A 72,089-nucleotide genomic window follows, 5' to 3' on the forward strand; every position below is an offset into this window, starting at 1 on the left:
CTTCATGTTCTTTATTCCTTGAATCCTTATAAAAGTTTTTACTCCAATGCAATACCAATCGATCAATGCCTTGCTTCTCATTTACCTTGGCTTCCCTTGCATCTTGACAATTAACATTCTCCAACCCAGAAAAACGGAAATCACCTTTGAGGTTTGAGAAATATTTCAGTACTCTGATATGATGTCCATCACCTTCCCCTATGATAAAATCAGATAACCGTTGAAGATTGATCAGCTTATCAATTCCAAAAGGCATCCTTTATATTGAGTACGCATCTCTGATGTCAAGTTAATACAAGTTGATGAAACAACCTTTTAATAATAATGTTCCCACTTAAAGAAAGCACCCTTAAGCAGCCAAGTCTTGGTAACAAATCAACCAAGACAACACTAGTTAAATAAGACTCCAGATAATCATCATTAGAAAACGTTAAGGGTAGAAAAGTATGTAAAGAGTTTACTTGATCAAATGCTTCAAATTTCTTCATTGTGTCATGTTCGCTGGCAATATAAGAAGAATGTCGAGTGCGATTTAAGAACTGTTGTCTATCACCCTCCAATTTTGAGAAAATTTCTCCAGCAACTACTTGAGTTAAATCATTGATAAGGTCATGCATTACGTACCATGATTCATCTTTACTAGATTTTTGAAAAAATGACCTCAGAACTAGATCTTCAAAATACTGCTTTCCAATATCTTTAGTTCGAAATTTAGCTTTTTGTTGCAAGAAACCTTCTTCTCTCCATAATAGTATAATTTCTTCTTCCTCAATTTCATAATCTTTGGGAAGTATGGAGCAATATGCAAAACATCGTTTCAAGGATGATGGAAGATGATGATAGTTTAATCGCAAAGCTTGAATTATGCCACACTACTCTTATGGTAAGTTCCATACCTCACTCTCATATATTCTTTCCCATTCTCGATGATATTTAACTGTGGCTTTTGTGGCCAAAGGTAAGGCATTGTACTTTCTAACAATTTTCTCTCCAATTTCTTTAAGCTGGAGATGTCCATCGAAATTTTTTTGCTTTGAATGCATGTTGTGTAAATATGGATAAACAATTATCATCCGATAATTTATGCAAATGAAAAGCTTTGAATGGATCCACAATAGATGAAACAATTTGAAGACGAGTGGTTACAATGATATTGGTCCCTGCTCCAAATGGAGACCGTAAGATAGTCCAATCATTATAATTCACATTACAAATTTCATCTAAAACAAGCAAGAATCTTTTCCCAGACAATTTCTCCTTCAACTTAACTTGAATTAAATTCAAGTCATTCTGATCAGGAGAGTCAGGATCGATGGATTTTAAAATTGTCCTGGTTATATTAACTACATCAAAATTATCATAAATGCATACTCAGGCCTTGTGGTCAAATGACTTGGTTGATGGTGGCATCATTGTAAACAAGCTGAACAAGAGTTGTTTTATCCATCCCCCATGCCGGCGATGGAAAGGACTGACACTCCATTGGAGTTATCACCTTTAAGCAACTCAATCATTTCTATCTTCTCCTTGTGTCTACCAATATACTCCACAACTCCATCCCGTACAGAAGTTGGTTGCAGCCTGGGTTGCTTTCCCTGTTTGCAGCTTGAGACAAAATCTCAATCAACCCAAACTCCATTGTTGCTAGTAAATTCATGCCATACACAAGTCATGTACTCAACATACCGACTATGAGCTCGATCATCTTTAGAGCATAAGCCTCCACATATATCAAAGCACATAAGTTATATACGCATGGTTAGTGACTAACTCAAAATTTAGGTAAATCACATCATCAACGTTACAAGTGAATTAATTAACAAACAGATTCAGAATTAAATTATCTTAGGTCCAGTCCAATATATTATTTTTTCAATGAATACATCTATATCTTTACATGTGGAGTCAACTGCTCCTATAGCTAAGATTAGTCATCTCCCCAGTTGGAATGGTGAAAGATATAATAATCCTTTTTAGTATTTGAACCAAATGTTTACTTTGATTCTTTTATGAGATTATAGACTCGTTTAGATTATCTATTGAAGTAAGTTGTCTTCCTCGCAATGTAAACGTTCTTACAGTGCCACTTATCATCAGTTTGAAATTAGACAATTAATGAGTTAATATTTTCTTATCACAATTTCACTATACATGCAAAACATGAAAGACAGAACCACAAAAGACATAATAGTGAAATGTGAAATTAATTTTATTTAATTATTCATTGTTCAAATACATAGAAAACAATTACATTTTATTATAATATAGGCACATTTCTCAACAGAGAAAAGTTGATTGACTTGGATGATTGAGTAGACACTCATTGTCTATCGATGGCTCATTATCACATGTCATTCCTCCCATTGAGGAACTTGTCCTTCCTAATTTAGGCAATATTAGACCATTTAGTGTATACCATTCATAGCATGTTATTAAAATTTCTTGACAGTGAGTGGAAGCATTTTAAAAGGTTAATCTAATCTCATTGAACATTGGGCCAAAATTCGTCATTCATCCCACACAAATCAATCTTATGAAGTGCATCAATGTTTCTCGACTCCTCTAAATTTCTTAGACCATCTTAAGTTGCTATAATACCATATCACCATGAAGTCACTTGATGATGTGAAAATATATGAGAGGTGTGTATATCCTTCATGGATGATTATGTTTGTCTGCTTCCAACAATACTATGATAATGATCACATTATTATAGTATCACACTCGCACAAATTGCAAAATAATTATAACAAATATATTTATATTTTTTTACGAATAATAAATATAATAATGAATACAACTATACTAACAACTTATCGTTCATATACATGTTCACCGATTTGCCATTAAGTTAAAGTAAGGTTATTCTCATAATTTGATTGACGCTCCACCTGTTAAATTATTAAATGTAAGTCCTATTACAAAATATTCATAATGAAATATGTTCTATAACATTATATAGAGCATGAATATATTTTCACCTTCTCATAATAGGAAAAAAAAATGTATGGCTAAAAAGAGATGGGCGCTAACCACGACAATCTCATCTAGTCCCATGCTTTTAAAAGTATACATCAATTATTTATTTTTTCAACCTCAATCTTGGTCACCTTATAAAATGCCTTATAAAGTAACGTGAGAATTATTGCCCCTATTTGTATGCTCTAACTAAATTGGAATTGGAAAGCAATGGGAGATACATGTGATGAATCATGTTGCCAAACTTGTTTGTGTGACTTAAACCTTCCACTTCCTCTATATGTTAAGCATGGAAGCTTTGGCTTATCACTCGATCTCAACCCATTTGGGTCTAGTAAGAGCTCGTTGATTAGGTTTATCAACTATGTACATCTCATCTAACACCCGTTGAAATTAATCTCCTCTTTTGGGAATGCGCTTAAGAATGTCCAGAGTCTTGCCTGCAGATTGAATGCTCCTTTAATGCCTATTGGTGTTCCAAAAGTTCCTTTTCGAAATCCAGGAGAGGAAGATGCAGTTTGGTTTGACGTATAGTGCAACTTGTCAAATATATTGGGTCATATAGGATTCCCCCGTTCTCTCGCGTGATCGAGATATCCTATGTTTCACCCAAAAAATTGATTGAATTATTAAAAATTTTAGCGTGAAGTGTAATGAAGTGTAATAAAAAATCCATTTTATTTTATTTTTTGGTATCCAGATTAATATTTTTAATTAGAATGATTATGGTTGGCCTGGTTGGACCGAAAAAATGAAGCATCTAGGCTTTCGATTGATACCTATCTTCCATTAATTAAAAGGCCTATAAGTAAAGTTACACCTTTCAATATAATCATTCGCTTTCTTACATGAAAAATGAAAAATATAAGTCTTCGACCTCCATCTTTCAACCAAGGTAGCAAGAAACTCCAACATGTAGCGGAATTTGTCCATTAATAAATGCAAAAAATTAATATTTAGTTTGCAAAATTTGATAATAGAGCAAGTAGTTTTACCATGGTTATAGTAATAGATGTTATGCATATTGGATCTCAATTATGTCAATTTATCAATAGTGTAATACATGAAAATTTTTAAATAGTTCAGTTCCTATTTTTATAATATTTTAAAGTTAAGTAATTAAAATATAAACTTAATAATAATTTAAAGATCTTTGGATATGGTTTACTCAAAAAATTAAATCACAATAAAAATTTATTTATTTATTTTTACAAAATCAAAGCAAAAATAAATTCAAGAAAAATAGTATATATATATATATATATGTATAATTACTACATCTTCATTCATTTTACCATTTAAGACCAATCCTATTTAAGTTAGAAATAGTATTTAGATATTTTTTTAATAATAACAACTTCATCATTCCAACTTAATTAAAATTAGTTGAATTCCTTTCTTTTAACTATTTGTTGGTAAAATAAATTATATAATTCTTAAAAAGTTATCCCTTTAAGAAAAATGAATTGAATTTGAAGACTGATATTTATAAAAGGGGAGAAAATATAGAAACAGTAGAGGGAGGTTTTGCCCACATTTTAAGTGAGAAAATCTAGTTCAGGAAAAAAAAAAAAAGAAAAAGGAAAAAAGAACGAAGAGAGAAAATAGAGAGAGAGGGGACAGACAGGTAAATTGATTTTATTTTATTTATTTTAGATTTTATAAGTTTTTTATTTTTGTTTATGAGTTAGAAATCTGATTAAGTAATTACCATTTCTAAGATTTTGTTTTTCTGAGATCATCGAGAAATAAATAAAAATAGAAAACAGAGATATATATGTTTTTAATTTTGTTGATTTATATTTTCATGTTTATTTTGTGAATATCAGTTTTTTGTTTTTTTTTTTTTGTGCAGATTAACGGAGAGGATTTTTGAAGTAGAAATTGGGAAATTGAGATTGAAATTGGAATTGAAAACCTTCCTCAGCGGCTAAAGAGGGAGGGATAGGGGGGAATTCATAGAGATAAAAGAAAGAAATTAGTTTAATGTTCAATTTGCCTTTCGATCGTTTCTTCGGCGATATCGGCGGCGATAGCAGCTGCTATTGTGGTGAGGCTGAAGGAGCGGCCTATTGAGGAGTATTACAATGCGATCGAGATAATCTATGAACCAGAGGCATGTGATATTATATTTTTCTTGTTTCATTAGGTTTTCGTTTAATCTTATCAATTAAACATTTGATTGATAATTTCAGTTTTTTGGGATTTTAATTAGTTGGATATTGGGTTCGAACGTTTGATTAGTTTAATGTAGCTGTAGAATATGTGGAAATACTTGGTAACAGCTATCCTAAAATTTGATGTATCAGTCCTTTGTGATGCTGAATGGCCTATGTTGGGAATTAGGGTTTTGGGTCCTCTTTAGAAATTGGATATATTTCTTACCTTGCTGCTTGTCCCTAGTTCCGCCAAAAAAATATGAACCTATGTTAGGCCTTTTATGGAGTTTAGATGGAAGTTTCAGATGTTGCAAAATTAGATTGCTTTTAGTGCAATGGGTTCTTTTTACTGGATTTTGTTTAATGATGCTTTATTTGATACAGTTTGATGTGCTTTTTAGGTCACATGTTTCAGATGAGATGGATCAGAGTATTCAGAAGAATACGGTGAGAACAGGGTAATTTTCAAACTATGTTCTTAACCTTAAATGCTACTTTTTCTTCCTCTTCTTTCTTTCTTTTTCTTAAATTTTGTTAGTATAATGTTATAAGTTGAAAGAAGTAAGAGCATTTATATCTTTGCATTTTCTGCCCTCTTGGAATGTACCGTATACATTATGTTGTTGTGGTTAACTTTAAAATTTTATTGGTGGAGTGTTTTGAAAACTAGGAGGATAAAGGATTGGTGGGAAGAATGATAGAAAATGAGCGTACTTTTTCATTCATATGCTCTCTAGGAATGATTTAGAAGTGGAATGCAAGAAAATGATATACCTACGTAGTTTTTGTCTGTAATCTCCCCATCCTTTTTGTTTTGCTGGATTCAAATTTGTTGGCTAAGGTAGCAAATTCATTTCATCTTTTTCATTTTCTTAGTATTTATAGTACCAAGTGAAAAGTGTTTACCATGCATGTACCCATTTTCAGACTTAAAGATCGGATAAAGCCCTTTATTGCATTTTTTTGGCAGTAATTATGTGATGCTAACTTTCTGCGGTATTCAGTTCCAATGTTGAAAATTGTGTTCTATTTAAAATGTTAATGGGTTAGTTCTAAGTAGGAACCCTCACAATGGTCTTAACGAAGATATGATTTTCTTTAAATTCTACAGAATTTTCAGTTCCATGACTCATGATATTATTACAAATCTTGTGAATTTGTAAGTTTGTTTTATGGATGTTCTTTCGGTCTTTATGTTGCTGTGGTATAGTTAGTTAACAGCTATGTAAGTCTGTAAGCACTTTGTATGTAGTGCAATGTTTTTTTTTGTTGTTTACACTTACTGGTGTGAACATAAAAAGTCTTGTAAGTTATTACTGCCAGTGTCATGGAATGTTTTGAAATATTTATGAAAGTACAAAAATGTGGTCAAGTATAGCTGATTCCTTTCTTTTATGATGGTTGAATAATTTATTTTCATTTTCTATTAATTTAGCTGCATATGATAAATTAATTGTATTTTGAGTTTGAACATTTGGTTCCTTCAAATTAGCTTTGGAATCTGTGATTTTGGTGATATTTATCATGAAATTTTCTGTACCTGTCCATGTGGCGTTGAGTGGCCTGTGTTGGGAATTAGGGTTTTGGATCCTCTTTAGAAATTGAATTCTTTCCTTGCTTGTGTTTGCTAAAAGGCACGGATCTTTGGTATTTTTCCATTATTTGCTTAATTCTGCTTTTTATCTTAGGTGCCACCAGAAACTATAAAAAGATTAATTAGCCAGTACATGAGTCAAAAGGTTTGTGCAAAAGCAGAATCTGGAACCTGCAACGTGTGCTTTGCTCCTTGTTCATCTTGTATGCATCTTAGTATAGCTCAGATGGGATCAAAGAGTGATGAGTTTCCTGATGAAACTGATCATGTTGCTGTTAGAAGTCAGTATTCTATCAATGAGGATAAAACAGGTGACAGCTTATACCACAGGCCCAGTGAAGCAAGTAATTTACTGAGTGTCAATTCAAGTCATGATTCTTACTCTGAAAGTATAGAAAGTAAAGCAACTGCAAGACCATCTGATGTAGCTAATGTGATGGTAGATGCTGGGATTGATAGAACCTTCTCAAACAAGTCTGATGGTTCCAAAGGTGTTGAAAGCCATGTTGATAGTATTTCATGTCCTGGAAGAGCCAGTGATGCAAATATAGCTTTTAGTTATTCCAACAAGGATTTAGACAGTAAGAATTCATCACGTAGTGCAACATCAGTTTGTAGTTTAGGATCCGGAAAGGCGCCCACATCTGAGAAGCTAGAATTGTCAGAACCTGCTTCTGTAAAAGAAGGCAGTAGTTCGCCTAGAATCCAAACTCCATATTCACATTCTGGAAGCAGCAAGAGTGCTGTTGGAGGCAGTTCTGAGATTTCTCCCAAAATCCATCCGAAGTTAGAAGCAGATATTGACGACAATGGCAGGGACCCACTGGATGAAACTGGTAAAAATTTGAAGGAAGATGAGATAGATGAGTTGAATGAGTTTGTTAAGTTACCTGACAAGCAGGAGTCTCCTTCGCAGACAGCTTCTGTGGATGAGAGTTATGAATCTGATGCCTCAGAACATGATGTAAGTAATATTACTTTTTTCTTTACGAGACTTGGTATGAAGGAAGTGTGCATGCTTGACTGATAACTAGATTTTTCGTAGGAGTGGCATTGTGGAAGTTGTCTATTTAGCTTATTTGGTTTTCCATTTGCACTTGTAGTGTAGGTGCCATCCTGGGAGAATGTAAGTAGTGACTATGATATTCTTGAACTTATTTTAAGGTTCTGGCGCTAGGCAGATCCTATGCTGATTAGGCGGTGTTAAATGAATGTTTTAAAGGGTAATGGGTGCTTCGAAAATGAATAGGAGGTCCTTAAACGGGATTCCATCAAAATTATATAATTAAAATAGAAGCATTCCTTTTCATTTTACTTTGTAAGATTGGTAGATATGTTTTCTTCTTTGACTTTAAATTTGTTCGTACTTAGTTTTGTATCAATAAGTTTTTCTGATTTTTCTTTGTTTCCTGAATTTTCTGGAATAGGTTAAAGTATGCGATATCTGTGGGGATGCAGGACGAGAAGATTTGCTTGCTATATGTAGCAAGTGCACCGATGGTGCAGAGCACACGTATGTGTACAAATCTCTTTAGCCATATGGTTGTCAGCAGGTTTTATTGCATTTCTATTTAATTTTATCCATGTCTATATTCAGCAGTGAGTTTTACGTTATTCGTGCTATTGGTCAGTTACTGTATGCGAGAAATGCTTCAAAAAGTTCCTGAAGGTGATTGGCTCTGTGAAGAATGCAAGCTGGGTGAGGAAACTGAAAGCCAAAAGCAAGGTTAGTTATAAAACTGATGGAGTAAAAATGATGCTCTGGCAAGAGCATGTGCTGACATCCTTTTGCAATTAACTTTTCAAGGTTTGGATGCTGAAGGGAAAAAGGCAATTAAACTTAGCTCTAGTACACGTAGCTTAGGTAAGAGACATGCTGAAAATCTAGAGGGTGCTTCGGCTCCAAAAAGGCAGGCTATTCAAACAAATATGGGATCACCAAAATCATTGAGCCCCAGCAGACTATCTGCTTTCTCTCGAGAGGGTTCATTTAAGAACTTAGACAAGGGTAAAGTAAGGCCATCTCCGCAAATTTCTCTTGGCAACCATTCTGGTAATGGTATGCCAGAAGCTGTACGCACTCCCACTTCTGGTCCACGGCTGCAAACATCTAAGGGTAAGTGAATTGATTTTGTTATCTAAAACTTTTTTGACTTATTTGTTAACTTTAAGCATGGCCTACTTGTTACAGGGAGCTTATTGAAATGCAGTTCATTCAATACCTTAAATTCCAAACCCAAATTGAAGCTTGTAGATGAAGTTGTTATTCAGAAACGGAAAGGTACTAGAGAACATGCATCATTTGATAGCAAGGAGGAACCTGCTAGAATCATGGGCAAATCAATGTCATTTAAATCTGGGAACTCTGGACGGTTAAATTCTGGGGAATCAAAAGTTAAAACATTATCATCTAAATATCCTCATGTTCAAGATCTAAAGGGATTAAAGCAAGTTAAAGAGCAGATATCATCAGAAAGGAAAATTTTCTCAAAATTAAACCACTCTAGTTCTAATGTCTCCACACCTAAGGTTGATCAGAAACTGACACCTCGTGCTGATGCAATTTCTCATTCATCTGCAATCAACCACCGAGAAACCAAGGTTGTTCCGTCTGAAGGAAGACCAAATACTTTATCAAGATCAACCAGCAATCTAGCTCGTAAAGGTGTAGACAATGCAGTTTCTTCTGGTATGTTTTGGCATTCTGACCAAGGGACTGCTATTTTATGCTATTTTTTAAAGTTACTTTTGTTTTATTAAGTGTTCTCTATAACTAGAATGTTTCTCTGTATACTCCATTGTTATCTCATCTTCTTTGTTTTCTTTTGGCTGATACCAGCAATTTAAGAGCATTCTTCTTATTTTGCAGCTGTTTCATCCACCAATGGGCGCAATTCTTCGGAACAGAAGGTAAACCCTGTAAGCCTGAAGGAGGAACCCTCATCAAGTTCTTCACGGGCATCTGAGAGGCAACCTAGTAACAATAATGGAGTCGTGTCAGATGGCCTATCTCAGTCAGTAGATTCAATAAATCAGAGTGAGAAATCAAGGGAGAGTAGTGTTAGTCGATCCTCTAAAAGAGTTCCATGTCTAACATGCAAAGGAATGGGTCATACAGCTGAATATTGCTCAGTCTGTCAGGCATCTGGTGCTGATCAGTCTGCTCCTAGAACTTCTAGAGAAGAGATAAATAAAGGCAATAAGTTGAAAGCTGCAATTGAGGCAGCTATGCGTCTGAAGCCTGGAATATGTGAAAGAACTTCTCAAGATCCATCATCTGTTTGTGATAAGGCAAAGAATGTGATTTCTGTTGAAAGTACAGATGAAGGGAAAGCAAATATTTGTAATCAGGCTTCCACTGCTAATATCAAGCTGCTTAATTCACACTCCACTGATGCTGTCTCTGTAGTTTCTTCTGTTGGCAATCTTTCAGTGGGAGATAACTATGTCCCTCCTCTAGCCACGGTATCTGCTGTCCCAAAGTTGTCAGCCATCCCAGAACATGAATATGTCTGGCAGTAGGATTCTTGTCCTTCTATTTAACTGTTCGCTTTTTTGGTTAAAAGGATGCTCCATTTAGGCGTCATTTGCATTTATTGCTGTGCATATCCTTCCTTGAGATGTTTCTTGAATGTGATAGATTCTGTTACTTTTCTGCAGAGGGGCTTTTGATGTGAATAAACTTGGCAAACCTCCTGAGCTTTGTGGTGGAATTCAAGCCCATATCTCGACCCTTGCATCACCCAAAGTGCTTGAGGTTGTCAATTCTTTTCCCCACAAAGTTTCCTTGTACGAAGTACCTCGCTTGAGCACATGGCCAGCACAGTTTCATGATAGTAGTCCTAAGGAAGATAATATTGCTTTGTACTTCTTTGCCAAGGACCTTGAAAGGTAGATTTTACTTTTTTCCCTCTTCACTTCCCCTCCCTCTCCCTCTCCCCCTCCTCTTTTTCCTTTCTCCTTTCTCATCTCTCCAGCTTGGGTTGATCATGACCATATTTCCTTGGTTTTCAGTGTTTTAAAAATTTATTTCTGCTGTTGCAGTTATCAGAACAACTACAAGGTGCTTTTGGATACCATGGTCAAGAATGATCTTGCCCTCAAAGGAAATTTTGAAGGTGTTGAGCTTTTGATATTCCCATCCAACCACCTTCCTGAACATTGCCAGCGTAAGGATTGTTACAAAATTGAGATATTCAAATCAAGTATAGTTCCCTGTAGTTTTACATTTGGTTGGACTATATGCTTTGACCCAAGATTCACGAGAAGGCAAGGATAAAGGATATGTCTGTTTGACTGCACCACACTGGCTTTGTAGGTACTGATCAAGTGGGGTCATGGGGGCTAAATTTGATATTTGTATCTCCAAATATAAATAGCAATGACTCAAAGATCTCAATCCTTAACCATATTTGCCTGGATATGGAAATTCCATAATATTTATAACCCCCTGATATGCTCTCAAAACTTAGATTTTTACAATTCAACTTGGAAACATTTTGAGCAAAATCAGAGGGAACATTAGGAGGTCTGAAAGGACAGGGAATCCTGAAATATTTGCATTTTCCTCTCAATGCAGCGATTATGGATTAATGGGCAGAATTGCATGCTATATGGATCTACCTAAAATGTCTTCCATTGAAATCCTTAAGTTGTGGGGCTGTTTAGAGTTGAAGGATTGATTTGATTGAGTCTTTTTAGCATGCTCTTTTCTTCTTGGGCTACCAGTTGTACGGGTTATGATATGATGCATTAACGACGAAATTGTAGAAGTCAGAGTTTTGAATTATGTCACTCTTAGTGTTTCAAATCAAGGATCCTAAGGCACAGAAAGTATAGTCTCTTTGACAATAACCTTTGCACAAGGCGACACAACATCTGCTGTTACTTACTGGCTCCTTTTTCTCTTGTCAACTATTTAACATGTTCATAGTATGGGAGGTTTGATACAGCATCATTTTGTTTGTCTACTATAGGTTTGCTGTTTCAAATGGTTCGTTTTTCTTTAGCACATTTTTCATGGGTTTGATATGGGTTTGGTATTTTACTATTTTGTTTTGGTTTGATATCATTGATAGCAATGCTACTGTTTACAGAATGTTTTTGAAGGAACATCTGGAGTATGACTTCAAGGTAATAATTTTTGATATTTTGTTTGCAGGGTGGAATAACTTATTATTCCTCTGGGGTGTTTTCAAGGCAAGAAAGGCAAACTGTTCAAATTCCTCAAAGAGCGTGTGCAATCCTGATGCAAGTATGGTATGTTTGGAGAAACAGAGATCTAGTGATATTGCTCAGCTGGTAGATAATGAATCGGTCGCATGTGATAGTTTCGGCAATGTAGTTCCAGTAACCACTTCTGTTGAAAAGACATGTATCTCAACAGATAGAGTTGGTGATACTAAGGTTGCTTCTTTTGAGCAGACATTTGGGGGAATAAAAGAAAAATTGGAGGAGCAAGATGTCAAAGTTGACACCAAATTCTTGTCTAGAATTGCAACAAGCAGCACACATGTGCAGCCAAAAATGAAATGCACTACTACTCTGGTAATTTATTCTTCTTTCAATGTATAGTTCTTCAAAAACTGTCAAGTTCATGTTTTGCTATAGTTAGTTTCTTTTTTAATATTCTTGCTATTGTTTTCTGACCTGAAAACCTACAATGAGCTATAGGGTGGTTACTTATTGAGTGATGTGATCAAATCAATAAATAATTAATATAATCCAATTCAAGATTTTAAGAATCTGATCTTTTTTCTTGCTTGTCAATGAACGTGTGGTGCTTCAAAATGCTTATGAATTTGCAAGTTTCATCTCTGATTCTATTCATTCTCTTAATTTGTGGAAGAGTGGTGGTGTTTCTCTTTTCTAATGCTAATGCTGTTAAAAACTTAGCATTCATTTATGTAATTTCTTAAAATTTTAAATATTTCATTGGCCAGACTTAAAATATCTGTGGGTGCTTTTTCCCTTTATAGCTCGCACGTTCTTACAGAAGTCGACATGAAGTGAAATTCCGTTTATTCATGTTGTTATCTCTTCATGTTCAGTCCCATTCCTGTTTTCTTTGTTTATATCTCTTCATCATGATTGTTGTTACTACGATGGACAGCTGGTGGCACCTCTACTGTTATTTATTTAAGGCAAAATGCTTGCCTATGCATAGGAATGTTTTTTTTCTAATGAACAACACTAGTTGGATGACATTGGTGGTGGTTTTGTCTTGTTATCTGTGCATTGGTACAACACTCGGCTGTCATTTGTTCTTCTTTCTGGGTAAGTGTTTAGCTGTATACTTGGACTAGTGCTTGATGTTTCTTCCCTTCCTTCTCTGCCCTACTGCACCCAAAGGGAAATAGGGGGAACACGCATTTCTTTTAAGGTTGTTATTGTGGCTATTGTCGGTGAACATCATTAAATTGGTTTAAGTGCTCCATTAGAGTCCTAGTGCCACTCTGCACTCATTGGTTTTTCATCTCAAATATTAATTGTTTCATGGTATTTTTTTAACATCTTCTTATCAATAGCTGTGTATTTCAAGACTTTTGGCCATAAATACGGGAAAAAGTTTTGCATCCAGTTCTACTGAGTTGCTGAGCAGATAATTTTGATTTTGACCCTCGATGGCTGGATCAATAGCGTCTGAAGTCAATATTACTCAGCTGAGGATATCTAGTAGTCTCTAGCACTTTTATTATTTTTGTTTATTTTTCCATGAGGTGGGAAGGGTGGCAGTTGGTTGAAAAAAGTGTTATTATTTCATAGATGTTGTCAGTTTATTTATGGACATGCATGTTCGAGTTTTTATTCTATTATTCTGAATAGCTTTTATTAAAGGCTTTTTTGTTTTTTGTTTTCTCTTTTCCTATGAATGTTGACATTGCCATTATTTTACAGGAAGAGAGCAAATTTCCAGATTCTCAATCTGACACCGAGCTTAAACCTTGCTTTCTAGTTACTGAAACCAATAATGGTTCTTTCAAAGTTGAGAAAGAGGAAATGCATATCGAAGAAGCTAAACCATCTTTAAATAATTGCCCTACTGGAAAACAAGAGGCAGTTGTTGAGGAGAAGATAGGTGGAGATCCTGTTAAAATTAGGGATTCAAAGGATGATGTGTGTGCTGATGGAAAAACTTCAATTAGAGATCTTAACTCGTTGCAATTGAATCATCCCAAAACCCCATTCTTGGATCTTACAAAACCAGTTCCCGAAGTTTCTACTGATACAAGTCAAAAACTGCCGTGGGCTGAGGTGAAGAGAGTCTCTGTAGATAGAGGATGTGATAATAAAAAGCTGAAGACGGGTTTCAGTGGGATATGCCAGTATACCAGTGCTAGAGATCAAGTTCCTTTTAGAGATGATGGTTTAGCATCAGATAGACGTTATCCGGGTTCTGGCTCTTTGGTTGAAGAGAAGAGGTGTGACATTGCTTGTGAAGAAAAGATAATCCCCGAGGACATGGGAAGTAGTGAAAGGTTTTTCTTTCCTGTAGAATCACGTGGTCCAGGGGAATTTCGGTTAGGGGACAATTCCAAACCATGGAAGGAGCTTTCCTTAAAGGACGAGGACCGAGTTCATGACACCTCTCCTAATCTTGAACTTGCTTTGGGAGCTGAGACGAGACCACCAAACAAAGGAATCCTGCCTTTCTTTGTAGGAGCAATGGAAAAAAATGACAATCGGAACACACCTCAAGATAAGGTAACCAAAAAGCAAGAGGAAGACGATGTATCTGCCTCCCTTTCCCTTTCCCTTTCTTTCCCTTTTCCAGAGATGGAGCAGAATGTAAAACCTGTTCCTAAACCAGAGCAGCAGTTGCCTGAAAGACATCCTGTGAATACATCGCTGCTACTATTCCGGGGCTTCCCCGAAAAATAAGGCTTCTGATGAGGAGGATCCTAGGTTGTTAATGCCATTACAGTTTCCTACTACATGAATGTGGTAATAATGTATACTACTATGGCCTTGCATTGGGGTTTGTAGGAAAATCCACATTCCCATCTGTTCATAACCCATACAGAACTTAGCAATTAACTTCTCATTTGTTTTTTTTTTTTTGTTTTTTTTTTTCGAGTGCATAGACATAGTCGCGACTGTTTGTATATAAAGAGAATGAAAGCCGGCTTACTTAGGAATATCGACAAGAAATTTGCAAACCGATGCTTTTATCTGTTGAAATTTTTTTTTTTTTTTTTGCTTTTGTTTTCCGTTCCTCTTTGGTTAGAGTTGCCTCACTAGTAGTGTTACAGTTACGGCTTTGAAAGGTTTATTGAAAGTTGGTTTTCAGTGGGTAATGGTTCGGTTCGGTTTTGAAAAATGTGGTTAATGTTCGAACCAAATTTCATACGTAATCTAGCCTTCTCGAATTGAATATCATATGTGGAGATTAAATTGGTTGTGTCGGTTTTTTAAAATGGAGGCAGCTCATTCAGCAATGTATATCTATGGTAGCATATCAGGTTGTAGTCGATGTTACTAGTTAATGGGAGCCCTCTGAGACACGGATTGCATCAGGGTGACCCATTATCCTCTTACCTATTCCTGTTGTGCCATCTCCTTATTCATGCCGAGGAAGAACAACGAATCGCTCGAGGAAGGCCATTGGTATCTCATCTCTTATTCGCAGAATGATTGGTTTTGGTTTTTCAATGCAAATGTGCATTCTGAGAGTATACTAGTTCTATATTCTACTAATAAATCAGAATTATTGTCACCCAAATAAGAGAATCTTCTTCCAAACTTTTATTGAGAAGATGCAATTGGAATTAGCTATAAGGAAATCAAACTGCCTATCCCAAGCTGGTTGATGCACCTTGATTCGGTTTGTATTATCTTCTAATCCAATCTATTTGCTATCTCCGAAGTTTGTTGGGAGAAAAGCTTGACCGTATTATGCGAACGTTTTGGTGGGGTCATGATCCGAATCAGAGGAAACTTCACTTTGGGAAATCGAAAACCAATAGTGGACTTAGTATTCACAGCATGGAGTGATGCATTACTTAGTAAGCAGGCCTGGAGGTTACTGACTGAACCCCAACACTTCGCCATTTAGGAAAATATCATCGACACCAACATTTCTTTAATGGAAGAGTTTAGTTGAAGGAGACGAGATGGTTGTTTGAGTGGTATTGATATCTAAATTTGCAAGGTGCAAACAACTCTTTTTAAGTGACTAGGTGATGGATGATGGGTAGACAAACTTTCTAACCCACGCTTCTCACTCTACAATGGAAAAAAAAAAGAAGGTTATATGATTTTTTATTGATGCGAAGTTGTAAATGATATTACTAGTTTAATTAAAAATTAGGTTTGTTTTAAAAATTGAGTAATTTTTAAAAATAATAATGACTGGAGAAACAGACTAAGATTATATTCAAGTTGTTCGATTCGAAAAATGTTTGGATTTGAAAAAGATAAAATAAAGATTAAGGTGAGATGAAAAAAGATTGAATGAGATGATGATGAAAAAGTGATCTCTTATGAAACCCTTTGAAGAATGATCTTTTAAATAAACTTTACTAGGGTCGTCGTTTTTAAGGAACTGATTAGAGCGAATTGTAAAGTGGAGGTTGAATAGTTCTTCTATGTCTTCTAACATAAACAAAAGAGAAATATCCCGAATAGAAATAACTTAAAAAGTTGAACTTCATTAATTAAGGTGTATTTTATGAATAATGAATAGATCTTTATTTCAACTACCTAATTACTCAATGAATCAATAAATATATATTTATATAATATATAAAGAAATAAAGATTTTTTAATGAGATACTATAATTTGTATCCCAAAATTTGGTTCACTTTGGCACTTGAATTTGACAGCTAGATTTATTTGGTCCTAAACTTGAAAAATATAAAAGTTTGATGACATATCACTCTGAGATTATGCTACATCATCACTTAAAAATTAAAAAATTGTATAAATTTTTAAGTGATGACGTAGTACAATATTAAAATGCTACGTATAATGTTCTAATAAACAGACCAATGGTTAAACTGATTAGACCATTGATTTCAGATTCAATAGGTTTGATCAATTCAACTAATAGACTGACAATAGTTAAATGAATAATTAAAAATTCATATAAATTAAAAAAAATAAACGATTCAACATGTTCAACTACTAGTTTTTCTCCCCATTTTCAATTTTTACCAGTTTCGAGTAGTTTCCTAATTCATTTAGTTTAACCCTTTTGTTTGGATCAGTATACCAGTCGATTCTCGATCCAATTTCTCTGATCGGCCAATCCAGTTATGTTCTAGGAACATTGATCACATCATTAAATCTTGACGAAATCCAAGTTTAGGGATCAAAATGAACCTAATTGTCAAATTTAGGGGCTAAAAATTATATTTATCCCTTTTTTTAATAGTGACGTGGTTAAAATATTTCCTCGTAATTTATTTAGAGAAAAAAGAGAGAAAATATTCCAAAAATCTTTTCTTATAGGAAGGGTATATTCGTAAATATAAAAACTAAAGAGATTTTTATAACCCTGGCAGAAAAAAAAAAAAAAAAGTTTCTTGCTAACATCTTTTTGGTTTCTCATCTACTGCTTCTCTCATGGCTTCTTGCTTGGCTCCGGTTTCCATCTCAGGTTTTTTCAATTTTAGCAAAATTTCCCCCTTTTATTAATTTTCATTTTCGAGTGTAATTATTACTTTTCTTGTATAACTTTTTTGTTTTAGCTGAAGAAAACGTAATAATTCGCTTCATTAAAAGTAAAAAATTATACAATTTTTACATTTATGAAGATAATTTTTAAACTTCAATTATTAAAATAAAAATTTTGATTTTGTGTCCTATGAGTGTGATATGGGTATGTTTGATATGGGCTTGCTTATGTTTGATATGTTTTGTTATATATATATATATATATATATTTGAAGGATCATATCTTAATGTTCATGTTTGAATATATATCGGACACTGATGCTTTAGGAAAATTGAAAACTTGGTAGCGTCAAGCATTATTGTAAGCTATTAAAGCTCACTGAGTGAGTATTAGTTCAGTTGTTATCATTGTTGTTGCAGTAATCTAGAGATTGTGGGTACGAGTGTGCATGTATAATGTCCTCTAATTTAGGGATTGAGAGGTTCTGGGTAGTTTAGATGTTGTATCCAAAAAAAAAAAAGGCCGGAGGTTGCTATGATGAAGATTCAACAAATAAATAGTAAATACTTGCTTTGTTAGAGGATTAAAGTTCATAAAGAAAGCAAAAAGAAACAAAAACTAGAAATAGAAGTGCTTCAACTTTGTTTCTTGATTCAACATGTTTATTTTCGTTTGTTTATGTTATTAAGGTTTGAAAGAACATGAAAAGAAAAAAAAAAAAAGAAGAAAAAGACTAGAAGTAGATGTGCTTCAAGTTTGTTAATTTTAATTTGTTCGAGCGATTAAAGTTTGAAACATGTTCATGTATGTATTTGTAGTTGGTAAGAATAGCAATGTACTTCTGTCATATTCTATATGTTTTATTATTGGGAATGTAAATTTTAGGAATAGAAATTTTAGGATTACTGATGAGTTTCCTTGATATTAAATTCTTATGGTTTAGGGTTCACAAGTACAAAAAGAAGATTTTAGGATTCAAATGCCATAATTATGAGAAAAGCAATCATATGCCTGAATCCCAAAAATGAATGCTTTGCAGCTTTTTTTTTTTTTTAATCATATCTACTGGTCTTGGGGCTTGTGATGGTTTGCTATTGAAATATGACAATAATGATTTATTGATGAGTTCTTGGTTCATGCTCAATTTACTATTATTCTTTGGTTTATAGGTGGTTCTCATCTCAAGGCACGTGAGGTTTGGTTCACTAAGTCCAGCACCTTTGGGAAAAAACCAAGTTTGGTAGTTCGAAGGAAACCATTGTCATCGAAAAACCAGTTTTCAGTTTCTGCTGAATACCGGTATGTCACTCTGGATTACAGTCCACTTGAAATAAGCTGTAGATGAATGTTCATGTTTCTCATAAGAGTGTGCTTATAAGGGGTAAGCTGAACCTATGATTGTGTTATTGGTACTCAAGTCGTCTCTCTAGTGGTTATGATTTTGTGGTTAAACCAGATTGCTCATATGCTGTCTGTTGAGGGAGGGTCGCTCTCTGGACTGGTCTTGGACCCTCAACGGAGGTATTGTTCCTAGGGTGTCTATGCTCGGTTTTATCTCGGGTTTTTTCTTCCGCACTCCGAAGTGAGCTCAAAGGGGTTCATGGAGTTTGGCGGGAGTGCCTAGTCCACCAAAGAAATGTTTAGCATTTGGCCTTGGTGGGGTTCAAACTCATGTCCCTAAAGAGTCTTAGTGGGTAAGAACACTACCACTTGATGTGGATTTGTTAAACCTGAAATCTGTATAATAGAACACCATGGAAGTTGTACAAGATTGCAACAAATATAAGGAAAACAAATACGAAATCTGATATTCAATTGTTAAAAAACTCAAGTAATATCAATATCCAAAACTCTCAGGGTCATTACATTTTCTCTTTAGAGTTTCTTTTGTTTCATTGTCGATTTCATTCGGAAGAATGATGTAAATAGAATCATTTCTAGCAAACAATATGTTATCAGACCCTTGTGATGTTAAAGTTGTTGATTCAATGATTTCTCTATTAATAAAATTCTATTTGATGCTGAACAACCTTCTCCTCTCAATGCTCAAACTCCAAAAATTTAAAGCATAGACCCTTGTGTTATGTTTAGGTTTATTTCAAGTAGCATTTTACGAATTGCATATGTTGATTATGTTGCTTATATCTTCTGTATTCTCATCTTTTGTTGTTAACTCTGATATATGCAGCAATGGCAGCAGGGGTGGAGGAAGTGATTTTGTTACTGGTTTTCTTTTAGGAGGTGCTATATTCGGAACTTTGGGATACGTTTTTGCACCTCAGGTGATTAATATTTACTTTCAGTTTCTAAATTTCGTACTTTAATATATCAAATTAATGATCTGAAGTTGGCTGAAAACTTTCCTTGTAGTAGTGCATTCGTGTTTCGGACGAAAGAGCTAATATCGTCTTCTATTAGTATTTAACAAGATCTTAGTAAAATTAACTAGTTCATCTATATCTTTTAAATGAATCCTATCATAGTGTTGTTTCATGCTTTAATACCGCAATGTCGCTCATCATATTATACCTTGAGGCGATAAAATGCTATATTACTTTGACTTGGATGTAACGCTGAATATAGGTAGAGTTTTTCCATGTATTTTGAGTATCTTTGTTATATCATATTCCTATAAACATGTTTGGATACGCATCAAATATGAATGCTTAAAGAACAATGAAGAATCGAAGCAACGTAGATGGAATCTTATTTGCTGTTCTTTCTTTGCCATGAATTGTTGTTTTCTTTTTTTTCCGTTGTTATTTGAAATTTCTGTTATCAGGTTGAAACCTCAATTCATTTGTTGTTTTGATTCAGATTAGAAGATCCCTTCTAAATGAAGATGAATACGGATTCCGTAAGGCAAAGCGACCATTATACTACGAAGGAGGTTTAGAGGTAAATTAGGGTCTCTACTTTATTTGCTATGCTGTCCATTAATACAGGAACAAAGCTCAAGCATTAGGCATGGACCTCGCCCCTGCCCCCCTCCCCAACCCTTGGTTCCTTCATACATCTTATGTTCTTTAGCGCTGTATCCATATTTGTTACTCTCTTCATACTAATTCGGAACCTTTCTTACTTCTATCAAAAGCAGAAAACCAGGGAGACCCTGAATGAAAAAATCAGCCAACTCAATGCGGCCATCGATAATGTATCCTCACGATTGCGAGGCAGCAACAACACACCCACTGTGCCGGCTGAGACTGACCCTGAAGTAGAAGCTACCATGTGAGACTTGCGTTTTGTTACTGCTGAGTCATGATGGTTGAGTTTCAGTGGATTGGAGGATGTTTAGGTTCTCTATAGCATAGTTGATTGAAAATTATATATGGGGTTATGCATTTCTGACATTATACTTGAATTTTGTTGCTTTTTGAAACCATGTGTATTCCCCCCCTTTGAGAATGCAAATTAGAGCTGTGAAAGTCTTTTGTGTTAATATGGATTTTTCCATGATAATGCATTCCCATTTTATATTAATATATATATTTCTTATAAGTAAAATTGAAGCTATCTTTGGATGTTATATATGAAACCAAATGGATAAAGTTATTCAGATTTCATAGATGCGATGACACGTGTAAAATATTGAGATCCGACAATCCTTAAAATACCATCAAATTTCTTAAAAAATTTATTTATTTAATTACTTTTGCAGAAAATTAACAGCCAGTGTATGAAACCATGAATTGTTGGAAACAAACTGCGTGAAAACAACAAAATTTACAACATTAAAAGGGCCCAACCAGGTTCGAACCGGTGACCTCTTGATCTGCAGTCAAATGCTCTACCACTGAGCTATGGACCCAATTTGTTGATGTTACAATATATTAATATTACTATCTGTAATCTGATCCAAAAAGTTAATTGTCACTTTATTATATAATTGGTTTTTTGACTTTAATATAAGAAAATATAATCTTATTTCCCATTTTAGGGATACCCATACTGCTTTTCTTTTGGAGGCCTCAACACTCAAATTATTTAAATTTTATTATATATATTATCCAATATTTTTAAAATGATGAAAATATATTCACCTAAATTCGAAACAAATAAATGTTCTCACAATTCCTCTAAAGAATCTTGTATTTTTCAGTCACAGAAAAAGAATTCACGTGACGAAATAAAAACTCGACTTTTGTGGGCGTTGAATTTATGGAAGACTTTTAACATATGATAGTAAATCTTGTCAAGTGCATAAATTAAATTATGAAATCTATTTGTGATTTTCTTGATATTTTAGCCTATGTTGTTAACGTATATAAACTTGATCATATTGTAATAATATACGAAACATTATTTATTTTGCTTCCAAATCGAAAATAGATATCTACCAACCCAATACGATATAAAATTCATCCAAATCCACAAACTACCTAAAATTCAATCTCAATCAATCCAAATACATAGAGAAATACATGAACAAGAGGAACGCCGTTGGAAAACCGCAACCAATGTTAGGGTGACGGCCACCACAAGTGCAGATATTTGTTGTGCTTCCTAAGACAATGAACATTTAGGGTTCCAACTTATATTCTCTGCATGACTTTAATTATTCTTTCATTCAACGTTCAATCCTATTATTTATATCTTTATTCAATTCTTTTTTATATTAGCAAGTATCCAATTCAAACATTTACATGTGACGTTTTGCTTAGTTAATTTTTTTTCTTTTTCTTTTACTTGAGAGTCTATTTTCGTATTTATAAGATACGATCCTTTGATGTGACGTACTAAGAACAAATAGGCCCCAAGCATGTTAACACGTACTCTCTCCTAAGACTAGCACGTGTCCTAGTATGAGTTTGCCTACATGGCGGCGAAGTGTATCGGCGAATCATAGTGATGAATTACACAATAGCGAACTATATACCTATTGAGGTAAGGAGAGACCTGGTAGTGGGTCAATCGGATAGCAAGTTGGTCTAAGAACCATGACATGTTATATGCTGCAATTTTGCAATATTCATTCAATTAAGATATAAATTTACAAAATGATCACTTAACTATTCAAAGTTTTTTTTGTTGGTCACCAACTATTAACTAACTAACGGAAAAATTTTATTACCTCGTCGGTGACAAAAAAAGATAAAATTGAATAATTAAGTGATAATTTTGTAATTTTTTATAATTTGATTATTAAAAATAAATTTACTAATCATTGAGGGACTAATAATGTAATTTACCTAAATCCTTATAATGGGTTGCAGAAAAAAAAAGGAACTATAAGGAAAATTTTCATTCTTTTTGTTTTGCAGTAATTTTTTCATTGATGATAAGTTAAGAAAAAGGGAAAATGGTTCATCAGTTATATTTGAACGTTGCATTATAATTCCATTTTTTTTCACCAAAATGTAAGCATTTTAGGTAGCAACTGCTTTCTCCAAGTTCCTTCCTTTCTCTTTGCTTCTTGAACAAAAAAAAAAACTACTTCTTTCATCGATCTTCTTCTTATATCTCATCATGTCTGCTAAATCCAAGTACGGTTCTTTCTGGGTTTTCTCTTTTATCACTTCATGCTTCTTTTCTTAATTCTTTTATTTTTGTACGTAGTTCTGACTTGGGGTTTTTTTCCTGCTTATTTTGGGGTTTTTCTTAATGTTCTTATGATTTTTTATAGTAAATTCTGGGATTATTTTAATCTTCTTTTTGATTCTTTTAGCCTTGTGTGTGTGTGTGTGTGTTTCCATTGTAATTTGAAATTTAAAGACTTTCAGTTCGTACTTTTTAGTTGATTTTGTTCTTTGATTCATTTTTTCAAATGGGTTTCACTCAATTTTTATGGTCTTGTTTTAGTTGATTTTGTTCTCTGTTATTTAAAGTGCATATGTATAGATGTATCAATTTAATAGAATAATTTGCTCTTTGCCAAATTATGTATAAATCCATCTTTTATTTGATTTTGGCATCAATTTTTGTTTATATTCTTTGAATTTTGTGTTTAAAATAATGGGATTTTGATTTTAAAGTATGAGCCTTTGAACATTTTTATACAGGTCTAGTTTATCTGATACTCCTAGCAAGACTTCACCAGCAACACCTAGAGTGGCAAGTAAAGTGAGTAGGGGACTGGTCAAACCAGAGCCTGGTTCACCTTCTTCCTTGCAGAGTACTAGTCATTCGGTTGATCGATCGCAAAGACTATCTCTTAACTCGAAGCCTACAGTTGATCATAGATCACCGAAGGTTGCCACACCACCTGAAGTAAGTCTTTTAGTCAACACTATCAAATATTGCTGTATTTGATCTTACATGTTTTTAGCAGGAAGTATATTTATATCAGATTTATTGATATAGGGTTCGGGTATGAGGATTCTTAACTAATGGGTTTTCATTTGGATTATCGGCTGGTTTCGGTTTTCAGAAACTGCAACCACGGGTGATTAGGGGATCTCAATTGCAGTTTCAGTTGAACTTGGTTCAAGAGGATTTAAAGAAAGCAAAGGAGAAAATATCATTGATCGAGAAAGAGAAAGCACAAGCAATTGATGAACTAAAAGAAGCACAAAAAGTGGCTGAAGAAGCAAATGCAAAGCTTAGAGAGGCTTTGGTTGCACGAAAGCAAGCTGAAGAGAGCTCTGAGATTGAGAAGTTTCGGTCTGTTGAGTTGGAACAGACGGGAACAGAAGCTGCTCAAAAGAAAGATGAAGAATGGCTAGAAATCGAATCTGTGAGGAACCAACATGCTTTGGATTTGGCTGTTCTTGCCTCGACCACTTATGAACTTCAAAGGGTGAAGCAGGAACTAGCCATGACTTGTGACATGAAGAACCAAGCATTGGACCATGCTGATGATGCTACCAAGATTGCTGAAATCAATGCTGAGAAAGTGGAAATTCTCTCAGCTGAATTGGTTCGGTTGAAGTCATTGCTTGATTCAAAACGTGAAAGAGAGGTTAACGAACAGAATGAAATGGTGTCGAAGCTTATGGAAGAGATAGAATCATTGAAACACAAACTTGGGAAAGCAAAGGTCTACGAGGAGGAGTTGGTGGAAAAGGAGGCTTTCATTGAACAACTTAATGTTGATCTAGGAGCTGCAAGAATGGCTGAATCTTACGCACATAATGTAATAGAGGAGTGGGGAAATAGGGTTGAAGAATTAGAAATGCAAATTGAGGAAGCAAAGAAGTTAGAAAGATTTACATTGGAATCTTTGGACTCGGTCATGAAACAACTAGAGAGCAAGAATAATTCATTGCAAGATGCGGAATCTGAAATTGTTGCTCTTAAAGAAAAGGTGAGGCTATTGGAAATGACAATCGGTACACAAAGAAGGGATCTCGAGGAATCAGAACATCAGATTATTATGGCTAAGAAAGAAAATGCGGAAGTGGCGAATTTGGTTGAGTCTCTAAAGTCCGAGTTAGAAACACTGAAAGAAGAAAAGACCCGAGCTCTAAATAACGAGAAGGTTGCAGTTTCGAGTGTTCAAACACTTTTGGAAGAGAAAAACAAACTCATTAACGAGTTGGAAGATTCTAGGGATGAGGAAGAGAAGAGCAAGAAAGCAATGGAAGGTTTAGCTTCGGCCTTGCATGAAGTTTCTGCGGAAGCTAGGGAAGCTAAGGAGAAGCTGTTATCTTGTGAAACAGACAACGAAAATTACGAGACTCAGTTAGAGGAACTAAGGTTGTTCTTGAAAGCAACAGATGAGAAGTACGAAACCATGTTTGATGATGCGAAAAATGAGATTGATCTTCTCACAAATACCATTGAACAATCCAAGAATCAATATCAGAATTCCAAAACCGAGTGGGAAGAAAAAGAACTGCATTTAGTTGATTGTGTAAAAAAATTGGATGAAGAGAAAACGTATCTGGAAAAGGAAATTAATAGGCTGGTAAATTTGCTGAAACAATCCGAGGAAGAAGCTTCTGTATCTGAGGAAGAAGCTCGGTTGAAAGAGAACCTAAAGGAAGTTGAAGCGAACGTGATTTATCTGCAAGAAGCAGTAAAGGAAGTCAAGATTGAGAGCATGAAATTGAAGGAGAGCATGTTGGATAAAGAAACCGAGTTGCAGAGTGTCATTCAAGAAAATGAGGAACTTCGTGCTAGGGAAGTTGCGTCGCTTAAGAAAGTTGAGGAGTTGTCTAAGTTGTTAGAAGAAGCTATGATAAAAAAGCAAAGCGAGGAAAATGGTGAACTAACCGACAGTGACAAGGACTATGATTTGTTGCCTAAGGTGGTTGAATTCTCGGAAGAGAACGGGCATGGAAGTAAAGAAAAGACTGTGTTAGAGATCCCATCAGAGCGTCCTGAGGAGCCCAAAAATGAAAACTCCCCAAAGTTAAACAATGGCTTGAAAGATGAGGCTCTTCAAGCAAATGAAATGGAGAATGTGAATGGAAAAGTAAAGAAAGAAGATGAAAGAAAAGTAAAGGATGATCCGGTCGAATTTAAGATGTGGGAAAGCTGCAAAATCGAAAAGAAAGAATTCTCACCAGAAGGAGAACCTGAACAAGAAGAATCCTTTGATGAAGAAGGCGAGTCAAAGGTGGATGGTAGCGAGGGCTTTGATCAAATAAACATTTCAACAGAAATCATAGACAATAGTGGAAACTCACCATCAAAGCAGCAGCAACACAAAAAGAAGAAGCCTTTACTCCATAAATTTGGGAGCCTACTGAAGAAGAAAGGAAGTAGCAACCAGAAGTAGAAACCAGCCGTGGCCATGGCCTATAGCCCTACAAGCAGGCAGGTATTTAGGATATAATTATCTTGCAGCTGACTGTGTTTGGGTTCATTTGTTTTGCTTAATATTATCTCTATAGGATTAGTCTCTTAACTTTTTTATTTCCTAATTTTAGAATATTTTAAATTCATGAAAAACATGGCAACTTAAGCCTTATTTCAATTTGTTTTCTTCATGTTTATCATTGAAACTAAACTTTATTGACATACACCATTGCTAAAATTTTATCTTTATGTAAGTATATATGTTTATGTATATGTTTTTGTGTTTATATAGTATATATAAATATAATATATGAACTATAAAATTGTTAAATATAAATCAGTATAGGATTTGAATAATGAAGTGTATTTCTAATGAAGTTATGGGAAATTTGTTCAATATATACATATAGGTTTGTTATTTGATAGATTGGTGATGGTGTTTTCTTAATTTCACAAGCGGGGTTAAGAATAATCTTACATTTTATTTATTTATTGTTTTCTAAATATCAATTGAAACACTTGATAATTTTAATCTTGCTTGTGGATTTAAAATATAAAAAATACTATATAATTAAAATATGTTAAATATATTGAATTAATGAGAGATTTATGAAATAACTTCATTGATTTATTTATTTACAATTTAAATTACTAAATCAAAATAAAATGAAACAATAATTCAAAAAGGTTTAAAACTAGGATAAAAACTTCTATTTATGGATGTAAAGATAATGCTATTACACTTATACAAGGTTGATGGCTAGTAAAGCATCAATCTGGGTTTATAGTCGAGGATGTTGTAATGATGAACTCTAATTGTGAGTTATGATAGCTCGGAGCCTTAAACTATAATCAAAACGTGAGGTATATCCAAAACGTGGTTTGGCATCCATTAGTCAAGACTCTTAAACTATAATCAAGATAGTTGTACACCAACCTTTTCACTTTGAACTTGTAGATAGGAGCCAATGATTGGATGGTAATAAAGAAATCTGATTGGTTGGCTTTGGTGAATAAGATCGAGAATCACGATGTTAGATAGAGGTCTTTGACATCGTAATGAAGTACTGAGAGATTTATGACATGATTCCATTAATTTATTTAAAAACTTTTTTCGACATTGGTAAAATATAGTTACATAAAAATTCAAATTACTAATTCAATGAGGACAATGATAATAATAAATTTATTTGAGACTTTGTTATTAAAATATGCTATATCAAATCAAATAAAATCAAACTTAGACTTGTTCATAGGTTGAGCTACTCGTATAAGCTCAAAGGTCCGCCTGAATTTTGGGAGAGTTTGGGCACAAATATTAGGCTCAAAAAATGGGTTTCGACTAAAAAATTAAGCCCATTCAAAATATGGGGTGGGCTTGTGCTTGAACATTCAAAGCCCGAGCTTGACTCAACTTTTGGCTTGTTTTTGAAGTTTGTAATATGCTATATTTTGTTCTTTCATATATTATGTAATTTATAACACAAAAATAAATCTATGGTAATATATAATATTATAATATAAACATTAAAAATTGTTAAGATACATATATATATATAAGTTAAATAAATAATATATTAAATTGTTAAATATCAAATTAAAAATAATATAAATATTTTTTCAAAAAAAATACCAAATAATATGAATGGATCTAAAATAGGATTGGGTTGGCAATTTATAAATATGAGTGGACTTGAGTAAAATTGTAGGCCCATATTTCAAGCAAACGTAAAGTATGTATATCATGTTTAAGCCGAGCCCAAATTCAATTCGACCCGACCCATGAGATAACATTTTTTTATGGTCAAAATCCCTCGATGGGGGTGTCTCCAAAGATAGTAAAAACTGACCATTAAATGTGCTCCATTTCTATTGGCAGAGATCAAACTCCTAATCTCATAATAAATAGATGAGGTGAGTAGTCAATACATTACACGTCATTATTTGAGATAACATTATTTAACATTCCTCCCATGTAGACATCTAAACATATAACACATTAAACTTACTACTTAGTGGAATCCTATTTTTATTTGAGAGATATTTGCAAATACCTTCCTTCCATATCTCCATTGGCTTGATAGTGGCCTGAGAAACAAGTTCTTGAGGCTTGGCATCTATTTTATAATCGATCGACGACTTGATAATGGACGATTCAACATCTTTCTTGATGATTTGCACTCGAAAACGACAAATCTCAAACTCGACATCTTTGAATTCTCTTTCAATGATTTTAGTTTCTATTAGAATTGTTTGATCCGAATCCTGCCACTTGTTAAAGAAGTAAAATAGAGAGACAAATAGGAGATCTGTAGAGGCGAAGGATCGAGGGCCGAATAAGTTGAATCCGTATAAAACTATACTTTTTCTATTAGACTTTGATTGTATAGAGGTTTTTAACCCTTAAATAGATGTAGTTGAACTCCTCTTGTATTATGTGTTTTTTGACATAGTGAATTTCTTCACTTCTACTCGTGGTTTTTCCCTATAAGGGTTTTTCATATAAAATCTATGTGTTCTTATTTTTCTTTCTTATTACTTTGCGATCATTCTACTGTCATTATTGACATTTATTATAGAAAGTTCCTTCACTTGTTATTCATCATCAATTTTTTTAAACATTACTTTCATATAACTCAGTTTGAGGGTTCTTGTATGAATTTCAATATCATGGTAGGAAGAAGATTAATATTAACACATAACATATAAGTTAAATTCTACTATTAGTCCCTATATTTTGTGAAAGTTATGGGTTTAGTTCTTGTAATTTAATGTGATCAAATTTAATCCTTGTACTTTTTGATTTGGTCAAATTTAGTCCTTGTACTTTTCAAAATCTAAAATTTTAGTCCTAATCCAAATGGTAGAATTTAAATCTATTAGATTAAATTCAATTACTAGTTCTACACTATGTATACAATTGTAGATTTAGTCCAAAGTCTCCTTTGAAATTTCAACCTACGCAAAAATCAATCGTTAATTTATTAACTGAATTATTAATGAGTAATATATAGAGATAACAAATTGACATGATATTACATATATGATAATACATAAATACTATATCTCCATACTTATGAGGAGGGAAGGTGATCTTTACAATAGTTCCAACATCTTCATCGCCCTTCAATCGTGCCGATAACCCCTTAAAGTAGTTGATCATTTTATGGCCTCTTTTCTCACCCAATCTTGGTATCAACCTAGGCACAACCATTTGCACATTCACAAATCACCACAAAACCTTCAATTCAAGCCAAAACCAAGTTTTATACCTAACATATCATCACATATATTCAAATATCCTAACTTACCAAATTAACCATATAAACCTATATACATATTTTACTAAATTAACTAGCTCAAACCATGCCTCAGCATGCCTATTAATTAACCATCATTTTACCATTTCAAACACTCCTCATGCATGATTAATCCATACTTATATAAGTTGACTGGAAATATAATCAAAGTGTAACTCATAATATTTACATAACCCAATTTTACTTAAAACCGTTCCAACCCTATACATGCCATATAAATCTTGATACACATTGTAAAAACTATCGGATTAAGTTGGATAGTGTGGCTTGATGTGTTGATCCAATCTCCTAACCTCACATTAATCTACAAGAACATTAAACAACACAAGTAAGCTTAATAAAGCTTAGTAAGTTCGATAGGTTGAACATAAATCTTACCGAACTTAATAAAATAAATTAATAGTAAATTAATCATACACTCTCCTTGTCAAACTCAACATAAATCGATACACACTTCCGTCAAATCAATATCAATAATAAACGATAAATCTTTCACTTTTAATCACATAAGTCATTTACCAAATCTTACCGAATTGGAGAACGACTTACGGATATGAGTACATTATGTTCAGAAGCCTGAAGGCTAAACAGAAGCACATGAGTGCTAAACAGAAACCCGTAAGGGTTGAACTGAAGCTCATAAGAGCTAAATGAAAACCCATAAAGGTTAAACAAAAGTTCAATAGAGCTGAACGAAAACCCATAAGGGTTAAATAGAAGCTCAATAGAGCTGAACGGAAACTCATATGAGTTAAACAAAAGCTCGTGAGAGATAAACGGAAAGTAAACATGAAATTTAGCAACAAATGCTGAACTTTGGTTTACTTGGGTAATTTTCCATCAATTCTTCCTTTGCTGTCTTTCATCACAAAATAATTGTACTCAATCCCGCGTTCCATTCGTTTTGAGTATCCAATTCAAAATTCATAATTTTAACAATATTTTACTTTCATCAATAGATATAAATAAATACATAATATCATTCATCAATTTATTATATAAACATTAAATTTTAACCATACGAACTTACCTGGGTTAAATTGTAAGATTTGTAGTAGTTCAATGACTATTCTGTTAATTTCCCTTTTTCATGATTGTCTACAGGCTCTTGATCTAAAATATAAAATTATCCATTTATTAGCATATATTTTAGTTTCAATTCACTTCACAATTAATAGCCCTCAATTTTTAAAATTCACAATTACCCCAAATTTTACAATTTTTTCAATTTAGCCCCTTACTAATTAGTTTATCAAATGAGCTAATTTGTAATGGCCTAAATTCAAGGTTATCGGAACAATGGTTTCGTAACCATAGATCCGATTTAAAGAGAAATTTATTTCAATATTTTTGCTTGAAAATTGATATGATAGGAAAATCGTATGAAAATATTGATAGAAAAATTTTACCAATTTAGTGATTAGATAGAAAAAGAAATTATTAAAGAAATTGGGTAAAAACAAGGTATCGAGACCTCTATCTCGTAAAACCGAGTCAAAAATAATTTTTAAATATTTATGAAATGTTATTAATGTGGTATTAAAATTTCGTTAGGAAATTTTAATGTTTGGGTAGTCAATTAAATGAAAAGGACTAAATTGTAATAGGTGTAAAAGTTGCTAGAGTGATTAAATAGCTTAAGAGTCTAATGAGAAAGGATTTAAAAGGAAATTAGACCCAAAAGTTATTTGGGCTCGACGGCAAGGGTATGAAATCAGCAGAAAAATTGATAAATTAAGGGTAAAATTGGAATATTGCAAAATTAACTAAATAAAACTAGGACTAAATAGGAAATATCTAGATTTCTCTTCATTTCTCTTCAATTCCAGCAGCTAAAAACGCCATAGGAGGGTTCTATAAGCTATTGTTTCATAATTTTTGCACCAAGTGAGTTAATCCTTGCCTTTTTCTTGTAATTTTTGTGTTTCTAAGACTTTTACAACTAGGTCCTACTATTAAATTCATTAGTTTTTGATTTCATGGATGAAATTGAAAGTCAACATGGTTGAGTGATGTAATTTTATGATGAAATATAATGAAATTAAAGCTTTAATTTGTTTATGAGATGATTTTATTAGGCAATTTCAATGGAAATTGATTTTTAGGACCTAATTGTGAAAATGTTTGGAATTAAAGTCTATTGCTGAAATTATGATTCCTAAAGGTTGTAAACTAGTTTAATGTGATAGAATAAAATGTTAATTGGGAAAAATCAGCTCAATTGAGAGGCTAATTGAGTAGGGACGAAATTATCATTTGTTAAAAGCTTAGGGAAAAAATGGTAATAAACAGCTTGCACTAAAACAGTTTGGACAGCAGCAGTAGACTAACTTTGAAAAATCACCAAAAATTTTAAGAATCGAATTAGAAGATGAACAAAATATGGAATTAAAGCTTATTGAGTCTAGTTTCTCATAGAAGAAATATTGTAAGTAATGGATTTGTAAATTTTGAGATATAATGAATTTTGTGAGACAAGGTCAGAATGAATTCGGGTTCCCCTGTTCTGACTTTGAAAAATCATAAAAAATTAAATAAAAATAATTAGGGACTTAAATTTATATGTCTAGAATTATGAATGAGTCTATTTTTAATAGAAACAAACAATAACATCATTTGAATTCTGTATAAAGAGATAATTTATTTTTAGTGAAGAAGGGTTAGAACTGTTAGACAACAGAACAGGGGTGACTTTGAAGAATAAACTGTACTGATTGGCTAAACCAAAAATTCTGAAAATTTTATGGTAAAAATATATATGAGTCTAGTTTCAGGGAAAATTAAAGGATATTAATTTGGAGTTCCGTAGATCAAGTTATAAATAATTTAGTGACTATGACTCAAGTAGACAGCTTTGAATGAACTATAAATAATAGTTGAATTATAGAGAATGTTGCATATGAACATGAAATGTATTAAATTGATAATTAAATTTATTTATTTAGATCCAGAAGATTCAAATATGAAGCTAGATCGAGGAAAGGAAAAAGTTCGGGATTAGTAGATTTTTACTGTTTACAAACAAGTATCAAGGTAAGTTCGTGTAACTTGAATTATATTCTTAAATGCTTGAGATTGTATGTTATTGATGTGAATATGACTTGAGTGTTCATTGTATGAAAATTAATGAAACATTGATATATTTGATAAAAGGAAGAAATCCGGTTGAATGAAAGGAAAATTCGATGGATCTCTGAAAAGGAATTGACGGTAAAAGGATCTAGCTCGGACGGGTGATCCTATCCTGATATAGCCCTCCCAAAGAATATATGTAAAATGGATTTAGCCGGACGGGTAATCCGAATTAGGTCTGAATTTAGCTCGACTGGTAATTCAGATCTAAGCTCATTAGAGTAATTGTCGTTGCGAGGATTTAGCCTGACCGGTAATCCCGACAATATGCTATGAGTTTATATTGCGAGGATTTAGCTCGATCGTAATCCCGCCGCAAGGTTGAGGTTCATGAGTGTGCTCTCTGAAATGGAAATGTGCGCACATGAATATGAATTGACGGACCGAATTGTACACTAAAAGTGTACCTCTGAAAATCCATCGAAATTCGATAAATTCAACGGGATAAGTATAAAAAATAACAAGGAAATGGAAATTATGATATTGATGAGCTCATCAATCATAGTATATATTATTGGTACATGGAAATTATTGTACTAATTTAAATGTTGAGTTTGTGCATATTAGGGTAATAATGCATTGAATGGATATATGGATGTTTATTGTATTGTATTGAAAATATTAGGTAAGTATAATTCTTGTTACATGAGCTTACTAAGCACAAAGTGCTTACCCGCTTCCTTTTCCCTGCTTTTGTAGTGTTAAGAGCTCGGAGGTCGGATTTGGTGGAGACACATCACATCGTCAACCTCGAGATTTGGTATATAAAGAAACTTTATTTTGGAAATCAATGGCATGTATAAGTTAACAAAGTAAATGTTAACGTGAAATGAATGTAAAGTTAGCCATTAGTATGGTTAACAAACCTGGTTTTAGATATGTGATGACGTTTGTAGCGACGTAAAAAAAATTCTCTCTCGGTCGCTAATTGTGGTGATTTATTAAACATTTGAAAACCAACTTTCGATTTTATTAATAAAGGAGTCGCCACCGATCTTTTTCCGTGTGACCGGACACCTAATAAATCATCCTTTTAGAAAAGAAAACTTATTCTTGCACAAAAATGAAGGCGAATTTAGGTCTACGTCAAAAGCCAAAGTAAAGTTGGGTTCGGAGTCGATTCTGCGAGGAAGGTATTAGCACCCTCGCGACGCCCAAAATTGGTATCTTATTAAACAAGTATTGTCTTAATTTTCAAAATTGCAAGTTCAAAGTAACATTGAATCGTGATTCGATCAAAACACGAAATTTCAAGTTTCGTTTTCTTTTGAGAAGGACGTACCGTTTTAACACGAGTCGATTGATATTCACCCAACATAGCGATGAAATCGATGACTTAATATTAAATCGGCATGTTGCCTTATTTATTGAAATTAAAATTATGAGTAAAACATTATTTAAAATAAGAATTAAGTAAATAATACAAAACAACGATGCAATTAATAATGAAATGTTAAAAGCGAGAATATTAAAACAACAATATTAATATTTACAAAAAAATAGAAATGATGTACTACCAATATAATAAGAAAAATAATATATTCATAATGACAATAGAAAATAACAATATATACATAAAACATACATATACATATATATATATATACATGACATACCAAAATGAAAATATACAACATATATTAGAAATATTAATAACAGAAAAATATATTTTATATATATATATGCTAACGACACTACATGAATATGTACTTATATGTATTAAAATATCTACATATATAATGGACATGTACTAATAATGATAATAAGAGTAATAATAAAAGACGATATATACCAAATAATACATAATAATTTAAAACACAATAGTAAGTAACAATAGAGAAAATGATAAGTATAATAATAAATATAACGATATATGAAAATAATACTATATAAAGAAAAGAATATATATACTCCTATAATAAAATATGTGTACTAATATTAATAATAAATATAATAGGATAAAATAAATATAATAATATATACATGATATGGTATTAAAAATACGTATATATATAATAGTATTTGAGTATGTACATGAGACAATATAAAATATATACATGGAAATATACAAGAAGTATACAACTAATAACATTAAGAATATATATATAATATAAATATAATATATACAATATACACATATGATAAAAGCTAATAATATGTACATGTATATCTACATACACATTAAGTAAAAGTACTAATGCTAACAATATTAATAATAAATATAATAATAGATATATATGCATATAATAGTAAGAAACGAAACATAAAGAAAATATATATATAAATAGCTAAATATAATATAATAATAACAATATATAAAAATAATAGTGATAACAATATTACATATATAACATGATTAATATTTAAAGCTAAATTAAGTAGCAAAATAATATGAAATCCAAGGTAAATCTGAAAAATAAATGAAAAGAAGAGAGAGGAAGAGAGAAGGAGGGGAAAGAAATCCGCCAAGGGGGCGGTCACGGTCGATCGTCGGTCGTCCACCAAATCACCGACCACCGTCGCCACCGCCCACAGTGGCGGAAAAGGTAAATAATTTTTTAACAATATATGTATATATAAAGAAAAAAAAACAACACAAAAAAAAGAAAGAAAAAGATTCAAAGAAGAGGAAAAAGAAAAATGCAACCTTTTTATTGATGTTTCTTTTGTGTTCAAAATTTGAAGGATTTTTGTGTTTTTTTCTTCTTCAATCTTTGTAAAATCCTCCTTCTTCTTTTTTTTACATGATTTTGAATGGCTTTTATAGCCATCTTTTACATGATTTTCTATTTTTTTCTATTTTGTAGGTGGTGGTGGTAGACAATGGGAGGAAAAATGGGGCAAGTGGGAAAGTGGTTAGGTGGCTAGGTTTTTTATCTTTTTTGTTAGGTTTTTCTTTTTCTTCTTTTTTTTTTGGGGGTTAGGTTTTTTGGGGTAAGTTTTTCTTTTTCTTTTTTTTTTCTTTGTTTTTTTTTGGGTTAGGTTTTTTTGGGGGCTTAATGGGCTTTTGAATTGGGTTTGGGTAGATGTAAATGGGTCATGGGTTAAGGGTTTTAGTGGGTTTAGAGGTTTGGTTGGGTTTTCATATAATTGGGCCCGCAATTTGGGCTTCTATTTGCCTCTTTGCTCATTGTCGTGCAACGATAATAGAGCAAAGACTTTCAAGGAAGACCAAACTTGCCCGGTCTTGCTAGGTCTTGACTTGATTTGGAACTCTTCTTGTTTAGTTAGTCTCTTTTCAGTCCACCGCATCTTGTAGCTTTGGTTCAATCCATCGCAAATTCGAGATATGCCTTGTAGCTTCAACTGCTCCAATGTAACTTCAAGGATATGAGATTTGTGGCTTCGATCCGCTTCACCGTAACTCGAAAGATAAGATCTACAATTTCAATATGCTCTTCTATCGCTTCAGTGAGATAAGGTTTTGGTCTTCTCTCTGCGACTCGGAAAAGGCAAGATCGATGCCTCGATCAACTCCACCGCAACTTTAAGGAGGCGAATCGGCGTCTTCAATCAGCTTCAATCTTTATTCTCTACTTGGCATGTGATCCTGAGCTCAACTCATTTTTGCAATATGAATTGACTCTCTAAAAGCAGACATTAAAAAGAAATTGAAAATAGCTCAAGCGTGAGCCAAGGCTCAACTCACCTCTCGCAATATGAGTTGATTTTTGAAACTTAACTTGAAAAGCGATTTTGAAAATACCTCGATATGTGATTTGGAGGTTCAACTCACCTCTCGCAATATGAGTTGATTTTTGAAAAATGAAATTAAAAGACTCAACTCAACTCTCGCAGAATTAAAAGCTCAACTCACCTCTCGCAATATGAGTTGAATTTTTTGAAAAAAAAAACAGAATTGAAAATAGCTCAAGACGTGAGCCAAGGCTCAACTCACTTCTCGCAATATGAGTTGATTTTTGAAAATGAATTTGAAAAATAGATTTTGAAAATACCTCGACATGTAACTCGAGGCCCAACTCACATCTCGCAATGTGAGTTGATTTTTTGAAAAATATAAATTGAAAAAATACCTCGCAGTGTGATCTGAAGCTCAACTCACCTCTCGCAATATGAGTTGATTTTTTGAAAGATAGAAATTGAAAATAGCTCAACAAGATGAGCCAAGGGTCAACTCACCTCTCGCAATATAAGTTGATTTTTGAAAAGAAATTAAAAATACCTCAACGTGTCTTGAGGCTCAACTCATTTCTCGCAATATGAGTTGAATTTTGAAAACAAATTGAAATTACCTCAACAGTGTCCCGAGGCTCAACTCACCTCTCGCAATATGAGTTGATTTTTTTTTTAAAGGCGAAATTGAAAATGGAAATTGAAAATACCTCGACGTGTGATCTCGAGGCTCAACTCACCTCTCGCAATACGAGTTGACTTTTTGACAACAGAATTGAAATTACCTCAACAGTGTCACGAGGCTCAACTCACCTCTCGCAATATGAGTTGATTTTTTGAAAGGCAAAAATTGAAAACGGAAATTGAAAATACCTCGGCGTGTGACCCGAGGCTCAACTCGCCACTGCAATCTGAGTTGATTTTTTGACAACAAATTGAAATTACCCAACAGTGTCCCGAGGCTCAACTCACCTCTCGCAATATGAGTTGATTTTTTTGAAAGATGAAATTGAAAACGGAAATTGAAAATACCTCGGCGTGTGACCTGAGGCTCAACTCGCCTCTCGCAATACAAGTTGAAATTAAAACATAAAAATTGAAAATACCTCAGCAGTGTTCTCGAGGCTCAACTCACCTCTAGCAATATGAGTTGATTTTTTTGACAACAGAAATTGAAATTACCTCAGCATGTCCTGAGGCTCAACTCACCTCTCACAATATGAGTTGATTTTGAAAAAGTAGAAATTAAAAGGTTCAACCCACCTCTCGCAATATGAGTTGATTCTTGAACAACGTAAATTGAAAATGAATTGAAAATACCTCAACGTGACTCGAGGCTCAACTCACCTCTCGCAATATGAGTTGAAATTAAAACACAAAATTGAAAATACCTCAAGGTGTGCCCGAGGCTCAACTCACCTCTAGCAATATGAGTTGATTTTGAAAACAAAATTAAAAGGCTTAACTCACCTCTCGCAATATGAGTCAATTTAAAACATAAACTAAAAATACCTCAACGTGCCCGAGGCTCAACTCACTTCTCAAATATGAGTTGATTTTGAAAACAAAATTAAAAATAACTCAACGTGTCTTGAGGCTCAACTCATCTCTCGCAATATGAGTTGATTAAAACACAAAATTGAAAATACCTTAAGCGTTCCCGAGGCTCAACTCACCTCTAGCAATATGAGTTGATTTTGAAAACAAAAATTAAAAGGCTTAACTCACCTCTCGCAATATGAGTCAATTTAAAACTAAAAATACCTCAACAGTGTCCCGAGGCTCAACTCACTTCTTGCAATATGAGTTGATTTTGAAAACAACAATTAAAATACCTCAACGTGTCTTGAGGCTCAACTCATCTCTCGCAATATGAGTTGATTTTCCTTGAAAAGCATGAATTAAAACATCAAAATACCAAAACTGTCCTTTGGTAGAATTCGGTGTCTTTTCCTTTGATTCAGTCGACTTTCATTCAAGATTTCTTACTCTGTTGGAGTACCAGATATGCCATGTATGATGTTATCATGATATGCACATGTTTGTCTTAAATGCTTTTATGCCTACATGATTATGTAGTGCTCCTTAAGCATGTTTGTCGATGTCCATTTAGCCACGATTGTTGAGGATTTGTGTTCATTGCTTTGATTCTCGACTTTCTCTTCGTGCCTTATACCGTCTTCAAGCTTCACGAGTAATCGACGCTTCTCGATATCATTCTTCCGCCTTTGATTGAACTTTGTTCTTACTTTGAGACTCTTATGCTTATCAAATTTTCATCCGGTAATGCTTAACATTTCTTTTGTTTAGAGTATGTCATTTCACCATTTATCATGTAAATAAACACATAATGAGATGCATGAAAAGGTCGATAGGGACAAAATGATATTTCATATTCATCTATTTCAAATGTGGCAAACAAAGCAAGTTAACCAATGAGAGTAAAAATGTCAAAAGAAAGAAAGGATCATATTCAACGGATACAAATGCTCTAGATATTCAACACATGAACTCTTCCTCGTTCCTCAATCAAAATCTTTTCGAGCGCTGCTTCTTGCGTAAAAGATTTCGAGCTTTCAAAATGCTTCAAATCGTAGCCTTACCGCTTGACCTATCATTCGATCACCAGTTTGTTTCATTAGGACACCCTCTCGGTTTTTATCCTAATCCTTTTGTACTAATCAAGACGCCTTTTCGGTTTTCGCCTTGATCCTTTTTTTTTTTTAAGATGCCCTTTCGGTTTTCATCTTAAGCATAATATTTCTTCACAAAGATCTCGAGTTCACCGGATTCGACAACTCTTTCCCATCCATCTCGGTAAGGATCAAAGCTCCTCCTGAGAATGCCTTCTTTACGACATACGGTCCTTCCCAGTTTGGTGCCCATTTCCCTAGCAGATCTTTTTGTATTGAGAGAATTTTTCTCAGCACGAGTTCTCCTTCATGGAATTCTCTTGGTCGTACCTTCTTGTCATGGGCTGCTACCATTCTTTTTTGGTACATCTACCCGTGACAAATTACTCTTAGACGTTTTTCTTCGATAAGGTTCAACTAATCATATCGAGCTCGAACCCATTCTCGCTTCTTCTAACTTTAATTCCATTAAGACTCGCAGGAGGGATCTCAACCTCAATAGGTAGCATGCCTTCCATTCCGTAAGCCGAGAGAAAGGAGTTGTTCAGAGATGTTCGCATGAGATGTGCGATATGCAAATAAAGCAAATGGAAGCTTCTCGTGCCAATCTTTATATGTCTCGCTTATTTTCCCAATGATCCTCTTAATATTTTTATTGGTCGCTTCAATGACCCGCTCATCTTTGGGCGATAGGGCGAGGAGTTATGATGCTTTATTTGGAACCGCACACACTTCTTTCATCATCTTATTGTTCGATTCGTGGCACTATCTCGAAATGATTCTTTCAGCAAACCATACCGCAAATGATTTCCTTTTTCAAAAACTCGCAAACTGCAGTCCTCGTCACATTGGCAAACGGCGGCATCTATCCATTTTGTGAAGTAATCAATGACCACAAAACGAATCAATGTCCATTTGATGCTTTTGGAGAAATTGGCCTATGACATCCATGCCCCACATAGAAAAAGGCCACGGAGAAGTCATGACATGAAGGGTGAAGGGGCTACATGAATTTTATCGCTATAGATTTGACATTTGTGGCATTTTCCGCAAAATTGATTCACCATTTTCCATTGTCACCAATAATAACCGAAGTCTCATGATCTTTCGCCATATTGAAACCATTGACATGCGTTTTGCAAATTCCTCATGGACCTCTTCAAGTATTTTTCCGCTTCAACATTATCCACACATCTCAAAAGCATCTGATCCTTTCCTCTTTTATACAGGATATCCCCATTAAGAACAAATCCCACTGCCATTCTTCTGATTGTTCTTTTGTCGTTCTCATTCGCTTGTTCGGATAGCTTTGATTCTTGATATATTCTAAGATATCATGGAACCATGGTCCGTCATCTGCCTCTTTCTCAATGCTACAACAAAGGTGCGGGGACCTCGATATGCTCATTTTGAGGGTATTATTTCGCTTCTTTACTTGCTTTGAACATTGAAGCCAAAGTGGCGGTGGCATCGCCTAATTAGTTTTCTTCTCATGAAGTAATGAAAAGTTATTTCTTTGAATTCTTTGATCAATTCACTACTAAATCACCAGACTTAATCAATTTTGGGTCCCTCACTTCCCACTCTCCACGGATTTGGTAAACCACTAGGGTGAGTCCCCGACACCTCTAAGATTTCGATGTTTCGCTCAATGGTTGCACGAAGTCCCATGATACAGCCTCATATTCGCTATGTTATTGGTACGTAAGAAACTCGATCTTGCAAAGTTGAACGGATAATGATTCCGCTTGGTGATACCAGATTGCTCCAATTCCATGCCCTAAAGCATTTGACGCACCATCAAAGCACATATTCCATGACTTCTCTTTGATGACTCGGATTCCATTTCGTGATGCACATTAAGTCTTCGTCTAGAAAATCAAATTTCAAGGGCTCATATCCTCCGCTGCTCGAGTCGCTAAGAAATCAGCTATTGCGCTCCCTTTTATTGACTTCTGACTTACATAGGCAATGTCATATTCTGATAGGAGGATCTGCCATCGTGCCATTCTTCCTGAGAGTGCCGGTGATTCCATCATGTATTTTATTAGGTCTAGCTTTGAAATTAGCCATGTCGTATGATACAACATATATTGTCTGAGTCTCCGAGCTACCCAAACCAGAGCGTAACAGTATTTTTCAATGGACGAATACTTTACCTCATATTCAGTGAACTTTTTACTGAGGTAGTAGATCGCCTTTTCTTTCTTTCCTGACTCGTCGTGTTGCCCAGTACGCAACCCATTGAATTTTCGAACACGGTCAAATACAATATCAATGGTCTCCCCGGAGTTGCCGGTACTAGCACTGGAGAACTAGACAAATATTGCTTTATCTTATCAAAGGCCACCTGACATTCCTCATTCCAATCTCCCGGGTTATGTTTTTGAAGAAGCCGAAAGATTGGGTCGCATTGGTTGGTAAGTTGAGCAATGAATCGGGAGATGTAGTTTAATCTCCCTAAAAATCCTCTAACTTCCTTTTGCGTGCGCGGAGATGGTAACTCTTGAATGGCTTTTATTTTATCTGGATCAACCTCGATACCTCTTTCACTGACAATGAAGCCTAGCAACTTCCCCGAGGTAGCCCCAAACGTACATTTGGTGGATTGAGCTTTAATCGAACTTTCTCACCGTCGAACAACTTCTTGATATTCACTACATGCTCTTCTTCCCTGGATTCAAAGAATCATATCGTCGACGAGACCTCTATTTCTTTATGCATCATGTCATGGAATAACGTTACCATAGCCTTCGATATGTTGCCCCAAAGATTCTTTAACCCAAATGGCATCACCTTGTAGCGTAATGTTCCCCACATTGTTACGAAGGTAGTTTTCTTCATATCCTCGGGGCCATCTTGATCCGATTATACCCCGAGAATCATCCATGAAAGAAAACAATGAATGTTTTGTGTGTTATCCACCAACGTATCAATGTGTGGTAAGGAAAATTATCTTTAGGACTTGCTCGATTCAGTCACGATAATCCATACACATTCGTACTTTTCTATCTTTCTGTGGCACCGGACTATGTTAGTCACCCATTCGGATATTCGGAGGCTTGTAGGAAACCAAAGATCAAATTGCTTCTTGACTTCCTCTTTATCTTCAACAACATCTCGTGCCTCATCCGTCTTAGCTTTTGTTGAATGGGCTTGCATTCGCTTTAATGGGAGCTTATGGACCGCTACATCTTCATCCAATCTCGCATGTCCCGATATGACTATGCGAATACATCTTTGTACTCGAGGAGCAAAGCAATCAAATTATGCCCGGTGCCCCAAATAGAAGTCCCAATCTTCACTTCTTGTTTCCTTTCTTCGCCTCCCGATTTATTGTTTCAACGGATTCTTAATGAGGCAAAATCTGCTTACCCTCTTGTTCCACCATTCTTAGCAAGTCGAGACGAGACATAGTATTCAAAGATTTTCTTGACTTCAAATTCTCCTAAACAAACAAATTTCTCAAAATCGATTTCAGGACTCAGAACGGGTTTGTTCATGCTGTTGACATCCGAGCACCGAAAGTTGAATGAAAAAAGAGACTATAGAGGGCATCCAAGTATTGGAACCAACAAACGAAATGTTATGGCATGGCATGAGGCAAATGTAAGGACAAAGCTATGAAATGAGAAAATGATTATGAAATTAGTGATAATGCGAAAGATCGTGACAAAATGCATCTTCATTGATATTCATTTGAATGATAAAGAGCGAATGCAAGTTTATAAAAGAATTCTATTATATCTAAGGACATAATAGAATGTTAATGTTTGAGCATTACTCAAGACTTATAAACTACAAGAAGGTCTTGGCAGCCTAATTGTTCAACATGAAACCGGGAGGGCAAGGCGTATCCTCGAGACATCTTTACTTAGACCAGCCCTTTGTCAATGACATTTATATCGACATTCGAAAACCCCTTTCAATTAACCCCAAATGTTTCGTGGATCATCTTGTCCAGGGTACATCATTCCCGCAGATGTAAATGTTTTTGACAAAGGAGGGTACTCTATTGGTTCCCATTCTGGTTCTCGGCCCAAAGTTCTTGCAATTCTTCTCTCTTGATCCTTCTTCCACTATCTTCTTCTTTGACCCATGTCAGGCTAGAACCCCAAACCGTATCGGGCCCTGTGGTGCACTTGCTTTAAAGCCCTGACTATTCCTTGCAGATATCTTCCATTGAATTCAGCCTCCATTACTCTAGCTTGTCGGTGCATTCTATACGAATGACGTGGTTCCAGTCTTGTGGTTTTACAACTGCGAATTGTATGTTTTAACCTTATTGAACGAGTATGGGATATGCAATGAATGAATGGATGCATGAATGAATGCATGAATGTCAAATGAATGTCAGTCATGAATAAATATGCAAAAATTTGGTGATAATTTCAAGATAGCCCCTATTTAGGCATTTCCTTAATCAAATGAGTCTATTACACAACGTTTCGGTCACTCGTATAATTGACTCCTCCATTAGAAACCCGTTTTTGGCAACCAATCTCTAATCAACACCTTCCTAGCAAGATGCCTTCGATGCATGATGAAAAATAGAAATACAGACAAACGACCTTGGTTAGCGCAACACATATAAACAGAGAAAAACTGTGGAAAATCTAACAAATTAAGCTACTTGGTCCAGTGGACTCGATTCCCTTGCTTAGAAAGCACAAATGTAAAAGAAATAGAAGGTAAGATGTGCTTTTCCCGTGTACTTATCTCGGTGACTACTAAACGAGCGGAGGTTCGGCATGGCTCTAGTTAGGTGGCTCGTATAGTTTATTATATGCGGTTTTGGTTCTAGATAGGTACTCGAATTGCCCGTACTATCATCTGCTAAGATTAGCACGGAGCCTCGGTCATAGTCTATCACAGGCTCACGAATTCAATTCGAGGGATTACATTTACTTATGCCTATGCGGAGGGACAAGTTAACTCACGAAAGCATAAGTCATATGTAACCGAAAGTATTCACTAGCTTTGTCGGAGGGACGAGTTAACTCACGAAGGCGTAGCGTTTACTTTCACTTAAACGGACGGAGCCGGGTAGAGAGCTCATGTTATGCAACAAAATGCACGTGCACGGTGTGTGGGGAGAAACTTGCAAACCTTTACGCTTTTATTTAAAAACTAAACCAAACTAAAATCACAAAAATTTAAAGTGAAAAACAACCAGATAAAACAAGTTAGAATATATACAACACGATGCAAATGCATGATTTTTTGAAAACAAAAATTTGAAGATCACGACTAAATGTTAATTTGAACAAGGAACTTTGAAAATTTTGACAACGCGAGTTTAATTCGACTCGACTCTCAAAAAGGTCCCGATGGAGTCGCCACCGTAGCGACGTAAAAAAATTCTCTTCGATCGCTAATTGTGGTGATTTATTAAACATTTGAAAACCAACTTTCGATTTTATTAATAAAGGAGTCGCCACCGATCTTTTTTCCAGGTGTGACCGGACACCTAATAAATCATCCTTTTAGAAAAGAAAACTTATTCTTGCACAAAAATGAAGGCCGAATTTAGGTCTACGTCAAAAGCCAAAGTAAAGTTGGGTTCGAGTCGATTCTGCGAGGAAGGTATTAGCACCCTCGCGACGCCCAAAATTGGTATCTTATTAAACAAGTATTGTCTTAATTTTCAAAATTGCAAGTTCAAAGTAACATTGAATCGTGATTCGATCAAAACACGAAAATTTCAAGTTTCGTTTTCTTTTGAGAAGGACGTACCGTTTTAACACGAGTCGATTGATATTCACCCAACATAGCGATGAAATCGATGACTTAATATTAAATCGGCATGTTGCCTTATTTATTGAAATTAAAAATTATGAGTAAAACATTATTTAAAATAAGAATTCGTAAATAATACAAAACAACGATGCAATTAATAATGAAATGTTAAAACTGAGAATATTAAAACAACAATATTAATATTTACAAAAAAAATAGAAATGATGTACTACCAATATAATAAGAAAAATAATATATTCATAATGACAATAGAAAATAACAATATATACATAAAACATACATATACATATATATATATATATACATGACATACCAAAATGAAAATATACAACATATATTAGAAATATTAATAATGAAAAATATATTTTATATATATATATGCTAACGACACTACATGAATATGTACTTATATGTATTAAAAATATCTACATATATAATGGACATGTACTAATAATGATAATAAGAGTAATAATAAAAGACGATATATACCAAATAATACATAATAATTTAAAACAAAATAGTAAGTAACAATAGAGAAAAATGATAAGTATAATAATAAATATAACGATATATGAAAATAATACTATATAAAGAAAAGAATATATATACTCCTATAATAAAATATGTGTACTAATATTAATAATAAATATAATAGGATAAAATAAATATAATAATATATACATGATATGGTATTAAAAATACGTATATATATAATAGTATTTGAGTATGTACATGAGACAATATAAAATATATACATGGAAATATACAAGAAGTATACAACTAATAACATTAAGAATATATATATAATATAAATATAATATATACAATATACACATATGATAAAAAGCTAATAATATGTACATGTATATCTACATACACATTAAGTAAAAGTACTAATGCTAACAATATTAATAATAAATATAATAATAGATATATATGCATATAATAGTAAGAAACGAAACATAAAGAAAATATATATATAAATAGCTAAATATAATATAATAATAACAATATATAAAAATAATAGTGATAACAATATTACATATATAACATGATTAATATTTAAAGCTAAATTAAGTAGCAAAATAATATGAAATCCAAGGTAAATACGAAAAATAAATGAAAAGAAGAGAGAGGGAAGAGAGAAGGAGGGGGAAAGAAATCCGCCAAGGGGGCGGTCACGGTCGATCGTCGGTCGCCAAATCACCGACCACCGTCGCCACCACCACAGTGGCGGAAAAGGTAAATAATTTTTAACAATATATGTATATATAAAGAAAGAAAAAAAAACAACAAAAAAAAGAAAGAAAAAGATTCAAAGAAGAGGAAAAAGAAAAAATGCAACCTTTTATTGATGTTTCTTTTGTGTTCAAAATTTGAAGGATTTTTGTGTTTTTTCTTCTTCAATCTTGTAAAATCCTCCTTCTTCTTTTTTTACATGATTTTTGAATGGCTTTTTATAGCCATCTTTACATGATTTTCTATTTTTTTCTATTTTGTAGGTGGTGGTGGTAGACAATGGGAGGAAAAATGGGGCAAGTGGAAAAGTGGTTAGGTGGCTAGGTTTTTTATCTTTTTTGTTAGGTTTTTTTTTCTTCTTTTTTTTTTGGGGGTTAGGTTTTTTGGGGTAAGTTTTTCTTTTTCTTTTTTTTTTCTTTGTTTTTTTTTTGGGTTAGGTTTTTTTTTGGGGGGCTTAATGGGCTTTTGAATTGGGTTTGGGTAGATGTAAATGGGTCATGGGTTAAGGGTTTTAGTGGGTTTAGAGGTTTGGTTGGGTTTTCATATAATTGGGCCCGGGCAATTTGGGCTTCTACAACGTTATTTTATAAATATGCATGAATTTATCTTGAAATTATGTTGATTTGAATTGGTCTCGATATAATATTGTAGGGAAGGTTAGATATCTATAAAGGGGTTATATTGAGTTAAAAAAAAATAATTCGTAAACTCCGGTAATGCCTCGTACCCTATTCCAGCAATGAATACGGGTAGGGGTATTACATAATTTTTCTCAATTGACTATTTATCTAAATATTCTAGGCTATCATACAGCCCTTGATAAATAGAATTTAATACCAAACCCTAATATTTAATCTTTTCACAATTTAGTCCTAAAATCAATATCTATCAAATTCACTTTATAAAATCATCATATAACAAAATTAAAGCTCTAAATCGATGTTTTTTCATCAAAAACATTCATTATTCATCAATGGTAACTTTCAAAATTTCCAATAAAATCAACACAAATGAAATAGATAGTTGGACCTAATTGTAAAAGTCTTAAAAACATGAAAATTCCAAGAAAAAGGAAAGAATTGAACTAACTTGAATAAAAAATATGAAACCAGCTTCTCAAGCTCTCTCTTATGGTGTTTTTAGGCTGAAATTTGGTGTTGAAATGTCTAGAAACTCTTAAATCCTAATTTATCTATTTTAAATTTTATTTTATTTCCCATTTTCCCTTGTTTCACCTAATTTCATGATTTTTATCTGCTTGTGCAGCCTCAGCCATCCCTTTTGTGTCAAATTGCCCTTTTAGTCCTCTCTTATTTATCGTTTGGGCTATTTAATCACTATTTCTTTAATTAGCAAGTTTTGCACCCTTTTCAATTAGTCCTTTTTATTTAATTAACTATCAAAACATTAAAATTTTATAAAAAAAAATTAAAACTACCTTAATGACACTCCGTAAATATTTATAAAATTATTTACAACTCAGTTTATAAAATCGAGGTCTCAACAGCTCGTTTTCTAAACCATTTAACCTAATAAATCCTTATAAAACACAAATTACTAATTCAAAAATTTTTCTAAAACCACATTTGACTCATAAATACTAATTAATAAAATTTACTAGCTTACTCGTCGGATTTGATGGTCTTAAAATACTGTTTCCGACACTACCAAAAATCAGACTGATACACATTCCAAATGACGGCTGCCAGAACCTCTACCGGATAATATATGAGAGATGACCCTTCATTTCTTAGTTTCTCCTAAGCCGTTCCTTTTGACAAATAACAATTTGGTTTATGTGTGTGGTGGGGGTGTGTTTTATATATTAGCAAATGTCTTCTTGGAGTTTCTTACCATCATATACGTTTTCCTTCTGTAAAAGTTACTTCATTAAATTTATAATGTCAATACCCATGTTCTAAATTCAACAAAAACTCAAAATTTATTAAATTTATATATTAGCCTGATATAATACATAAATGATAATTTTTGACTTATATGAAGTAGTAGTTAAAATTTTTATTAGATATTCGTTTAGCACGGATTTAAAATTTATCACCTCCATTTCCCAATCTCAACATTATATAAAAGATGAACAATAAATTTATTAAATATTTATGTGGGATATAGGATTTAAATAATTAAATGTTTTTGTAATAATTTTTTTATGAAATGGAAAAATAGTTAAATATAACATCTATCATTATTATTTGGTATAAAGATGAACTATTTTTTTTTAATTTCACAAAACGGTTAAGAAAATCAAAACCTATTCTATTTTTTGAATTATCAGTTAAGTACACGTCACCGTCTTTTAACTTCTCGGTAATTATTATATGATTAAAATATATTAAAAAGCATCATCAATAACCCGAAGGAGCAAGTGATTGAAGTTCTTTGTTAGTAGCTTAAGATTCAAGCTTTAAACCCTGATAATTGAAGAATCCCAACGGGTGTTAACCCTATATCCATGTTCTGGGTTTGTGCCACAGAAATTGTCTGATAGCGATGTATGTGGTAGTGAATTGCTCCAGCAAACTTATTAATTCTCCATAATTTCATCGATTCAAAAGAAACGATACAGTAAAAATAGAAAAAAGTTCAAACATCGAGTCTTAAATGTGTTTGCGTGAACCATTTAAGCTCATTATTCTTATTGCATGGAGAGAAGACATTTAAGGTTTCTTATTAGAGGAATCCCATTTTTGTTTGAGATATTTCTCAACAACTTCATTCAATGCTTCCATTTGCTTGGTAGTGGCTTGGGAAGCAATCTCTTGAAGCTTGTCATCTATTTCATACTCCACCGATGACCTGATAATAGATGATTCACCATTTTTCTCGATGATATGAAAGCGATAACGATAAACATCAAATCCAACATCTTTGAATCCTCCTTCAATGACTTCACTTTCCTTCACCCGTTGTTCATCATCGGCTTGTATAAATATTTCCTTCATATAGCTCAATCCCAGTGGTCCTATATCAATTTCAATGCCACGATTATAAAAAAAAAAAAAAAAATCCCCACACTTAAAGACTTATTAAAAGGTCGAATTATCTGTTCGAACCCTACAACATATGTACATCATACTTACCAGGAGGGAATGTGATCTTTAAAATAGTTCCGACGCCTCCGTCACCTTGAACAACTTCGATCGTTCCCACAACATCTTGAAACATTTGATTGACCAGTTTTCCGAGCTCGAGGCCACGGTAGGTGTCCCATACGACGGGTGCCGGAACCTCCAAATGATAATCATGTGAGAGATGGCCCTTCATTTCTCAGTTTCTCCTACGTACTAAGCAGCTGCCCACACCTATATATATAGGACACCATTTGTCTTCTACTTGGAATATTGTTGTACCATCCTTTCCCGTTTTATTGGTAAATGCTGTAGATTTTTACCTTTCTAGCCATTATAATTATAATGGTAAATTTTCAGTTTTGGTCCCTTTATTATTCTAGATTTAATCTTTATATTTTAATTTGACATAATTTGATTCTCTATCTTTATAATGACATTATGTGGTCGAACTAATTAATATCTTTAGCTATTTTGATTCAATTTCTACTCTATTTAAAAAAAATACTATTCTATCAAAAAAATTATTTTGCATAATGAATTGGAATAAATGTTAATAAAAAGATGCACATCATCTACTAAAAATATTAAGGCTGCTGATTATTTGGACTAACTAATGACACAACTCTTTTTATTTTTAGTTATTTTAAGATAATTATAAAATTGTAGTTTTGATCTCTATTATGCTTACATTTGAGATTTAGTCTTTATATTGTAATTTGACATAACTTGACCCTCTGTTTTTATAATGATATTAGTTAGCCCAAATAATCAACATCCTTAGCTATATTAATTGATTAAAACGATTACATGAATTTCTCTTAAAACGATTACATGAAGTTGGAATGAATATTTTTAGAAAAAAATTAACCCCACCATTTTGACCATAATAATTAAGGGTATCAAATTTCATTCGTCATTTTATTTAATAAAATATAATTATTTGGTACACATGTGGTGGAAAAAATTTTAACTCCACAAACGGTACTAAAATTTTGTAACATGTTGTATTGATATTTTTATACATAATATCATTTTAAGAAAAAAATTATAGAAAGATTTCCATGAATTATACTAGTATATATATCAACCTATTTTTAAAAATAATTTGTAATTTAAAAATTATGATGTGTGAAAAGAAATTATTTGTCATATTATTTTGGCATGAGAAGCTTCACAGGGTAAATAGTTGAAAAGTCAAAAACATGTCTCGTCCATAAATTCATAGTCTTTTAACTTTTGGTTGGTGTTGACTATGAAAGCTGAAAAAAGATTTTCAGAGGAAATTTTCTTAATATGATGTCATTTAGTTTATTTTATTTTGAATAAAAGTTAAAAAGATAAAATGTAAATATTTTAACTGAATAATTTGTTTCAAAAATCAGTTTAAGTCAGTTTAAGAACTAAAATCAATTTATATTTTTCATGATAAGCATCTTTAATTGAAGAAATTATTTTATAGACTCTTTTTATTGAAAAATTATTTTATGGATCATTTTACCATATCATTCATGATCTATTTTTAATTATTTAATAATATTTTGATAATTTTTCATATTATTGACACATAATTTTGGTAATTTTTATTATCCTGAATCTCGAATTGAATCTTGAACCCTAAACTGAACCTAAATTTAGGGTTCAGAGTTCAAGTTCAAGATTAAGATTCTGGTTCAGGATTTTGAGTTCGAGATTTGAGGTTTAAGATAAAAATTATCAAATTTATGTATTAATGATATAAAAATTATTAAAATATCATTAAATAATTAAAAAGAAATCACAAATGATACGATAAAAAGGTTTATAAAATAATTTCTCCTTTAACCGAATGTATTAATACAAATTTTATCTGTAAGAAAATGTCTTCGACTTGGATTTTTCTGGCGGTCGTTCATTCACGTTTCCTTGTTGTAGAAGTCGTGCATATATGGGGAAGAGATGCGAAAAGTCTCTAAGAAAATAAATGGCTGTGAAATACAAACCTTTGAACAATGACTTCAATTTCATTAATTTACAATCATTTTCTTCTTAGAATTTGACAGAAATTTTCAATGTCCATACACCCAGCAAAATGATAATTTTAATCATATTTAAATATTTATTTATAAGTCCTCAAATATTTATTCTATTTTACTTATTGATGAGGTGGTTATCTCATTATTTTATTTGGAAATAATAAATTTTATTTTTAAAATTCATTAATATTTCATAAGTTTATTAATATGATATTTTTATTTTATTTTGAATAATGTTGGGTAAAATTTAAACATAAAATTTGAAGTTTTTAATTTTAATAAAATGAGGAAATAATTTATTTAAAAAAATCAGACATTGAAAAATAAAATCAACATGAAATTTTATACTAAGTAAAAGGACTTCTTCTGATAGATTTTTCTAAAAGGTAACTGTCTCGGTTTCATTTCATATAGAATTCTTGAAAAAGATTTCTTCCTCATAAAAATAATTTATTGTTCTGGAATCTGATGCTACACTGCTACTCAATAACTTAGGAGATCGGCTATATTACGTAAATCGATTTTTAATTTATCAAACACAATTAAAAAAAATTAAATGGTGAAAATTTTCATTTCCATTTAATGGTTTACGAACATATTCTAATTAATTAACCTCTAATCTAACCAAATTACAATAGAATAACTAAACAACATGTGGTCATCTAAACAACACGTAAGTCTACAAAATTATAGTTTCAAAACAACGGCTCTCCTTAAAAGTGTATTATTATTTTTTATCATTATACTCAACTCTTAATTAACTATAACACTATTGTTCAAACATTCATGGACAGAAACATTAAATAAATGCTTTTCTTTTTACATTTATGTAATGTCAAGAGGAAAAAGCAATCCCAATCTTGAATCTCTTCCACTTTTATCATTGTAACTTTATCATTTTAATAGTTTATATCTTTATAAGTTTTAGAAGATTAAATCAAATTTTTATCATTTTAGAAGATTAAAGTGCAATTTAACTGTTACTGATTTAAAATTTTATAAAATTATGAAGAACCTAAATAAAAAAACAACAGTGCAGGAGGACTATGCCCTTTTATTGTTTATTAGTCTCATGCATGCATGCATATTCACATTAGGGGAAAGCGATCGGACGAATCGAGTGAAAAAAATTTCGAGTTAGTCTAATTCATGAGTCCTATTTTATCATCATAACTCAATGTAAAAAATTTTCGAATTGAATCAAGTGAAATGAGATTTGAGTCGAGTCGAATCGAATCGAATCGAGTTAAATTAAAAAGATAAACATGTCAAAAAATATAGTTACAATATAACTAATTTCATATTAGAACACATAAATTTGAAACCATATATATTTGAAAAAAATTAAAGCAAAATAGTAATAAAAATTCAGTAACTATGAAAAATTTAAATCATTAATTAGATCCTAAAATTATTTTTTAGAAAATTTTAAAATTTTAAATTTTTTATATGTTTAGAATTTTAAAAAATTTATAATTTTTTAAAAATATAAATTTTGTAATTTTTATAAATATTTTGAATTTTTAAAATTATTTTGAATTTTTTTGTAATTTTGTTGTGAGAGAGTCCAATTTGTTTATTTTCAAAGTTGGCAGGGACCAAAAATGTATTTACACCAATCTATTATTTAAATTATTCGAGTTATTTGAATTGTGAATGTAGAAGCTCGATTTTCAGTGGTGTAGGAAACAGTGGTTTGAGGCCACCAAATCCGACGAGTAAGCTCGTAAGTATTATTATTTAATATTTACGAGTTAAATATGGATTTTAAAATGGTTTTTGAATTGATAATTTGTGTTTTATAATAATATATTAGGTCAAGTAGTTTTAGAAAATGAGGTATTGGGACCTCGTTTCTATAAACCGAGCTGTAACGGAGTGTCATTAATGTAGTATTACAGTTTCGTTGAAAAATTTTAACGGTTTGATAGTTAATTAATTAAAAAGGACTAAATTGAAAAAGGTACAAAACTTGCTAATTATAATAAGTAAGTGATTAAGTGGCATGAGTAATAAATAAAGAAGGACCTACATAACAATTATGCCTAAATGAAAAGTTGAGGCGGCATGAAAGAAAAAAATAAAATAAAATAAAGCCATTAATGGTAAAATTGTAATTAAGTTAAAATTAAAGTAAAATAAATATGAAATTAGTGTAGCGACGTAAAAATTAGCTTTAGCTTCGGTCGCTAATTGTGGCGATTAAAAACTTGGAAATTAAAGTTTGATTTAAAACAAATCGGGAGTCGCCACCGATCCTTTTTCTAGGTGTGATCGGACACCTATTAGATTTCCTTTTTTAAAAACGAGAAAAAGGCCGAGTTAAGGTCTACGTTAAAAAGCCAGAGAAAAATTAGGGTTCGGGAGTCGGTTACGCGCGAGGAAGGTATTAGCACCCTCGCGACGCCCAAAAATTGGTATCTCATAAACAAGTGTTGTCTTGATTTTCAAAAATATGAGTTCAAAGTAATATTCAATCGTGATCCGATTAAAAAAGACGAGAAATTTGGGTTTATTCCGATTTTTGAGAAGGGTATATCGCTTTAACACGAGCCCATTGACGTTCACCCAACATAGCGATGAACTCGATGACTTAATGTTAAATCGGCATATTGCCTTGATTATTGAAGTTAAAAAACACGAATAAATATTTTAAAATAATGAACAACGAAAAAATACAAGTACGGACGGAAAACGAAAGATAATAGTTGGGAACACATCACAGCACATAATACATACAATAATGATATTTAAGAAAATGACAATGCGCGTGATATTAAATGTAACAATAGTATCATACACGAGAATACAATGAGAATATAACGAATATACGTACGCGGATAATTAAGAGTATATATGTAAAATATATATATATATATATATATAAATAACGATAGTATTGGAAAATATACTATATAATGTTCAAGTATATACAAAATATAGATGAAAATACAATGTCAAAAAGTATATATCGCCTAATAATATTAAAATAAATGACGAGTAATAATAATAAAAATAATAGATATAATAGTAAACATAACAATATGTGAAAATAATATTATGTATAAGGATATATATGTAGAATAAAATATACATACTAATAATAAATATAATAAGAATAAATAAACGTAATAATAACATATACATGGGTAATAGGATATTTTAATACATACGGAATGTGTAAAAAGAAAAATAATATACATGATATATAAAATACATATTGTACATAATGCACGTAACAAAACATATACTAGGGTTAATGATTATAATAGTAATGATGTTAAAACACGAAAGCATTATATCATAACAAAATACTATAATACATATATATACCCAAAATATACACTATTATAATAATGAAAATGATAAAAAGAATAACAATAGGTACGATCATACTACATATATATATATATAAAAAGAACGTGCATACTTGTACACTAAAACATGCATCACTATTAATAATATGATATTATAATAATAATAAAAATAACATGAAATTTTAAATGACTAAAATTAGCATTATATAGATATACATGCATACATACATAAAGACGATATACATTAATATGTAAAATAATAATAATAGTGATAAAATAATACTAATATTTAATGAAGAAGCGAAAATAAATAAAAGGACTAAATAGAATCAATAGCAAAGTTTTAGAGTCAAAATTAAAATATAGGTAAACAAAAGGATCAGTTTGAACACGCATGTAGCCTCGGGGGGCCAAAAGTGTAATAATCCCAGTCTTTTAAAATAATGCGCATTGCTAGGGACTAAATTGGAAGTCACTGCAAATGATGGGGTCAAATTAAAACATAAAATATTTAATTGTAAAGTCTCGAGAAAGCGGAGGGACCAAGGCAAATAGACCCTTGGTCCAAAACACGCGGATCCTCGGCTTCCTTGGGTGGGTCTTGGGTCGAGGCCAAAACGACGTCGTTTGGCCCTCGAACTCCACACATCAAAAGCAGCGCCGTTCCTTTGTCTATAAAAGTAAAAAATCCAAAAAAACTTCATTTTCTTCTTGTTTCTGAAAAAAAAGCTCTCTCTCTCTCTCAACCCTCCCTCCGTCCTAGGGTTTCCGGTGAGCTTCAGGTGCCGTTCCTCCGCCGTGTGCCATTGTTGCCAAACCACATGGCAGTGGCCGGAAGTTCAAGAGGTAACCCCTTTTTTTTTATAATATAAATATAGATATATATATGTGTATAAAAAGAGAGAAGAAAAATGAAAGAACGGAAAAAGAAAGAAATAGAAGATTTCGAAAGAAGAAAAAAGAAAAATGATGGCAATCACCTTGTATTGTTCTTGCTTTTGATTCTCTGCTATATTTTTTTGTCCTGTCCGATCTAGAATCACTATTTTTGTATTTGAAGATATGTTATCTGTATTATTCCTCGTTTGTGAAAAAAAACCCCTTTTACGTTGTTTTGTTCGGCTTTTTATAGCCCATTTGGTTACACATTTATTATTCTTTTTGCTATTCTATGCTTCGCTTTGCTTCGTTGTTTTTGCAGTATGGGCGTGACGGCCGAGGTCGAGGCGTGCTAGTGGGGTTCGTCACCACGACAAAGATGGGGCGTGGTGGGTGAGTGGGGTTCGGCGCAAGTGGGCAAGTGGGGGTAGGTGGCTAGGGTTAGTGGGATTAGGGTTTCTGAGTGCTGGGTTTAGGTTGTTAGGCTGGGGTAGTTGTTTAGGCTTAGTGGGCTTATTGGGTTAGGGGTTTTTGATTAGGGTAGGTTAGTTTAGGGTATTTGTAAAAGGCCCAAAATTGGCCTACAACAGCTGCCCCTCTTTGCTCATTGTCGTGTAACGAGAATAGGGCAAAGATACAAAGAAAGGCCAATTTTGCCCAATATTGTCAAGTATTGACTTCTTTGGTGCGCTTCTTGTTCAGGTAATCTCATCTTGTAGCTTTGGTTCACTCCACTGCATCTTCTGATGTACGTCTTGTAGCTTCAATTTGCTCCAATGTAACTTCACGGATATGAGATTTGTAGCTTCAATTTACTTCCATGTAACTTCAGAAAGATGAGATCTACATCTTCAATCGCTTCTTCTATTGCTTGATTGAGATGAGATTTGTGGTCTTCTCTTCTATAACTTTAGAAAGGCAAGATCTGATATCCTTGATCAGCTCCACTGCAACTTCCGGGAGTCAAGACTTGCAACTTTGACTTGCTCCATTGCAACTTCAGGGAGGCCACATTTGGTGTCTTTCATCAACTTCAATCTTTATTCTTCACTCGGCATGTAATCTTGAGTTCAACTCATTTCTCGCAATATGAATTGACTCCTTAAAAACAGACATTAAAAACAAAAATTGAAAATAACGCAGCACGTAAGCCACAGCTCAACTCGTCTCTCACAACATGAGCTGGTCTTTTGAAACTTAATTTGAAAAGCGGATTTTAAAAATACCTAAGGCTCAACTCACTTCTCGCAATATGGATTGATTTTTTTGAAAAACAAAAATTAAAAGGTATAACTCACCTCTCGCAATATGAGTTGTTTTTTAAAAAAACAACAATTAAAAGGCTCAACTCACCTCTCGCAATATGAGTTGATTTTGAAAAAGTAGAAATTAAAAGGTTCAACCCACCTCTCGCAATATGAGTTGATTTTAGATTTAATAGGAATTGAAATTACCTCAGCGTGCCCTGAGGTTCAACTCACTTCTCGCAATATGAGTTGATTTTTGAAACATAAATTGAAATTACCTCAACGTGTCTTGAGGCTCAACTCACCTCTCGCAATATGAGCTAATTTTCTTGGAAAACATGAATTAAAAGCAGAAATTGAAAATACCTCAGCGTGCCCTGAGGCTCAACTCACTTCTCGCAATATGAGTTGATTTTTGAAACATAGATTGAAATTACCTCAACGTGTCTTGAGGCTCAACTCACCTCTCGCAATATGAGCTGATTTTCTTGGAAAACATGAATTAAAAAGCGAATTGAAAATACCTCAGCGTGCCCTGAGGCTCAACTCACTTCTCGCAATATGAGTTGATTTTTGAAACATAAATTGAAATTACCTCAACGTGTCTTGAGGCTCAACTCACCTCTCGCAATATGAGCTGATTTTCTTGGAAAACATGAATTAAAAAGTAGAAATTGAAAATATCTCAGCGTGCCCTGAGGCTCAACTCACTTCTCGCAATATGAGTTGAGTTTTTGAAACATAAATTGAAATTACCTCAACGTGTCTTGAGGCTCAACTCACCTCTCGCAATATGAGCTGATTTTCTTGGAAAACATGAATTAAAAGCAAATTGAAAATACCTCATCGTGTTCTCGAGGCTCAACTCACTTCTCGCAATATGAGTTGATTTTTGAAACATAGTTTGAAATTACCTCAACGTGTCTTGAGGCTCAACTCACCTCTCGCAATATGAGCTGATTTTCTTGGAAAACATGAATTAAAAGCGAATTGAAAATACCTCAACAGTGCCTCGAGGCTCAACTCACTTCTCACAATATGAGTTGATTTTTGAAAAACAAAATTGGAGGACGAAATTGAACATTAAAAATATCAAAACTGTCATTTGGTAGAATTCAAGTGTCTTTTCATTTGATTCAATGCAACTCTCATTCCATTTCTTGCTCACTGAGTACTGTATATACCATGCATGATGTTATCATGTTATGCACATGTTTGTCTTAAATGCCTTTATGCCTATATGATTATGCAGCTCTTTAAGTATGTTCGTCAGATGTCTTTTCCGTCTCTATTCTTGTGATGGTCTGCATTCATTACTTGCTCTTTACTTCCTCTTTACGCCATGTACATGTCTTCAAGCTTCACGAGTAATCGACGCCCTCGATGTCACTCTTTTGTCCCCGATTAAGCTTTGTTCCTACTTTGAGACTCTTGCGCTTATTAAATTTTCATCCGTAATGCTTAACCTTTCTTTTGTTTAGGGCATATCATTTCACCATTTATCATGTAAATAAACACCTAATGATATGCATGAAAATGGTCAGGTAGGGACAAAAATGATATCTCATATTCCTTTATTTCAAATGTGGCAAACAAAGAAAGTTAACTAATGATAGTACAAATGTGCAAAGAAGAGATCGTATTCAATGAATACAAATGCTTTAGATATTCGACACATGAACTCTTCACGTTCCTTAATCAAGAATCTTTTAGAGTATGGCTCCTTGCGTAGAAGATTTCGAGCTTTCAGAGATGCTTCAAATATCGTAGTCTCACTGCTTGTCGTGATGCTTTAGAATGCCTTGCCTTGTAAACCGAATATTTGTTCCATTAGAACGCCTCTTGGGTTTTCATTCTAATCTTTTATGTTTAACCAAAGCGCCTTTTCGGTTTTCGCCCGATCCCTTCCTCCTTTTTTTTTTTTTTTTTTAGATGCCCTTTCGAGTTTTCATCTCAAGCATAATATTTCTTCATTGCATCCGAGTTCACCGGATTCGACAACTCTTTCCTATCCATCTCGGTAAGGATCAAAGCTCCTCCGAGAATGCCTTTTTACGACGCACGGTCCTTCCCAGCTTTGGTGCCCATTTCCTCGCAGATCTTTTTGTATTGGGAGAATTTTTCTCAAAGACGAGTTCTCCTTCGTGGAATTCTCTTGGTCGTACCTTCTTGTCATGGGTCATGATCATTCTCTTTTGGTACATTTGCCCGTGACAAATTGCCTTTAGACGTTTTTCTTCAATGAGGTTCAACTGATCATATCTAGCTCGAATCCATTCTGCTTCTTCTAACTCTGATTCCATCAATACTCGCAGAGAGGGGATCTCAACCTCGATGGGTAGCACAGCTTCCATTCCATAGACTAGAGAAAGGAGTTGCTCCGTAGATGTTCGTGACAGATGTGCGATATGCAAACAAAGCAAATGGAAGTTTCTCGTGCCAATCTTTATATGTCTCAGTCATTTTCCCAATGATCCTCTTGATGTTCTTGTTAGCTGCCTCAACAGCCCCGTTCATCTTTGGGCGATAGGGCGAGGAATTATGATGCTTTATTTTGAATTGCCCGCACATTTCTTTCATCATCTTATTGTTCAGATTCGTGGCATTATTTGAAATGATTCTTTCAGGCAAACCATACCGGCAAATGATTTCTTTTTTCAAAAACTTGCAAACTGCAGTCTTCGTCACATTGGCAAACGAAGCAGCTTCTATCCATTTTGTGAAGTAATCGATAACCACAAAAATGAATCGATGTCCATTTGATGCTTTTGGAGAAATTGGCCCTATAACATCCATGCCCCACATAGAAAAAGGCCACGGAGAAGTCATGACGTGAAGGGGCGAAGGGGCTACATGAATTTTATCGCCATAGATTTGGCGTTTGTGGCATTTTCTGGCAAAACTAATACAGTCGCTTTCCATCGTCAACCAGTAGTAACCGAGTCTCATAATCTTTCTGGCCATACTGAAACCATTGGCATGTGTCCCACAGATTCCTTCATGGACATCTTCAAGTATCTTTCTGGCTTCGACGTCATCCACGCATCTCAAAAGTATTTGATCCTTTCCCATTTTATATAGGATATCCCCATCAAGAACGAATCCTGCTGCCATTCTTCTGATTGTTCTTTTGTCGTTCTCATTTGCTTGTTCGGGATAGCTTTGATTCTTGATATATTCTAAGATATCGTAGAACCATGGTCGTCCGTCTGCCTCTTTCTCAATGCTACAACAGTGTGCAGGGACCTCGTATATGCTCATTTTGAAGGGCATTATTTCTGCTTCTTTACTTGCTTTGAACATTGAAGCCAAAGTGGCCAAGGCATCTGCCAGTTGGTTCTCTTCTCGTGGGAAGTAATGAAAAGTTATTTCTTTGAATTCCTTGATTAATCCACCACTAAATTGTCAGACTTAATCAATTTTGAGTCCTCACTTCCCACTCTCCACGAATTTGGTAAATCACTAGGGCTGAGTCTCCATACACCTCCAAGATCTCGATGTTTCGTTCGATAGCTGCACGAAGCCCCATGATACAAGCCTCATATTCTGCGATATTATTGGTACAGAAGAAGTTCAGTCTTGCGGTGAAAGGATAATGATTCCGTCTGGTGATACCAGGATTACTCCAATTCCATGCCCTAACGCATTCGACGCACCATCAAAGCACATCTTCCATGACCTCTCTTTGATAACTCGGATTCTATTTCGAGATGCACATTAAGTCTTCGTCTGGAAATCGAATCTTAAAGGCTCATATTCTTCGTTGTTCGAGTTGCTAGAAAATCAGCTATTGCGCTTCCTTTTATCGACTTCGACTTACATAGGCAATGTCATATTCTCGAGAGGAGAATCGCCATCGCGCCATTCTTCCCGATAGTGCCATGATTCCATCATGTATTTTATCGGGTCCACTTTGAAATCAACCATATCATATGGTACAACATGTATTGTCTAAGTCTCCGAGCTACCCAAACTAAGGCACAACAATATTTCTCAATGGATCTAATACTTTGCCTCATAATCGGTGAACTTTTTCCGAGGTAGTAGATCGCTTTTCTTTCTTTCCCGACTCGTCGTGTTGCCCCAAGATGCAAACCATTGAACTTTCGAACACAATCAAATACAATATCAAAGGTCTTCCAGGGGTTGGCGGTACTAGCAATCGGAGGACTAGACAAATATTGTTTTATCTTATCAAAGGCCACCGGCATTCCTCGCTCCATTCTCCGGGTTATGTTTTCAAGAAGCCGAAAGATTGGGTCGCATTGGTTGGTAAGTTGAGCGATAAATCGGGCAATGTAGTTTAATCTCCTAAAATCCTCTAACTTCCTTTTATGCGCGCGGAGGTGGTAATTCTTGGATGGCTTTTATTTTATCTGGATCAACCTCAATACCTCTTTTATCGACAATGAAGCCTAGCAACTTTCCGAGGTAGCCCCGAATGTACATTTGGTCGGATTAAGCTTTAGTGAAACTTTCTCACCTCTCGAACAACTTCTTGAGGTTCACCACATGCTCTTCTTCCCTGGATTTAGCAATCATGTCATCGACGTAGACCTCTATTTCTTTGTGCATCATGTCATGCAATAACGCTACCATAGCCCTCGATATGTTGCCCCAAGATTCTTTAACCCGAATGGCATCACCTTGTAGCGTAACGTTCCCCACATTGTTATGAAGGTAGTTTCTCCATATCCTCGGGGCTATTTTGATCCGATTATACCCCGAGAATCCGTCCAAGAAAGAAAACAATGAATGTTTTGTTGTGTTGTCCACCAACGTGTCAATATGTGGCAAGGAAAATTATCTTTTGGGCTTGCTCGATTCGGTCGCGTAATCCACGCACATTCGTACTTTTCCATCTTTCTTTGGTACCGGACTATGTTAGCCACCCATTCGGATATTTGGAGGATTGTAGGAAGCCGTCAAACCGCTTTTGACTTCCTCTTTATCTTCAACAAAGATTTCGGTCTCATCCGTCTTAATTTTTCTTTGGATGGGCTTGCATTCGCTTTAATGGGAGCTTATGGACCACTAAATCTTCATCTAGCCTGGCATGTCCTGGTATGACCATGCGAAAACATCTTTGTATTCATGAGTAAAGTGATCAAACTATGCCCGGTACTCTCTCAAATAGAAGTCCCAATCTTCACTTCTTGTTTCCTCTCTTCATTGCCCAAATTTATCGTTTCCACGATTCTTCATGAGGCGTAATCTGTTTATCCTTTGCTCCACCATTCTTAACATTTCAGAGACGAGACATAATCTTCAAATTTTCTTCGACTTCAAATTCTCCTAAGCAAACAGCCTTCTCAAAATCGATTTCAAGATTCAGAATCGGCTTATTCATGTCGTCAATATCCGAGCACCAAAGTTGAAATGGAAAAGGAAGCTATAGGGGACATCCAAGTATTGGAAACAACAAACAAAATGTTATGTCATGGTAATGAGGCAAATGTAAAGATAGGCTATGAAATGAGAAAATGATCATGAAATTAGTGATAACGCGAAAAATCGTGACAAAATGCATCTTCATCGATATTCATTTAAATGATAAAGAGCGAATGAAAGCTTTTACAAAAGAATTCTATTATATCTAAGGACACAATAGAAGGTTAATGTTTAGCATTACTCAAGACTTATAAACTACAAGAAGCTCCTCAAGAGTCCAATTGTTCAACATAAAACCGGGAGGGCAAAGGCGTATCCTCGAGACATCTTTACTTGCACCAACTTCTTTGTCGATGACACTTATATCGACATTCTAAAACCCTTTCAACTAACCCCGCAGTTTCGTAGATCATCTTGTCCGGGTACAACATTCCCGCAGATGTAAATGTTTTTGACAAATGAGGGTACTCTATCGGTTTCCATTCGGTTCTCGGCCTAAAGTTCTTGCAATTCTTCTCTCTGATCCTTCTTCCACTGTCTTCTTCTTTGACGCATGTCAGCCGAACCCCAAACCGTATCGGGCCTTGTGGTACAATCGGCTTTAAAGCCCTAACTATTCCTTGTAGATGTCTCCCTAAACCTCTTCTCGCACGAGCTCCTCTTCCTACAATCAACTTGACACCCATTCGGTATTTTCCGGCGGTTTGGCATCGAATTTTGTTTCCTTCAATGATGAAAGTGGCATTGACGAATTCGAGGGATCGAAAGGAACATTCCACTGCGTCCTTGCTTACTTCCGTGTATGGCGATCAGCAGAGATAGATGCGACAATGTCTTCTTCACCTCGATCGTGACCAAACACCATCCATGATAAATTTCAACTTTTGATGGAGGGATGATGGAACCGCTCCACAGAATGGATCCAAGGTCTTCCCAAAAGGCGCTTATAAGAGGGTGTAATGTCCATGACTTGGAACTCGACCTCATAGATGTAAGGGCCCACTTCAAAGGGATTTCGATCTTTCCCATGACTTCGCGTCTCGTCCGTCGAATGCCCTTACCATGGAATGACAGGCCTTAAGTAGGACAAATCCATCGGATTCGGAAAGCGTGGCCAATGGCATTACATTTAATGTTGACCCATTATCGATGAGTACGTTCGGTATTATGTAGCCCTTGCAATGAGTCGTGATATGCGCCGCTTTCACCGAGCCTCTACCATTTAGCGGTATCTCGTCATCACTAAAAGAGATGAAATTGTCCGCATTCGATTGTTTACCCATCTATCAAGCTTTTCGACAGATATGTTGTTGGCCACATAAGCTTGATTTAACACCTTCAATAAAGCATTCCGATGTGGCTCAATTTAACAAGAGAGATAGAATTGAGATTCGTCTTTGGCCGCTTGCTCAATTGTTCCACCATACTATACTCATTGTGCTTAATAAATTTCAAGAATTCTTGAGCTTCTTCCTCATTCACGAGCTTTTTAGTTTCTTGCACGGTGGAATTTCTTGCTCGACCTCGACTTCGTGCATCAACGCTTTCCCTTTTGTTTCAAGTCGCTACTTTTCTTTATCGGTTCAACTTCTTTAGAATAGCACCGCCCATCGCGGGTAAAATGACCTACTTCCCCAATGTCTTCGCCAGGCTGGCTTCAAGCTTTTCACCTTCGTGTAACGATGTTGACATCGTACTTCCACCAGATCTTGTTTTATTGTCCTTATAAGGGAAAGGAGATGGTACTTCAATTATCATTTTGGTTTCACCGGCTCCTTCTTCGCGTCATAATAGATTATTAACTATTCGGTCAGCGCTATATGGGAAACCCGATGATTGATTGTCGAGGCACATATTTCTCCACCGTCGGCCTCTTTGGCTTTACAAAAATCCCAATCTCCTTATTGTCCATCATACTTTGCAAGAAACTTCAATTCCTTACAGATGAATATTATGCTCCCCAATACCATGGAGCTTGCAAAAGCGTGACCTTTGCATCTTCTCCTTTGGATACTCCGTTAAAACGACAGAGCAACCCTTTCTCACTTAGTATCTCCCTGATTCTCTGCAGAGGTGTTCGTACTTGAAACCCATCTTCTATTTTGTTGTTTATCCTCCTCTCCCATCAAGGCTCACATTCCCTTCGGTGTGGTTTGGGAATGGATTTCCGGTCGTACTGGCAGTACCATCGAATCTCAAAATGCCCGCATCAATGAGCCCTTGAACTCTCCTTTTGAAAGCAAGACAATTCTCAGTAGAATGCCCCTGGTTCCCCGCATGGTATGCGCAACTAACATTTGGATCGTACCATTTCGGGTATGGAGGTTTAAGGGGGGCCATGTAATGGGGAGATATCAATTGTTTCTCCAGAAGTTTTGGGTACAATTCCCCATATGATATAGGAATAGGGGTGAATTGCTGTCTCTCGGGATTGAGCTTTGTTGGTCTTGGTTCATTTCTGGGTTGGCTTTGAGTGGGTAGAGTGTTTTGTGGGAATGTGGTGACGGGCCTTTGGTTATTCATGGCGTATACAGGGTAGGAAGGAGGTGATGCTTGGTAGTAAGGGGTTTGAGGAGGATAATAGAAATTCGGGGGTGGATAATTTCGAGGTCGGGGTTGGTTAGGATACGAATTGGGAATGTAATGACTCCCAGTTCCCACCATGTGGGCTTCTGGCTCTTTCTTCCTTACGGGTGCTGCTTTTCTTGAGCCTTCTGATCCTTCCATTCTGCCGCTCTTGACGGCATTCTCTATGAGTTCACCAGATATTACGATATCCGAAAAATCCTTCGTAACACTTCCCACCAACTTGTCATAGAACGGTGCTTTCAGAGTATTGATGAAAAGGACTTTTATCTCAGTCTTAGTCAGTGGAGGCTCCACTTGGGCCGAGATATCTCTCCATCTTTGCGCATATTGTCTAAAGGATTCTGCTGGTTTCTTCTCCATCATTTGCAAGGTCATACGGTCTGGCACCATCTCCGATACATGCTTGTATTGATCGCAAAATGTTGACGCCAAGTCTTTCCAGGATCGAATCTTTTCTCTACTAAGTTGATTGTACCACCGGAGAGCTGACCCTGTTAGACTATCTTGGAAGCAATGTATGAGTAGTTTATCCTCGTTCACATAACCAGTCATTTTTCGACAAAACATGACCAAATGCGCCTTTGGACATCTTGTCCCATCATACTTCTCAAAATCAGGCACTTTAAACTTTGGGGGCAAAATCAGATCGGGTACCAGACTGAGTTCTTTGGCACCTAGTGCGGAGAAGACTTTAGTGCCTTCTATCGCTTTGAGTCTTTCCTCTAGACTCCTATATTTTGCGTCATGGTTATCCGATTTCAACTTGGCTACCTCTGCTGGGTCATCCAGGTCTGGAACTAGTGGATCAGCAGGACTATCCCCTGGGCTTGACGCGAATATTCCTTGCCCCAAATTAGTGGGTGGAGCAGGTGGCATGGGTCGATGTTCCAAGCTAGTGGGTTCCCCTTGAGTGCACCCTCTTTGTGTTGTATATGCGAATGGTGGAGTGAATCCTGGGGGATAGAGTGGATCCTGATCGTGGTGAATTCTTGATCGAGAATCTTCAATGTCAGGGCTCCGCATGGGTCCTTTCCCTTTAACTAGAGCTGACATCATCTCCATCATTTTGGCCATTTGATCTCTTTGCTCGAGTGATTCCTCTCGAGATCTCATCATTAGGTCTCTCGTCTCTTGTTGTGATTTGGCCGTTGCTCTTGTAATTCTTTTGAGTCCTTTCCATCCTTTCAATTCTCTCATTGAATTCACTTCCATCACTCTAGCTTGTCGGCTGCGTTTTATCTTGATGACGTGGTTCCGATCTTGTGGTATTACAACTGCGAATTATATATTTTGTCTTCAAATGACCGAGTATGGGATATGCAATGTATGGATGAATGCATGAATGAATGTACGAATGTCAAAATGTTAATATGTTAATTATGCAAGGAATGCAAAAAATTGGTGTTAATTTCAAGGTAGCCCCATATTTAGGCATTTCATTGATCAACATAGCCTATTACACAAAGTTTCCATTTTTCAACGGTTACACAAATTTCCTAGCCACATTGCCTTGTTTCTTTACTTGCTCTAAAAACTCTGATATGTTCGATCTTTGGCTCGGAGGGAATTGGTAACTGAGAACTTTGGCTTCATCTGATAATTGAACAATTTGCATAGCTGCTTTGCGAATTTCATTGATCAAGAAGTCGAGTTGCATTTCTCCTTCTTTGAGAGATCCTTCATACGCGTGGATGTCCCTATCGTACTGCTCACTCTTTTCTTCTAGAGCCTTCAGGAGGCTATCTAATTGTTGTTGATGAGATTGCAGCATATTTTCTAGATCTCGTGTTTTCCTTTTTAATTCTTGATGTTCAGACTGACTATTTGCCAATTCTGCAGTCGCTATTTCATACTCGGCGTTCTTCCTTCTTAACTCTATCAAAGCGCGCACCTTTTTCCCTCCTCTTTCTTTGCTTTTCCTTCTAAAACTCCATTCCTCCCTTGATATTGCTAATTTCTTCCTTCCATTCTCATTGTCGGCTTGCCTAACCCGCTATTCTTTATAGTGTTTCTTAATTTCTTGTTTTCCAAATGAAGGTCCCTTAAGTCGTTTCTCATAATCTCGGCTTCTCTTTGTACCTTTTCAGTTCTGGATCTTTCAACCTGAATTTCAATCTTCAGTTGATAGTTTTCTTCTTGAAGGGCACTAAGGTCTCGAGACATCTTGGCCTTTTCTCACTCGAATTCTTGTCTTGCCATTTCTAGCTCAGACGGCATTTCCTTCGAGAAAGGATTCTGGATGGGGTGGTTTGTTGTCGAGATTTGCTGACTATTTACCCGTTGCTTCCTCCATACGTTGTAATCTTGGGTAAGGGTATCAGCATACAAGGCTAATTCCATGAAATGAATTTCCTTCCAAGACTTTGCAAAGTGTCTCGGACTCTCTTCATATATCCTTCACCCATGAAGCTTAACTCGAATCGTGCTAATCCTCCGCTTATGGGAGGAATTGTCGCAAGAAAATTGCCTTTGGACCAATAGCGGAGCATATCCAACTCCTCCCCATAACCCAAGTAAAGGTACCCAATCTTGGCTTCCACATTTGTATAGCGAGCGTAAGGACGGATCCGTGGTGCTCTCCATGTTATATCCTGGCGCGAAGATTCGAAAGACGATACCCAATGTTGCTCGGTGGCTTCCTTCTACCATTCTTTCTTGAGGAAAGCTTCTAGCGGGAGAATGTTTTAGAAAACATATGGAATGGAGTCGCTCCACCTTCCGTAAGTGACTCAAAATCCAAACATTGAGCAATCTACAGCGATCCGATAAATCGTCCCTCCCTTTTCTTCGACAACTACTCATGGACCGAAGGTCTCGGCTAGGATGGTTGGGACAGGGTTGATTCCTTGTTTTAACCTTTCGAAGAAATCAACTACTGCAACTTCGAGATGTCCGAGAACCTTTGGGAAAATAACCAAACCATAAATGGCCAAAGCGAATAGATTTACCCTTTTTAGCATGTCGGGATGGTTCAGAGTCAAATCTCGTAGGGAGGACCATGGAATGCAAATGGTTTCGTTCTTCTTCTTCATCTATTTTTCAGCCCATGCATCGGTCATGTCTGTCAGTCTCACTAACTTTTTCTTGAAGGTCATCGGCTTAGGCTCCTTCACATATATTTTGCCGAATTGTACATTGTCGATGCGGAGTAAAGCAGCATACTCTTCTATGGTTGGAGTCATATCTTCTTGATTGAAGGTGAAACACTGATAAGCTGGGTCCCAGAACCGAACCATGGCTTGAATCAACTGTTCGTCTACACGGATGGTGATCAGGTGAGCTATATCTCCATACCTCTCAGTGAAAATGTCTCTAGTGTCTGAACCCCACTGATTCCAAATTTGAACCAAATCTTCGAGGTTATTTTGGCGAACATTCGCAGTTATTTGTTCGGATAAATTGGCAGCACACCTTTCCACAAGACTATCCCCCTTGTCCCTCTGAGTTTTTAGAGACCAGTCCCGAACCACGGCATTCTTCTCGGTTATTTGTGTAATTGACTCCTCCATCAGAAACCCATTTTTTGGCAACCAACCTTTAATCAACACCTTCCTAATATGATGCCTATGATGCATGATGAAAATAAAAATAAAAACAAACAAACTTGGTTAGTAAACACAACAAATATAATTTGAAGAATAAACTAAACTACCCGATCCAATTATTTTGCATAAATAGTGTAAATGAAAAGCATTTTCCCGTGTACTTATTTTGGTGACTATAAGCGGACGAGAGGTTCGGCATGGCTCTAATTGGATAGCTCAGATGGTTCATTATATGTAGTCTCGGTTCTAGACAATACTCGAATTGCTCGTACTATCATCTCGCTAAGATTAGCACGAAGCCTCGGTCATAACCCATCACAGGCTCACGAGTTCAATTCGAGGGATTACATTTACTTATGCCTATGCGGAGGGACAAGTTAATTCACGAAAGCATAAGTCATATGTAACCCGAAAGTATTCACTAGCCTGTGCGGAGGGACGAGTTAACTCACGAAGGCGTAGCGTTTACTTTCACTTAAACGGACGGGGCCCGGGTAAAGAGCTCATGTTATGCGAAAATGCAAGTGCATGGTGTGTGGGGAAAAACTCATGAACCTTTACGTTTTACTTAAACCAAACCAAAATTAAAACCATAAAAATCGAAAACTAAAAAATAACCAAATAAGCAAGTTAGAAGAAACATTTAGGACATGATACAAATGCATGAATTTTGAAAACGAGATTTTCGGATCACGACCAAATATTTACTTTGAACAAAGAAATTTGAAAATTTTGACCAAACGTGTTTGATTCGACTCGACTCGCAAGGCTATGTCCCCAGCGGAGTCGCCAGCTGTAGCGACGTAAAAATTAGCTTTAGCTTCGGTCGCTAATTGTGGCGATTAAAAACTTGGAAATTAAAGTTTGATTTAAAACAAACCGGGAGTCGCCACCGATCCTTTTTCTAGGTGTGATCGGACACCTATGAGATTTCCTTTTTTAAAAACGAGAAAAGGCCGAGTTAAGGTCTACGTTAAAAGCCGAGAAAAATTAGGGTTCGGAGTTCGGTTCGCCATGAGGAAGGTATTAGCACCTCGCGACGCCCAAAATTGGTATCTCATAAACAAGTGTTGTCTTGATTTTCAAAATATGAGTTCAAAGTAATATTCAATCGTGATCCGATTAAAAAGACGAAATTTGGGTTTATTCCAATTTTTGAGAAGGGTATATCGCTTAACACGAGCCCATTGACGTTCACCCAACATAGCGATGAACTCGATGACTTAATGTTAAATCGGCATATTGCCGTGATTATTGAAGTTAAAAAACACGAATAAATATTTTAAAATAATGAACAACGAAAAAATACAAGTACGGATGGAAAACGAAAGATAATAGTTGGGAACACATCACAGCACATAATACATACAACAATGATATTTAAGAAAATGACAATGCGCGTGATATTAAATGTAACAATAGTATCATACACGAGAATACAATGAGAATATAACTAATATACGTCGCGGATAATTAAGAGTATATATGTAAAATATATATATATATAAATAACGATAGTATTGGAAAATATACTATATAATGTTCAAGTATATACAAAATATAGATGAAAATACAATGTCAAAAAGTATATATCGCCTAATAATATTAAAATAAATGACGAGTAATAATAATAAAAATAATAGATATAATAGTAAACATAACAATATGTGAAAATAATATTATGTATAAGGATATATATGTAGAATAAAATATACATACTAATAATAAATATAATAAGAATAAATAAACGTAATAATAACATATACATGGGTAATAGGATATTTTAATACATACGGAATGTGTAAAAAGAAAAATAATATACATGATATATAAAATACATATTGTACATAATGTACGTAACAAAACATATACTAGGGTTAATGATTATAATAGTAATGATGTTAAAACACGAAAGCATTATATCATAACAAAAATACTATAATACATATATATACCCAAAATATACACTATTATAATAATGAAAATGATAAAAAGAATAACAATAGGTACGATCATACTACATATATATATATATAAAAAGAACGTGCATACTTGTACACTAAAACATGCATCACTATTAATAATATGATATTATAATAATAATAAAAATAACATGAAATTTTAAATGACTAAAATTAGCATTATATAGATATACATGCATACATACATAAAAGACGATATACATTAATATGTAAAATAATAATAATAGTGATAAAATAATACTAATATTTAATGAAGAAGCGAAAATAAATAAAAGGACTAAATAGAATCAATAGCAAAGTTTTAGAGTCAAAATTAAAATATAGGTAAACAAAAGGATCGGTTTGAACACGCATGTAGCCTCGGGGGCCAAAAGTGTAATAATCCCATCTTTTAAAATAATGCATTGCTAGGGACTAAATTGGAAGTCACTGCAAATGATGGGGTCAAATTGCGAAACATAAAATATTTAATTGTAAAGTCTCAGAAAAGCGGAGGGACCAAGGGCGCAAATAGACCCTTGGTCCAAAAACACGCGGATCCTCGGCTTCCTTGGGTCGGGTCTTGGGTCAGAGGCCAAAACGACGTCGTTTTGGCCCTCTGAACCCACACATCAAAACGGCGCCGTTTCCTTTGTCTATAAAAGTAAAAAAAAATCCAAAAAAACTTCATTTTCTTTTTGTTTCTGAAAAAAAAGCTCTCTCTCTCTCTCAACCCTCCCTCCGTCCTAGGGTTTCCGGTGAGCTTCAGGTGCCGTTCCTCCGCATTGCATGCCAATGTTGCCAAGCCATCACAGCTGTGGCCTAAGTTCAAGAGGTAACCCTTTTTTATAATATAAATATAGATATATATGTGTATAAAAAGAGAGGAGAAGTAAAATGAAAGAACGGAAAAAGAAAGAAATAGAAGATTTCGAAAGAAGAAAAAAGAAAAATGATGGCAATCACCTTGTATTGTTCTTGCTTTTGATTCTCTGCTATATTTTTTTGTCCTGTCCGATCTAGAATCACTATTTTTGTATTTGAAGATATGTTATCTATATTATTCCTCGTTTGTGAAAAAAAAAACCCCCTTTTTACAGTGTTTTGTTCGGCTTCTTTATAGCCCATTTGGTTACACATTTATTATTCTTTTTTGCTATTCTATGCTTCTGCTTTGCTTCTGTTATTTTTACAGGGTATGGGGCGTGACGGCCGAGGTCGGGCGTGCTAGTGGGGTTCGTCGCCGGTCAGACGGCATGGGGCGTGGTGGGTGAGTGGGGTTCGGCGCAAGTGGGCAAGTGGGGGGTAGGTGGCTAGGGTTAGTGGGATTAGGGTTTCGAGTCTTTGGGTTTAGGTTGTTGGTGGGGTAGTTGTTTAGGCTTAGTGGGCTTATTGGGTTAGGGGTTTTTGATTAGGGTAGGTTAGTTTAGGGTATTTGTAAAAGGCCCAAAATTGGCCTACAACAATTAGAAAGTTTCTAGGCATTTCTTCTCCCATTTTCGGTTCAAACAGACATGGGGAGAGCTCCTTGAGCTGGTTTTGCATGTTTGCTTCATGTCGAATAAAAAATCAAGGAAAATTGTATTTTTGTAATTTAATCAGGTAAGTCCTTATGAACTGTATTCTGTATAATTTTAATTAAAGTGAATGTTAATTAGTGATTAGTAATATATATATGTTCTATTGTTAGAATTAAATTATTGTTGGAAAAATATTATCGAATTTAATACTCAGTTTAGATTGAACGCTAGATTTGAGTACATTCATGATTTGGCACATGACGGTATTGTAGAAAGATATTGGTAAATTACCCAAGTAAGTCGGAGTTCAGCATTTGTTGTGAACTCTCATTTTTTTACTTTCTGTTTAGCTCTTATGAGTTTCTGTTTAACTCATACGAGTTTCTGTTAAGCTCTTACGAGCTTCTATTCAACTTTCGAGCTTCTGTGAACGATGCAGTCAAATCTGTAAATCGTTCTTCGAATGGTAAAATATCAGGAGTTGTCATGGATGATATATGTTTATGAAGAAACGATAAGAGAATGATATGTATTATGATATGTACATATGTGAATATCTTTGATATGTTGACACAATGAAATTATGTAAGTGAGATGAGTAATAAACTAAAGTGTAACATGTTGAGAAAATAAATTTATCAATATTGAATTTATATGAAATATGTTCATGTATGTTAACAAGTGTTGTTGTTTGATGTTTAAGCAAGTGTCAAGCTATTGGTTAAATGGTAATATGTTTATTATATATGATGCATTGAAAGGGTAAGTACTCAAATGAAAATATGC

At 34.4% G+C, this 72,089-nt stretch overlaps 4 protein-coding genes and 1 non-coding gene across 10 annotated transcripts; 3 read left to right on the forward strand and 2 right to left on the reverse strand.

Annotated features, from left to right (window-relative positions):
* Nucleotides 1-4,263: 4,263 nt before the first annotated feature.
* LOC108473492 (uncharacterized) lies at nucleotides 4,264-14,913 on the forward strand. 5 transcript variants are annotated; one of them, XM_017775076.2, is made up of 13 exons: nucleotides 4,264-4,606; nucleotides 4,835-5,095; nucleotides 5,540-5,596; nucleotides 6,827-7,696; nucleotides 8,160-8,245; nucleotides 8,364-8,458; nucleotides 8,540-8,848; nucleotides 8,924-9,421; nucleotides 9,602-10,250; nucleotides 10,393-10,623; nucleotides 10,777-10,901; nucleotides 11,894-12,279; nucleotides 13,630-14,913. In XM_017775076.2, the coding sequence occupies exons 4-13, from the start codon at nucleotides 6,866-6,868 to the stop codon at nucleotides 14,611-14,613; spliced, it is 4,194 nt and encodes a 1,397-aa protein (XP_017630565.1). In that variant the 5' UTR covers nucleotides 4,264-4,606; nucleotides 4,835-5,095; nucleotides 5,540-5,596; nucleotides 6,827-6,865; the 3' UTR covers nucleotides 14,614-14,913. The 5 variants fall into 5 exon arrangements, with proteins under 5 accessions (XP_017630565.1, XP_052877545.1, XP_017630564.1 ...); XM_053021585.1 differs by having other exon boundaries at nucleotides 6,837-7,696; XM_017775075.2 differs by having other exon boundaries at nucleotides 5,540-5,585.
* A 2,276-nt stretch (nucleotides 14,914-17,189) lies between these two features.
* LOC108471060 (uncharacterized) lies at nucleotides 17,190-20,793 on the forward strand. Its single transcript, XM_017772631.2, has 5 exons — nucleotides 17,190-17,333; nucleotides 18,521-18,650; nucleotides 19,540-19,633; nucleotides 20,169-20,249; nucleotides 20,449-20,793. The coding sequence occupies exons 1-5, from the start codon at nucleotides 17,300-17,302 to the stop codon at nucleotides 20,584-20,586; spliced, it is 477 nt and encodes a 158-aa protein (XP_017628120.1). The 5' UTR covers nucleotides 17,190-17,299; the 3' UTR covers nucleotides 20,587-20,793.
* Nucleotides 20,794-21,090: 297 nt separating this feature from the next.
* TRNAC-GCA (transfer RNA cysteine (anticodon GCA)) lies at nucleotides 21,091-21,162 on the reverse strand. Its single transcript has one exon. It is a non-coding gene; the product is annotated as a tRNA-Cys (tRNA).
* A 1,420-nt stretch (nucleotides 21,163-22,582) lies between these two features.
* LOC108474269 (WEB family protein At3g02930, chloroplastic) lies at nucleotides 22,583-26,274 on the forward strand. Of its 2 annotated transcripts, none has more exons than XM_017776223.2 (3): nucleotides 22,583-22,837; nucleotides 23,354-23,561; nucleotides 23,722-26,274. In XM_017776223.2, exons 1-3 carry the CDS (start codon nucleotides 22,821-22,823, stop codon nucleotides 26,014-26,016), a joined length of 2,520 nt encoding a protein of 839 aa, XP_017631712.1. In that variant the 5' UTR covers nucleotides 22,583-22,820; the 3' UTR covers nucleotides 26,017-26,274. The 2 variants fall into 2 exon arrangements, with proteins under 2 accessions (XP_017631712.1, XP_052877547.1); XM_053021587.1 differs by having other exon boundaries at nucleotides 22,837-22,902.
* Nucleotides 26,275-48,292: 22,018 nt separating this feature from the next.
* LOC108471844 (norbelladine synthase-like) lies at nucleotides 48,293-49,076 on the reverse strand. Its single transcript, XM_017773398.2, has 2 exons — nucleotides 48,852-49,076; nucleotides 48,293-48,733 (listed from the first exon to the last, which is right to left on the reverse strand). Exons 1-2 carry the CDS (start codon nucleotides 49,033-49,035, stop codon nucleotides 48,429-48,431), a joined length of 489 nt encoding a protein of 162 aa, XP_017628887.1. The 5' UTR covers nucleotides 49,036-49,076; the 3' UTR covers nucleotides 48,293-48,428.
* Nucleotides 49,077-72,089: the final 23,013 nt, after the last annotated feature.

Source organism: Gossypium arboreum, chromosome 11 (assembly GCF_025698485.1).
Source record: "Gossypium arboreum isolate Shixiya-1 chromosome 11, ASM2569848v2, whole genome shotgun sequence".
Taxonomy (NCBI): domain Eukaryota; kingdom Viridiplantae; phylum Streptophyta; class Magnoliopsida; order Malvales; family Malvaceae; genus Gossypium; species Gossypium arboreum.

What these genes read in the sequence shown, in the direction of transcription:
- LOC108471844 (XM_017773398.2), bottom strand. Translation starts at nt 49,035, where the DNA reads ATGAAGGGCCATCTCTCACATGATTATCATTTGGAGGTTCCGGCACCC. An exon ending in AAAGATCACATTCCCTCCTG is followed by an intron (nt 48,734 to 48,851) that starts GTAAGTATGATG and finishes AAATTGATATAG; the next exon opens with GACCACTGGGATTGAGCTAT.
- LOC108474269 (XM_053021587.1), top strand. Translation starts at nt 22,874, where the DNA reads ATGCTTCTTTTCTTAATTCTTTTATTTTT. An exon ending in TTCTTAATTCTTTTATTTTT is followed by an intron (nt 22,903 to 23,353) that starts GTACGTAGTTCT and finishes ATTTTTATACAG; the next exon opens with GTCTAGTTTATCTGATACTC. An exon ending in AGGTTGCCACACCACCTGAA is followed by an intron (nt 23,562 to 23,721) that starts GTAAGTCTTTTA and finishes TTCGGTTTTCAG; the next exon opens with AAACTGCAACCACGGGTGAT.
- LOC108471060 (XM_017772631.2), top strand. Translation starts at nt 17,300, where the DNA reads ATGGCTTCTTGCTTGGCTCCGGTTTCCATCTCAG. An exon ending in GATACGTTTTTGCACCTCAG is followed by an intron (nt 19,634 to 20,168) that starts GTGATTAATATT and finishes GTTTTGATTCAG; the next exon opens with ATTAGAAGATCCCTTCTAAA. An exon ending in ACTACGAAGGAGGTTTAGAG is followed by an intron (nt 20,250 to 20,448) that starts GTAAATTAGGGT and finishes TATCAAAAGCAG; the next exon opens with AAAACCAGGGAGACCCTGAA.
- LOC108473492 (XM_017775075.2), top strand. An exon ending in CTGATGCCTCAGAACATGAT is followed by an intron (nt 7,697 to 8,159) that starts GTAAGTAATATT and finishes TTTCTGGAATAG; the next exon opens with GTTAAAGTATGCGATATCTG. An exon ending in AACTGAAAGCCAAAAGCAAG is followed by an intron (nt 8,459 to 8,539) that starts GTTAGTTATAAA and finishes TAACTTTTCAAG; the next exon opens with GTTTGGATGCTGAAGGGAAA.